This window comes from Xenopus tropicalis, chromosome 6 (genome assembly GCF_000004195.4).
Source record: "Xenopus tropicalis strain Nigerian chromosome 6, UCB_Xtro_10.0, whole genome shotgun sequence".
NCBI lineage: Eukaryota > Metazoa > Chordata > Amphibia > Anura > Pipidae > Xenopus > Xenopus tropicalis.
Genome location: NC_030682.2, coordinates 38402098 through 38474186, shown reverse-complemented (window position 1 = coordinate 38474186; position 72089 = coordinate 38402098). Strand labels below are relative to the sequence as shown.

The 72089-nt window shown below is 39.7% G+C and overlaps 1 protein-coding gene and 1 long non-coding RNA gene across 2 annotated transcripts; both read left to right on the top strand.

The window, feature by feature from the left end:
• Positions 1 to 23206: 23206 nt before the first annotated feature.
• On the top strand, positions 23207 to 25566 carry twist1 (twist family bHLH transcription factor 1). Its single transcript, NM_204084.2, has 2 exons — positions 23207 to 23880; positions 24924 to 25566. Exon 1 carries the CDS (start codon positions 23345 to 23347, stop codon positions 23843 to 23845), a length of 501 nt encoding a protein of 166 aa, NP_989415.1. The 5' UTR covers positions 23207 to 23344; the 3' UTR covers positions 23846 to 23880; positions 24924 to 25566.
• A 4534-nt stretch (positions 25567 to 30100) lies between these two features.
• On the top strand, positions 30101 to 41205 carry LOC108647894. The gene is made up of 2 exons (XR_001924759.2): positions 30101 to 30473; positions 40767 to 41205. It is a non-coding gene; the product is annotated as an uncharacterized LOC108647894 (long non-coding RNA).
• The last annotated feature ends 30884 nt before the right edge of the window (positions 41206 to 72089 follow it).

Here is a 72089-nt window from a genome sequence, read left to right as displayed (position 1 = left end):
TATCTATCTATCTATCTATCTATCATCTATTTATCTATCTGTCTGTCTGTCTGTCTATCTATCTATCATCTATCTATCTATTTATCTATCTGTCTGTCTGTCTGTCTGTCTATCTATCTATCTATCTATCTATCTATCTATCCATCTATCTATCATCTATCTATTTATCTATCTATCTATAATCTATCTATCTATCTATCTATCTATCTTTCTATCTATCTATCTATCTATATGTCTGTCTAACTAGCTACCAGTTTATGAGTAACAATTTTGCTTGCCTATTGCATTCTTTTATGCAACCTAAACCTCATACTAATATATAATGTATAAAAGTGTATATGTGCCTATGTGAGCGTCTGTATTTTGATATCATTAACATTTTCATCAATAGAGCCCTTTCTCATATTCTCAGACTCGCTTTCATCTGGTATGGAACCTGTGGATTGGAGGAAAACTAATGTCATTCCTATATTTAAAAAGGGCTTACGATCTCAGCCTGGTAATAATAGGCCAGTAAGTTTGACTTCTGTGGTGGGCAAGTTATTTAAAGGCTTGTTAAGGGATCACATACAAAATTATGTATTGGAGAATGGCATTATGAGCAGTAATCAGCATGGCTTTATGAAGGACAGGTCATGTCAGACAAATGCAACTGCTTATTATGATGAGTTTAGTAAGAAACTGGACAGTGGGGATGCAGTAGATATGATATATCTGGATTTTGATACTGTGTCCCACAAACGACTGCTTTCTAAACTAAGGTCTATTGGTATTAGTGAAGTCATTTGCACATGAATACGAAACTGGCTACAGGATCGGGTACAGAGGGTGGTTGTTAATGGTACATTCTCTACTTGGAATAAGGTTCTCAGTGGGGCCATTCAGGGTTCTGTACTGGGTCCACTTTTGTTTAATTTGTTCATTAATGACTTAGGGGAGGGTATTATAAGTAATGTATCAGTGTTTGCAGATGACACAAAACTCTGCAGCCCAATTAATTCCATCCAGGATGTGACATCCCTGCAGCAGGATCTTGACCAACTGGCAATCTGGGCGGCTAAGTGGCAGATAAGATTTAATGTGGATAAATGTAAGGTCTTGCACCTGGGATGTAAAAATATGCAGCCACTTATACCCTTAATGGGACTGCACTAGGGAAATCCATAATGGAGAAGGACCTTGGAGTCCTTGTAGATAATAAACTTGGCTGTAGCAAGCAATGCCAGGCAGCAGCTGCAAGGGCAAACAAGGTTTTGAGCTGTATAAAAAGGGGCATAGATTTGCGGGAAGAAGGGACTTATTCTTCCACTTTACAGAGGGCTGGTAAGGCCCCATCTAGAATATGCTGTTCAGTTTAAGTCACCAGTGCTTAAATGGGACATTATTGCATAACAGAGGGTCCAGAGAAGGGCAACTAAGCTGGTAAAGGTTTTGGAAAGTCTTAGTTATAAAGAAAGACCAAGTTGAGATTATTTGCACTGGAGAAGAGGCGCTTAAGGGGAGATATGATAACTATGTTTAAATATATAAGGGGATCATATAATAACCTCTCTAATGTTTTTTTAACAGTAGGTCCTTCCAGCGGACTCAAGAGCACCCATTCCGATAATAAGAAAAGATGTTCCATCTGAATATTAGAAAGGGGTATTTTACAGTGAGAGCTATAAAGTTATGGAAGTCTCTCCCTGAATACAGGGTTATGGGAGATAGCTCTCAGTACAAGTGAGGGAATACAGGGTTATGGGAGATAGCTCTCAGTACAAGTGAGGGAATACAGGGGTATGGGAGATAGCTCTCAGTACAAGTGAGGGAATACAGGGGTATGGGAGATAGCTCTCAGTACAAGTGAGGGAATACAGGGGTAGGGGAGATAGCTCTCAGTACAAGTGAGGGAATACAGGGTTATGGGAGATAGCTCTTAGTACAAGTGAGGGAATACAGGGGTATGGGGGATAGCTCTCAGTACAAGTGAGGGAATACAGGGGTAGGGGGGATAGCTCTCAGTACAAGTGAGGGAATACAGGGGTAGGGGAGATAGCTCTCAGTACAAGTGAGGGAATACAGGGGTAGGGGGGATAGCTCTCAGTACAAGTGAGGGAATACAGGGGTATGGGAGATAGCTCTTAGTACAAGTGAGGGAATACAGGGTTATGGGAGATAGCTCTCAGTACAAGTGAGGGAATACAGGGTTATGGGAGATAGCTCTTAGTACAAGTGAGGGAATACAGGGGTATGGGGGATAGCTCTCAGTACAAGTGAGGGAATACAGGGTTATGGGAGATAGTTCTCAGTACAAGTGAGGGAATACAGGGTTATGGGAGATAGCTCTCAGTACAAGTGAGGGAATACAGGGGTAGGGGAGATAGCTCTCAGTACAAGTGAGGGAATACAGGGTTATGGGAGATAGTTCTCAGTACAAGTGAGGGAATACAGGGGTATGGGAGATAGCTCTCAGTACAAGTGAGGGAATACAGGGGTAGGGGAGATAGCTCTCAGTACAAGTGAGGGAATACAGGGTTATGGGAGATAGCTCTCAGTACAAGTGAGGGAATACAGGGGTAGGGGAGATAGCTCTCAGTACAAGTGAGGGAATACAGGGTTATGGGAGATAGCTCTCAGTACAAGTGAGGGAATACAGGGGTAGGGGAGATAGCTCTCAGTACAAGTGAGGGAATACAGGGTTATGGGAGATAGTTCTCAGTACAAGTGAGGGAATACAGGGTTATGGGAGATAGCTCTTAGTACAAGTGAGGGAATACAGGGGTAGGGGAGATAGCTCTCAGTACAAGTGAGGGAATACAGGGGTAGGGGGATAGCTCTCAGTACAAGTGAGGGAATACAGGGGTATGGGGGATAGCTCTCAGTACAAGTGAGGGAATACAGGGGTAGGGGAGATAGTTCTCAGTACAAGTGAGGGAATACAGGGTTATGGGAGATAGCTCTCAGTACAAGTGGGGGAATACAGGGGTAGGGGAGATAGCTCTCAGTACAAGTGAGGGAATACAGGGTTATGGGAGATAGCTCTCAGTACAAGTGAGGGAATACAGGGGAATAGGAGATAGCTCTCAGTACAAGTGAGGGAATACAGGGGTAGGGGGGATAGCTCTCAGTACAAGTGAGGGAATACAGGGTTATGGGAGATAGCTCTCAGTACAAGTGAGGGAATACAGGGTTATGGGAGATAGCTCTTAGTACAAGCTGATCCAGGGACTGGTCCGATTGCCATCTTGGAGTCAGGAAGGACTTTTTTTCCCCTCTGCGGCAAATTAGAGAGGCTTCAGATGGGGTTTTTTGCCTTCCTCTGGATCAACTAGCAGTTAGGCAGGTTATATATAGGCATTATGGTTGTACTTGATGAATATGTGTCTTTTTTCAACCTAACTTACTATGTTATTATATAAAGCTAAAATTAGCTAAAGTTAAAAGCATAACTGAAGCAGAACTAAAATCAATAAAAAACATCCTTAGATATAGATACAAAATGATCCATTCCACACTGCTTACAAGCATGATGCGTCCTTGCTTTCAGTCTCTGAGTTTTTCATAGATCATGTAAGTACTGCAGTACTGAGAGAAAAAAAAATGAGTAACAACACTCATAGCGACAACAACTCATTAATTAAGGGACTGCCAGCTGTTCTGTTACTTTTATTAGCACAAAACAAAACTAACCATCCATATTGCGACCATTTCAAAGGAATTTTTCTTAGTCACTCTCATTAGCAAGATTCTTGTTTCCCTTTATGAGGCCCCAAAAATGTAGGCATTACATTTAAATCCAATATTTTAAAACCAACTCATCTCTGCCTCATCGAAGAGCAGACGTCAATGACCCTTTAAAGACTTACTTATTACTGAAACATTTGCCAGAATGTTCTGAGGTTGCACCAAGTAGTCTTTCTGTTTCATCCGTTTCTACATCTGGGCTTTCAGTCTGTGGGAATGACTTCCAACTACTGGTATTAGTCCTGTGTTAAAACAGTAATAACATGCCGGCATTTCACTTGTCTTTTTTTGGAAAGTCAATATTTTACTAGCCTGCTTGAATCATGAACCTATATATTCTATATAGGAATGTTCATAAACTTGAGAGCAGTGGCATCTCACCATGGTTAAGGACTAATATATTATGATTATTTATCTGATAAGCTACATAAGCAGTTAATTTTGAGAATTCTTGCTTACTGGTGTTTGGCATTCTACCACAATTAAAGGGGTTGCTAATTTCAAGTATGCTATAGACATTGATATTGAGACTAAGACAATTTGCAATTGGTTATTGTTTTTCTGTTTCAATAAATTTGTATTAATTTTCCAAAAGTGTTCACAATTTTACATTTACCAGTTCTTCAAATTAGCCCAAGTTTGAGTATAAAGCCAAGCAAAACAGTTCTAGATACATCATAGTTTTCACAACAGTCATTATGTACTCAGTATACTCAGTACTCATTATGTACTCAGTCAGTATATACTCGAGTATAAGCCAATCCGAATATAAGCCGAGGCCCCTAATTTTACCTAAGAAAACTGGAAAAACATATTGACGCGAGTGTAAGCCTAGGGTTTCGCGCGAAACGGATGCCAGACACTTACATCTTCAAATCCATATACTCGAGTATAAGGCAAGTCCTAGTTAATGAACTCACAAAGGAATTTAGAAAATTGGTATATGACACACTACATAAGAAACTTGATCAGTGGCAAGTTTATCCATTTGCATCATGTGCCAAATTGGTGAGATTTTAGTGGCTGTCAGTGGCCATATGACACAGGGTCCTAGGTTAGCTGAACTCACAGACTGCACACAGAGTGCAGAATTAATATGTTTCACACACTGAAATACAAACTTAAAAATACAAAATACAGTCAACTACCAAAATGAATGAATGTTGGGTAAACTTTGTATAGTGTATAACAGAATGATAGACAGTACTATAGAGCTGCTGAAACACTAAGGCAATTACCATGATGACCACGTAACAAACTCTAATATGTATACTACCCAACACCTTACAATAGCTTACCCTGTTTAATACCTGCTTAGATTTGCTCTGTAATACTCGGAAGCAGCTCAACAAAAAGTTGACAGCACTTCCTTTAGCGCCCTTACTGATCAGCAGCTGCTCTGCAGGCGTCAACGTGGGTTGCAGCTAGTTCCTAGTTTTGAATTGATAAGGGTAAGTAAAGATAAGGGCTAAAAATCTGACACACTATGATCATTGCATTACACTGGGCCACACTACTCATATTGACTAATGTTATTTGGAATTCTGCAAATGAAGGATTTACACGTAACGAATCTAAGTGACAGAGCGCTCCAAAACATTTTGTATTGCCATACCTATAGGGCTGGACTTTCCCTACCCAATCAAATGTCAGCTTTCCAATAATCAAAAAGAGGTGAAATTGTCCCTATCTCCTTGTTTCCTAAGTTGTTTCGAGTATATACGGTAATATCTTAAATTATTATTATTGTTATTAACATTTATTTATAAAGTGCCAACATATTCCGCAGCGCTGTACAATAAGTGGGTTTCATACATTGAACATACAGAGTAACATATAAAGCAATCAATAACCGAAAGAAGAGGTGAAGAGATTTACGTGTATAACAGAAACATAAAAGCCAAAACTTGGCTATTGATCAAGATAAAACAAAAGAAAGAATAAAAAGGGATAAAAGGGAAAAAAACAGGAAAAAACAGGCCAAGGTCACAGTCATCTCTCTAGAATATATATATATATGTTGTTTATTTAGTCCTAACATCCTCATTACAAACTGAGCAGTTGTCTTGGGAGATTACCTTGAAATCTATAATCAATCCATGGTTGCCAAATTTGATCAAACTTTCTAATATAATACTAATTGGTTATTGTTGTTTTTTTTCTAGCAATTTAGCTTTTTATTCTGCAGCTATCTGGTTTCTAGGGTCTTGTTTGCCTTAGCAACCAGGCAGTGACTTTAATGAGAGAGAGGAATATGAATGGGAGAGGAACTGAATAAAAAGATAAGGAATAATAATAGTTGGACACTTCAGGTGGTCCTTTGTGAACCTTGGGTACAGGCCTGGACTGGCATTCAAAATAGGCCCTGGCATTTTAGGTATACAGAGGCCCTAACAGCCCCCCCACCAGCCCACTAAATAGTGACTGTCTATGACATCCTACAGCAGCCCCTCATTTGCCAGAATCCACAAATTGCCAGTCCGGGCCTGCTTGAGTAGTAATTTCCTTTTCCAGGGTCAAAGTAATTTGATAGCAGTTCAAGAACTGCCCATTGTGTTTTTGTATAAATGGGAGTGCACCAATGTGATCAGGGTCTTTTTCCTGGTTCCCATGTTGCGGGGAGGTGGGCACTGGATTGTGCCTGGGTGGGTTAAAGGCCAAGTTAGGCAAAGCTAGAGTTATGTCAGTCCTGTAATAGTCACTCTAGTAGTGAAAGACAGGCTGAGAATAGCTAGCAGTTGAAGACTTCAACAAGAAGGATAGGGTTGTTAGTACCCTACAGTGACAAGGTCGCCAGTGTAGGGACACAGGGAGTTAGGTCCTTGGAGCAAGGGACCACTTGGAGATTAGACTACACTGGGTATTTCCAGGTAGTACCATCTCTAGAAAGGCCAGATCACTGTGTGTAAGTACAACTGTGATGTTATTGCTGACTGAGAAGCTTTATGTGCTATTGTGTTCATTAGCAAAATATGATATCACCCGAAGTTATAAGCCAAGGGTCAATAAAGATGTTTACTTGTTTTGAAAAAATCCTTAGCTCTCTATGTATTTGTGGGTAATCTTTCCCCCAGCAGCTCAGCGGGTACCTACCAGAGTAAGAAGAACCAGAGGTAATATCTATTTACAGGGAGTTGTAAGCCTTTTAGTGTCCAAAGTACATCACAAGCATTAGCACACTTCTACAGCACACCCACGGGTGGGCTACACAGCTGTTTGTGGAGAACTGCATAAGTGAGCCTGTGGGTGGGCTCTGGCTGTGATGTGATAGAGGCTTCATCCAGAGCCTATGCTCTGAATAGACAGAGGATTTAGGCAAAGTTTAGGCTGGGAGAGAGGAAGATTCAGGCAGCACATGCTCTGTGCTATTGTTAGTTATTTGGCCAACTCATTATTTACTGTATATATATATATATATATATATATATATATATATATATATATATATATATATATATATATGCCAAAACCTTTATATCTTGCAGGGAGCACAGCCAAATTTAATTATTTAGCTTTCATTATTATTATAATTATTTAGCTTTTATTTAGGTTTCAAGACCAGCACGCCCTTTTAAAAGTATCACAAGTTTTTTGCGAACATAAAAAATCTGACGTTTCGGTCCTCAACTTCCTCGAGAAAGGACCAAAACGTCAGATTTTTATGTTCGCAATAAACTTGTGATACTTTTAAAAAGGCGTGCCGGTCGTGAAACTTTTTAGCTATATATATATATATATAGTATAAAAAAGACCAGCAACTCCGGGATTTCTTGTGAAAAATCAAAACATATATTCAAAGTATCATAAACAGCTGATGTAACGTTTCTGTCCCCATCGGGACCTTTCAAGGCCTTGAGAAAGGTCCCGATGGGGACCAAAACGTAACGTTGGCTGTTCATGCGTTTTTAATACACAATTGATCTTTTTGGAATAAAACTCGGTGTTGCTGGTCTTTTTTTGGATATTTAAATCATTTACCTTGCACCCGAGGTAAGAGCTGAAGCAGAGTGCCACCCTGGGCTCGCTATATATATATATATATATATATATATATATATATATATATATATATATATATAAAAGTCACAATAAATATATAAAGGCTGGGATTTGTAATTAATTCAGATTCTCATTACATGGAAGCTCAGAAACCAGTGCAATTAGCATCAGAATGTAATAATCAGCCCTGTAGAATCAGCTTATATGACAGACCAGACTCAAAATCCAAGATGGTGTGCTACTGTGACAAGCTTGAAGGCCTGAATCAATACTACTAGAGAGATGCTGAACCCTTAGGCCAGTGCAATACATTATATAAAATATAGTACAGGTATCAGACCCCTTATCTGGAAACCCATTATCCGGAAACTTCCAAATTACTAAAAGGTCATCTCCCAAAGACTCAATTTTAATCCAATAATTCACATTTTTAAAAATTATTTCCCTTTTCTCTGTAATAATAAAACAGTACCTTGTACTTGATCCCAACTAAGATATAATTAAACTTTATTGGAGCCAAAACAATCCTAGTTGGTTAAATTACTGTTTAAATAATTTTTGTGGTAAACTTAAGGTAGGAGATCCTAATTACGGAAAAACCCATGTCCTGAGCATTCTGGATAATGGGTCGCATACCTATATATCTATCCATTTTAATTTTTATGATATAACGAATATTTGAATATTTGGGTGGACAGTTCATGAGCTGCATTACTGATGATGGCCCATTGGAACAAAACATAATTTCATAGTTAGTTTTGGTTGGGAAAAAATGTCCATTATGTTTAACCCTTTCATGCATTTCCTAGCATGACTTTTGGCAATTGTGCACCTCTCCAAGAAGAGATCCAAGTATCTTACAGGGCATGGAATCAGCTGTCACATTATCAGCAGGCAAAACATTCATTCCACAGTCTCACTGCTCACATTGAAAAACCATTTGCATTGCTTCAGATGTAAATGCCTTTCCTTCTATCTAAGGGGCGACCTCTTCTCCTTTATGTCTGTACTGTCCTCTGTACATTATGTAAACACTATTGCTTTAGTGCACAGATCCTCAAATGGTTAGGATATTGTGGATTTTCATGCTGTAAAGCAAAAACGGTGATAAACTAATGGCCCTCTTTAGCTCACCTTCCAAAATCAGTCAGAGAAGTGAAGCAGTTCTGAGTGTGCTAATGAGAGAAATCCTAGAGGAATAATAAACAATTCTGACCTGTCTCCTAGAAATCTTTGCTTTCATAACGCATCTCCTCTAATGTTTTAGGGAGAGGTCAGAAAGAGAATGCAGTAATGCTCATAGAATGTGTAATATTCCCCTGCCCTGCCTTCCATACGAGAGCTTTCTCACTGCGCCTGCAAAGTATCACGTGACAATTCGTGACAATTATTATTTAGACAAGTGAGGCCTTAAACGCAATCACATTAAACTGATAGCAAGCGTAAACCTTCTCCAGAAATACAAATAAGCAAATGATGGTTCAGTCGTCTCAGCGGTACAGCCGGATCTTGTTTAGCCGCTATATTTTGATACAGTAACATTTCACAAGTTTACAGAACAACTAGGAGGCTATTATCTTGCACTTCTATGGCTCGCATAGCTCGGGAAACATTCGTTTCCAAGCGCACTGTCAGTGGGTATTTACTTTGGGAACGCTAGTCCACATTTTGATTGTATATTGTCTTTTCTCTACAACTGTAATTAAAAATATTCATCATGTTTGAAAGTACTACCCAAACTCTCTGCAGCCCCCTCCCATCTGGATATATACAAAATGTTAACTGAATCACCATAAGAAAAGCCCTGAAGTCTTTATGTTACGAAATACAGACAGAGGTCTATATTATTATTAGGATAAATCGAAATTAGGTTTTAATCTTTCTGAGATCAACTAATTGTAATATAAACCCTTTTTGTAACGAATACCCATCTTCCAAGAACCTTTCATGGTGCACCTTCTGACCTTGGCAATCACCTCAGCCCTTCAGATCCTAAACTAAACAATGTGCTCCAGGTTGGACAGCCCTGAGTTATATAATAAGCTTATTGGTGTTTACAGCTCTAAATAATGAATAGCCTTATTAGCTTAGAGAACTTATTTTTCTTATACCACCATACTCCCTTGGATCTTTAGGGGGTTGAAACTACAGGGCTCATTTACAGAGCGCAAGGGTACAGTGCAATTTGCAAAAAAAAATGGCAAACCAGCATGTGTTTTGTACTCTTGCACCCTGCCCTTGATTTTGCATCCCTTAATACTCTTGCACTTGCAGCAGCAGCAGCATAAGTAAATAATCCTTTATGGATACACAGACTCCACTAATAAGGGGTCTTTTACTTATGACCCTGCCTCAAGTGTAAAATCATGCTCCATGATCATTAGCAGCAAGCATTAAGATTGCGTGCATAAATATAAAATACAAATATTTATACATACATGCTTGTGGCGGGGGTTAACTAGCGCTCTGCAGTTTTTCACCAGATAAAAAATGCAGTGCAAGGTGCAGAACACAGGGTTTACTGACATACAGCAGGTGGGACAGACAGGGCTCTGCACTGCAATGTGGCCACTGGTACTTCCTAACTTGCACATCTACATGATAAGTCCCGTCCCTTAGGAATACAGCACTACAAAACACAGGCAGCACTGTATTCATAAGAAGGACATGGGTGTCTGCACACCATTGGTTAAAGCTTCCCCTGTAATGTTTTAGAGTCTTTTGCTAATCTGCTTCCACAATTGGGAAGTCTACTCTTATCTTAAATATTCTAAAACAGGCTAAAACATTTGTTCACCAAAAATTGTGGCTGCAATTTGACTGCAATGAATGCATAAAGTCATTGGTGATAAACTTTAACTGCATTAAGTTCTAAGGCAGAAAAGCTCTACATAAATATTTATATTACAATACCTCCATTTACTGCCCCATAGGTTATCCTAAGCCTTAAAGCCTTTATAAAGCAACCTTGACAGTGAGTAACTTGACAGGTTTAGGCTACTGGAGATGATGTTTTACTCTTGAAGCATGTTCTTGGGCACTTATCAGGCATGGACATTTGGGTAAACATTTTGGGGCCCTGTGCACAATATTGGCTAGACACCCAAAGACACCATTAAACAACTCAAATAGATTAGACATGATCTTCTCAGGTATTGTAACCACATCAGAATAATTCAGCATTCAGCCATTAGCAACAGTTTCCCATACTCTGTTTTGATGCAAAGCAATAGCCACAACTTCACTTATAGTACCCATATTATGTTACAATGTAATACAATGGTTATTACTGCAGATACTGTTTAGTGCAGTTTTGCTTCTGGTAGTAAGTCTCTTCAAATTTATGGAAAAAACATTTTGAATTGAGGGTTTTTTTTCTTTATTTTCTTTTTAAGAAAATGTGCTCATTTTATTTATTATTTGAGTGTGTATTAAAGGCTTTGTTCACCTTTAAATTTACTTTTAGTATGATGTAGGCAGTGATATTCTGAGACAGTTTGCAATTGGTCTCCATTTTTTATGGTTTTGTTCAGAAGTTCTCCAGTTTAATATTTTAGCAGCTATCTGGTTGGTAGGGTCTTATTTTCTCTAGCAACCAAGCAGTGTTTTGAATAAGAGACTTATAGGAAAATGTGGCTGAATGACAGAGATTTCTCTCAACTCAACTGCAACTCAAGCCTAACTCAAGCCTTAGGTCTAACTTAGAAAGTTCCTGTGTGCGCCTACATTGCTATTTTGATTTGATCCTCCAGTTCCATAAGTTATGTCAATTGTGTAAGTTTATATGTAACTTATTCCAAAGAAGATTTTTATTGGGCCCGACACAACTGTACCCCCTCTCATCCCCTGATTGTGGCCCTGCACGTGCAGAAAATAAAAAGCATTTATCCAGGGTTCATCAGGACAGAGGGGCGTCACTAGAAACTTGTTCCAAAAAGAGAACACCACTCTCTTTAATCTACAGGCAGTCAGTCCTTGCATAGGCCCAGGCACCACACCAACACCTACTAGCTCACTCACTGAGATGGAACCTTCTGTCCTTTTCCCTTTAAACAACTCAAATAGATTAGGTAGTATAACAAGTCCCTCATTTCTTACTTATAAATTAAAACCCATGCTTTATTTAGACATGATCTTCTCAGGTATTGTAACCACATCAGAATAATTCAGCATTCAGCCATTAGCAACAGTTTCCCATACTCTGTTTTGATGCAAAGCAATAGCCACAACTCTTCACTTATATTACCCATATTATGTTACAATGTAATACAATGGTTATTACTGCAGATACTGTTTAGTGCAGTTTTGCTTCTGGTAGTAAGTCTCTTCAAATTTATGAAGAAAACATTTTGAATTGAAGGTTTTTTTTTCTTTATTTTCTTTTTAAGAAAATGTGCTCATTTTATTTATTATTTGAGTGTGTATTAAAGGGTTGTTCACCTTTAAATTTACTAGTTTGCAATTGGTCTCCAGTTTTTATGGTTTTGTTCAGAAGTTCTCAATTTTGATATTTTAGCAGCTATCTGGTTGGTAGGGTCTTATTTTCCCTAGCAACCAGGCAGTATTTTGAATAAAAGACTGTAATAAGTATAGAAGGGGAAGTAAATAGGAAATATACTTGGGTTTACAAAGATACTTGGGTCTGGGGGGGGATAGAAGGCCACCCACCTGCCAGTCAGCCCCAGTTGCCAATGTGTCTCAGCAGATCAGGAGGTTTAATCAGTGGCATAACTATAGAGGAAGCAGACCCAGAGGTCCGAGTCCCCTTGTCCCCCAGCTCCTGAGACCGTGGGGTCTGCTTCCTCTATAGTTACACCACTGATTGGTCTTCCTGATCTGTCCTGCTGAGACACATTGGCAACTGGGACTGACTGTCAGGTGGGTGGCCCTTCTATCCCCCCCAAACCCAAGTATCTTTGTGAATAAAGGGCTACACAATATTACTAAACCTAAGCCAGGTTAATACCCTTTTTTTTATTTGCAGCTTTGCAGTCGCTTCAAGCCTTTTTAAATCCACAGCAGTGACATGATACAGAAAAGTGTATTTATAAATAAGTCTCAGAGTGAAGGTGAAGTACTCCTTTAAGCGGTCATTAGTTCAGTTCGTCCCTTAGTTTGCGCTGGATTGAATCATAAAGTCTTGGATCAAGTCAGGTTAATTGCAGATGAAAACTATATTAGACTCATGCATCTGTCATTTGTATTATGCAGGAAAAATTTCCAGAAAAATGAATATCTTGAGAATTTGGTCAATTTCCAAGCCTTGGCCTAAAAAGTGTTATTTTAAAAGCTATGTCTGATATCTCAGAAAGAGTAATGTTACACCCACATATTCCTCGTGGTTAGTTTCATGATTGACCATGGAACCTTCTTTGTAGTCTACTTTAAATGTATGATCGGAACAAAATATTCCAAACCAAAGAAGTATTCCTAAATACGCACACACCCTCCTGGCCTCGTATTGCAAAGGAGTTAAACCCAGCAAGAGATTACAATGGCATATTATAATGTACGCTTTGTGAAACATCTATAAAAGTTTGGTCAATTTTAAAGCTTAAAAACATATTCTGGATTTTAGCAAATATTCATTTTCATATACTAAATATGGTATTTAATGGAAACTTCCATTAAATAATATTTTGCTTTTATTGTTTTGGATTTTCTATAGTATACTTAACCTTTAAATATGAAATGTTTACCTTACCAGGGTCTCAGACGAGCCCTTTCCCTTTACTATATGCTGCCTCCACCCCTTTACTCATATAATGAGGGGTCCTGATTCTACACTTGCTTTCTGGAGAATGTAAAGGGAAAGACAATGCAATATACTCTCTAGGAGGCTGGAGCCCACTTGTGGATCCATTGTGATAACCCCAAGCTTTTAAATGTGTTTGTAGGACTGCTGCGCTGAGGATGGCACAGAGGTAGTTTTTTCCCCAAATATAGAAGATTACAGTGCTTTATTATTATTATTATTTATATAGCAACATCAATTTACGCAGCGCTTTACAGAATAGGGGGGTATAAAAGACAGAACAGTTAACATGTACATATACATATAAACAATTCACAAAAATGGTTTGCAGTTGCATTTGGATGAGGATCGGAGACACAAAGGGGAGGGCCCTGATCGTAAGAGCTTACAATCAAAAAGGGAGGGCTGAGACATAAGGTCAGGGTAACTAGCATGGCGTTAGAGTTTATGTAGGTGTGTAAAGTGACAGTACTGCTATGTTTCAGTCGTTTATAAAAATGTGTTAGTATCACTTTAGGGGGGCCTTTTATATAATGCCTACAAACTGTGAGAATAAACCCATCATGTGCCAAGTATAACCAATTATTCATGAAAAGGAACCAGTAAAGTCACAGATATATAATTTACATGTTGACATCGTACATATATTTGCCGCATTTATTCTATCCCTCAAAAACATTTGAATTCTTATCCCCAGGATGTCCATCCCCTTCAGAAAACAGATGGCAAATGGACTCAATTCATAAATAAAAAAGTTACCCCAAAGCAATTTATACAGTTTATATTAAAGTGGAGAGTTCAGCCTGTGTGATTATAACTAGGTTATCAGAGAACATTATACTGATACCCACCATTGCATGTCGATTGTTTAAAGAACTTGAGAAAAAGGTAATTAAAACAAATAAAAAAATGTTCTCATGCCTTAAGGTCCCCATACACGGGCCGACTATAGCTGCCGATATCGGTCCCTTGGACTGATTCGGCAGCTAATCAGCCCGTGTATGGGCAGAACAGAGCAGCCTGGCCGACCGATATCTGGCCTGAAATTGGCCAGATCTCGATCGGCCAGGTTAGAAAATCCAGTCGGATCAGGGACCGCATCGGCTCGTTGATGCGGTCCCTGAACCGACTGCCCCATAACCACAAATGTAATCCGATCGTTTGGCCCCAGGGCCAAACGATCGGATTATTTTTTTTTAAGTTTCTTGCTACCTGATATCGCCCACCCGTAGGTGGGGATATCGGGGGAAGATCCGCTCGCTTGGCGACATCGCCAAGCGAGCGGATCTTATAGTGTATGGGCACCTTTAGACAGCTTGTCTCTAGGAAGTAACTAGATTTAAACCAGGAGATAAAATTTAGAAACACTATGAAAATTGATCAGAATTTATTAATGAAGAAAAGAAAACAAATATCTGATCATTAGATTTTTAAATAAACTGAAACCCCATAACAAGTCATGTTCTTCTGCCCAGTGAGTAGGCTTTATGCACATCTATCTTTGCACATTTCTTGATTTTTGTTCTTAGTTGCCAAAGAGAAAAGGGTTTTTTTCTCCATTCTTTTTCATATATAAATAAAATTGGCAAACTGTGCTGCTTGTAAGGTAAATAAAAGTAAGTAATTTGAACAAAAATAATAAAATAATAGCTGAGGCCTATAGGAAAATGTGGCTGAATGACAGATTTTTCTCTCAACTCAACTGCAACTCAAGCCTAACTCAAGCCTAACTCAAGCCTTAAGTCTAACTTAGAAAGTTCCTGTGTGCGCCTACATTGCTATTTTGATTTGATCCTCCAGTTCCGTAAGTTATGTCAATTTTGTAAGTTTATATGTAACTTATTCCAAAGAAGATTTTCATTGGGCCCGACACAACTGTACCCCCTCTCATCCCCTGATTGTGGCCCTGCACGTGCAGAAAATAAAAAGCATTTATCCAGGGTTCATCAGGACAGAGGGGCGTCACTAGAAACTTGTTCCAAAAAGAGAACACCACTCTCTTTAATCTACAGGCAGTCAGTCCTTGCATAGGCCCAGGCACCACACCAACACCTACTAGCTCACTCACTGAGATGGAACCTTCTGTCCTTTTCCCTTTCAGCACACAGCATGTGTATTTTAGTCAGAGTTCTTGCAACACAAGTCCACTGCATGGATTTATTGACTAAATTATGTTTGCATTTGCCTTCTTAGTTCTTTCGCTACCCCATATGATGTATGCATCAGGACCAGCTCAAGGGTAAGGCAAGCAAGGCACCCCCCTTAGGCCCCAATTTTAGTTGACCCTGCTTGCCCAGACCCCCAACCACAATAATTTGCAGTTTCCAGTAAGCAGTGGGCGTGCCTCAGGAGCACCAGACATTTACTGGCCCCAAATAATTTGTCACTTCCTGGCTTGTCTTTCTGCTGTGCCCAGGGTCTCCAACAAAAATAAGCATCAAATTCTCAATTATTCAAATTAACTCAAAATATAAATAAGGGAGACTTTTACTGTGCTTACATTAAATAACAGTGTTAAAAGCAGAACTAAAATCAATAAGCAAGTATTGTATTTTGTTCAAATGAGACAAAGAAAGATGGAGAGCAGCAATAATGGCCTCCACCGTAGATGAATTGGAGCAATAGGTAAATCGCAATGGATATAATGACTTAGGGCTCTTGGCTTTAATATGTGACATAACTACTCTGCACTTCATAAAAAAACTTGGGAGCAGCCAACGGTGGGCAATTCACGGGAACTGTAACTGGCAACTTATGTCTTTGTGTTGTGGGGGCGGAACCCACTGCATACACGGGGAGGACATAGAGACTCCATACGCGGCTTGAAGTGCCCTGCTCGGAGCTGAACTCAGGTCTCCTATCATGCACTGAGCCACCGTGCGGCCCAAGGAAACAGGCTCTCAGTTTGTATATGTCATTCAGTCTGTGTCTGTCTGTATATGTCTATGTATGTCAGTCTATGTCTATTTATATATGTTAATGCAGCTTTAACTGCTTCTTTAGCCCCTGCAATAATACATCCATACAAATTATGCAAAATTACATGTATAAAAGAGTTTTTGAAGGGGGGAAGGTAACATGATGATTGCAAACCATTTATGAGAAACAGGGCCACCATAAGAAACATACTTTGGCCTAATCTATGCGAGATATATTGGTCCCATTGTATTACAATTTAAAAAAAAAATGCTCAAATGTCCCAGGAATTGTTGTGTCCCGTATAAATTTGCCTTATGTATATCCTATATATAATAGGTGGCTCTGATGGTTACAAACATTATCTACAGAAGTTGCATTTATTTGTGGACCTTGAGTTTTTTTTCTTCAGTAGCAGCCACATTATCACAATAATTGCTATAAACTGATTATCTATCCCGCAAATATTGCTTATTTTGACAATTAAAGGTATAAAACTTGGGAAATGCCAGGAGTATAATAAGCGACGGTTTTTTGTTTGGGAGTGAACCTTTAGTGATTGTGAGGAACTGACATATTAGAGCTAAACACTAGGGGGCAGTGTGACCTCACTGATTAGTCAGTACTTCTGTTAGGAAGGGAAGGGTACAAATAAAATGAACAAAATGGACTCCTTCAACATATCTAAAAGTAGAAGGGGTTCCATTCAAACTCATGATGGAATGCAAGTTAGGCATTGGTCCGAAAGTATTGAAATCATTGCGTCATACCTTGGTTATGATGCATTAGGAGTGATGCTAAGGATTGCTGTATATTAATAATGTGACCTGATAGAGATAGATAAGTAAATGTGTGTGTGCGTCATTGCACAGGGAATTGTAGACTGGACCTATATATATATATATATCGTTTCGTAAAGGGGGCACAGCTTTGGGGGAATGGGCCTAGATGGCATATAGGGAATAGTAAAGTGGATTAGCTGATGCCATGCATACACATGAGATTTGTTTCATTGGGGCCCTATTTTACCTGTTGCAGGGACCACTTCCCTGAGGGCTAATAATGGGTGGGCTGCAAACTTCGTAGTATAAGGCGCTATTATTGATTGCAGCCTCATGATAACCAATAAATAATAGGTAAAGAATGATACAGTGTAAAGAATGATACAGTGTAAAGAATGATACAGTGTAAAGAATGATACAGTGTAAAGAATGATACAGAGCTAACGCTCTGGGAGGGTTTTTACTTTCCTTTCCAGGGTTCAGACTATGTTTCATTTAAGAGATTATCAAATTGCAGAAATCAGATTGATATTTCACGTTGGAATCTGAGAAACGCCAGAAAAACAGAATGGAGACTAAATAATGGCTCCCTACAGAAACACTGTTTGCTCTTGACGGTTCGTTTTGCTGAGACATTGAATCTCGTTATAAGAGACACTGATTTGATTGATGAAACTGGGGAATGATGAGTGGAAGTGACAGAAGAAGCTCCCTCGCCTCCAGCCAAGCGGCGCCTACAATTGTTCATCGCAGACGACTGCCCTCTTGTGGCCGTTACGGGTACAGTCAGTTATATAAGGATGAATGTTGTTTTCCTTGATGCTTGATAAGTGAGGATGCGCCGAGCTGTAAATATCACTTGCTCATCTTTATGTGCTACTGGGCAGGCAGCGCCTCCAACTTTATTTCCTCTATTATTGGAAGATAGAAGACACGGAGCAAATAAGCAATATATATTCGTTATGACAAACATAGGATCCAGCGGTTGAGCAGTTGCTGGATCAGTGGGACACTTGTCTGCGTTTGAGTCATTACCTTTATCCCGTATATATTATTGTATTATATTTTCTGCAGAACGGAATCCGAGTGATTATAAAGATTTGATTTAATACGAATGAGACTACTGAGTTCATTCTCAGTAATGTCCGAGCACTTTACGCTCTATGCACATCGCCTTAACTGTGTGATGGGCAGAGGGGAGAGAGGTGCAATGGGGTGAAAGGTGCAGAGGGGAGAGAGGTGCAGAGGGGAGAGAGGTGCAGTGGGGTGAAAGGTGCAGAGGGGAGAGAGGTGCAGAGGGGAGAGAGGTGCAGAAGGGAGAGAGGTGCAGAGGGGAGAGAGGTGCAGAGGGAAGAGAGGTGCAAAGGGGAGAGAGGTGCAGAGGGGAGAGAGGTGCAAAGGGGAGAGAGGTGCAGAGGGGAGAGAGGTGCAGAGGGGAGAGAGGTGCAGAGGGGAGAGAGGTGCAGAAGGGAGAGAGGTGCAGAGGGGAGAGAGGTGCAAAGGGGAGAGAGGTGCAGAGGGGAGAGAGGTGCAAAGGGGAGAGAGGTGCAGAGGGGAGAGAGGTGCAGAGGGGAGAGAGGTGCAGAAGGGAGAGAGGTGCAGAGGGGAGAGAGGTGCAGAGGGGAGAGAGGTGCAGAAGGGAGAGAGGTGCAGAGGGGAGAGAGGTGCAGAAGGGAGAGAGGTGCAGAGGGGAGAGAGGTGCAGAGGGGAGAGAGATGCTGCTACCAGAGCCCCCAGGAGAGGGACTGCAGATAAAAAGCCTATTCAGGCAGGGCATAAACCTGTAGTATCACATTCCCGGGAGCCTGAATAACGGGCGATAGAAAAAGGGACGTGTTCATCTGTAATTTATCATCTGTTTGTCAATGTATCCAATCCATCTATCTGTCTGTAGCCCGCTATCCATCATCTGTCTATCACTATCATTCTTTTTGCTGTCTATGTATCTGTCTGTTGAATTTATATGCCGATATCTATCTGCATGTCTGTCTGTCTTTCCCAATCATCATCTATACCTAATTTTAATAAGCATCTATATCTATTTCTGCACTCTAGCCATCACCTATATTGTCTATCTGTGTCTTATGACTTATTTGTCATCTATCTATCTAATCTAGTTTATCTATATATGATGATATTTGGATTTATTAAGATAAACATGCCCCAGCCCTTACATAGCGGGTGCTTAGGGAAATATGCAGAATGCAGGGAGCTGATTGCTTTTCAGCCCGCTGGCTAATTCTCCCCTTTCCCCCATAGGTGCCCTGGCTGCACGGTACGGCCCCCCCCCCCCCCCCCCCCCTTCTCTCTGATGTGCCTTTCATGTGTCACCCCCTACCGGCAGACACTGTTTGTCCTGCATTTTGCGCTAATCACACCCCCCCTTTCCCACATGCACTAACTAACTTGATCCTATTGCTACAGCCAAGTACTCAGGGGATTATTAACCCCCGGTGCTGATTAACATTTACTGCTCTCTGATTTCTATTAAGTTGAAGCCGTTAGCCAATAATAGGCAAACAAGCACAGATATACATGCAGCCAGGACCCTGCCATGGGATACAGGCCAGTCATTAGATGGAGCTCAGAGCATTACTGTTTCTAAGAACAGATACGAATTAGATATTAGATATTGTTTGCTGTTTCACCCCCATTAGATCTCATGCTCCCATTAAGATGTAAGACCCGCTACATTCTCTACAAACTGGCGCAAAACCACTTGACTATGTGGGTTAGGGTAAAGGAAGGGATCAGTTTGTGCATTACAGTAGATGAATAGGATGGTGACACTGAGCAGAGCTGGACTGGAGCTTCATTTGTCATTCATTTGCCATCGAGTCTGTATAGCAATGGCCCTGTTACTGTGTCAGCCATCAGATGACACTCACTGGAGCTATTTGTATTGAATCAGCACTGCGACAATACACACATGCATGTTACATATGCAGACCCACAATAAACTGACATTATTATGCACACTAACACATGGATTCTTTCGTGGGTTGTGGGAGTTGTAGTTGTGCCCCAGCTGCTGCCCAGTACAGAAAGTGCCACTGAAGAGCTGAGACAAACGCAATGGAAGGTGCAGGCTCCTGTGACTTTGATAGATGGGGGCTCACGTTAGGATTAAGCAGACCCTTTTCTTCTCTCCTTATTTGATCCTGTCCCACCTTCCTGGCACGGCTCTCACCAGGATTCACACGTTCGGATCCTCCTTAAGGTTTCATTGTGACTATGATAATATTTTCTTTAAGCAGACAAATAACTGTTCAAAAGAGATGGTGTGACTTCTGCAGCATCCATTAGCACCGGATTAACTGTCAGTGTCTGACTCCCTTCGCATATTGGCAAGGGGGGCCTGATATCCACAATATGCAAAGCCAAGCATGGCATCTGAATTAGGCCTTAACTCCAAGCACCCCCATATCCTAGGCACCCCTCTACCCTCTATAGATCTATATCCTAGGCACCCTCCACCCTCTATAGATCTATATCCTAGGCACCCTCTACCCTCTATAGATCTATATCCTAGGCACCCTCCACCCTCTATAGATCTATATCCTAGGCACCCTCTACCCTCTATAGATCTATATCCTAGGCACCTCTCTATATATCTATATCCTAGGCACCCTCTACCCTCTATAGATCTATATCCTAGGCACCCTCCACCCTCTATAGATCTATATCCTAGGCACCCCTCTACCCTCTATAGATCTATATCCTAGGCACCCTCTACCCGCTATAGATCTATATCCTAGGCACCCTCCACCCTCTATAGATCTATATCCTAGGCACCCTCTACCCTCTATAGATCTATATCCTAGGCACCTCTCTATATATCTATATCCTAGGCACCCTCTACCCTCTATAGATCTATATCCTAGGCACCTCTCTATATATCTATATCCTAGGCATCCTCTACCCTCTATAGATCTATATCCTAGGCACCTCTCTATATATCTATATCCTAGGCACCCTCTACCCTCTATATATCTATATCCTAGGCACCCCTCTACCCTCTATATATCTATATAGGCACCTCTCTATATATCTATATCCTAGGCACCCCTCTACCCTCTATATATCTATATCCTAGGCACCCCTCTATATATCTATATCCTAGGCACCCCTCTACCCTCTATATATCTATATCCTAGGCACCCCTCTACCCTCTATATTTCTATATCCTAGGCACCCCTCTACCCTCTATATATCTATATCCCAGGCACCTCTTTATTAAGGGTAGCTTTATATCCTAGGCACATATGAACTGTATTTCCAAGCATACCCTAAGCACCCTGTAACTCTGTGTACGTCCATACACTTATCTGTATGTATCTGTAGGTACAGATCTAAGCATCCCTTGAAATGTTGTAACCATTAACTCTCTGTAAATCCATATACCAAGCTCCCATAAGGGTGCTTAAGTCTACTAAAAGCCAGAAAATGCCCTGTCATACACAGTACTGAGAATTGCCTCTGGTAAAACACACGTAGAGACAATTATCAGTAAATGATCAGCATTGTCTATTGCTGTAGCCATTACAAGTTGCTGCTACTAGTAGCTCTGTGTGTCTTCACCATTACTGTTTGTACAGCGATATACTATGCACCCCTTAATTCCATAAGCATGCATATTTGGGCACCCTATGGAACACATGGGTGATTTACGCTAAACAACCCAAAGCGATTTGGTCCAGACAGAGATCTTGTCAAATTAAATGTATGAATACATCAATCCCAGCCAATACTTTCTACCGAATACCTGTGTCCATAGGAGTTCCACACATGCACCGACTCGGATTTGCCCAGACCGATGGGCAGGGGTTAATAGGTCCCAGTTTGAGAGAACTGATATAGATGATGCTGAATTGTTGCTGGGGATTCTTGTGTCACCATAGCTGGGGGCATCTGTAACCGCTAATGAGTTAAAGCTGAGGGGCGGCTGGTCAAATGCTTGACAGTTAATGGGGTATTGTTAACCCTAATAACTGTATTCTCAATTAACTTGTTGAGGTTTAGCAGTCTGAAACCCATTTGAAGTAAAAGTGTGTGTGTTCTATAACATGCATTCCATGATAGTGTGCAGGGCGCTTTATTCCAGACCAGTGCAATGAATATGTAGGTATATATGTCTGGTTGCCTCAGGGCCAAGCAACCCCCCAAAGTGTTTCAGAACTAGGGTGTCATTAAATAGTGGATTACCAGCACAAGCACCAACTGATCGAATTGTCGGCCGATCACAGCATCAAGCTGATTGGTGACAATTGTCATGGTTTGGTGAGGAAATCGCAGCGTTGCCAGAGGTACCTGTGGGGTTTCCGCTGCCTGAGAATAGAAAGAAGAGAGGCATTTGGATGGAGGCGCTGGTCCCAAGGCACAGGGGCCACTCTCCCCTAATTACATCATCTCAACTGCTCTGGGCTTTAAACAAAAAGAAAGAAAAACAATCTGTGCAAAGTAAAGAATGTGAATTGTGCAATCACTTCTATTGAGAGATTTATCGCTTGTTTCTTTTTCTTTTTCAATTATTCCGCCTTAACCCTTCCCCTTCCCGTAGGATACGTTCTGCGAATTTTCTGTTCAATTTACTGTGCAGAAAATAGAACGAATCCCCAGTGCGCACAATGAAGCGTAACAAGCGAAGTTGCTGAAGTTTACTGATGTCAGGGCCATTTTCTGCATCTCCTGAAAACACTCATTTCACATCCCACAACCCACACGCATGATGTGCCCCAAGGGATTTTCGGAAAAGTATTATTATAATTATAGGATTTATTAACAAAATACCCCCACCCCATTCTGATGGCAAAAGAATTGTTTCTTTCTTCCTCTCTCCCTCTCTCTCTCTCCTTCTTTTCTGACTAGCGGAAACCTAATAAAAAAGTTAGAAGGCAGAGGGGCGCTCCCTGTGACGTCACGGCCGATCGGCCAATAGGAAGCGCCCCCCAAATCTTTCTGCCAGCGAGAATATAAGAGCTGAGTGAAGTTAAGCAGCGAGTTAGAGAGACGTTGGCGCCTGGGGACAGACTGTGCTATAGGGCTGGGCGCACTCCCCCCACCCACCCACCCACCTCAGCACCTTGGAGAAGACTTTGCTCGGGAGATCTGTTGGGACAGAGCCTGCCCTCTGCCCGGGACCTTCTCCTGATTGTGCTGGGAGAAAATGATGCAGGAAGAGTCCAGCTCCCCAGTCTCCCCAGTAGACAGTCTAAGTAACAGCGAGGAAGAGCTTGACAGGCAGCACAGCAAGAGGGGATGCAGAAAGAAGCGATCCACTAGGAAAAGCCCTGAGGATCCCGACAGCCCCATCTCAGTGAAGCGCAACAAGAAGTCCAGCAGCACCGGCAGCAGCCCGCAATCCTTTGAAGAACTGCAAAGCCAGAGGGTCATGGCCAATGTCAGGGAGCGCCAGAGGACCCAGTCCCTAAATGAAGCCTTCGCAGCCCTGAGGAAGATCATCCCCACCCTCCCCTCTGACAAACTGAGTAAAATCCAGACTCTCAAACTGGCATCCAGATACATCGACTTTCTCTGCCAGGTCTTACAGAGCGACGAGCTGGACTCCAAAATGGCCAGCTGCAGTTATGTGGCCCATGAGAGGCTCAGCTATGCATTTTCAGTGTGGAGGATGGAGGGAGCATGGTCCATGTCTGCATCTCACTAACAGGAATGCCACTACAGCACAGGCCACACAGAAAGGTAAGTGACTGTGCCAACTTACTGCCCACCCTGAGCTTCTCTACATGCTATCCCACTAGAATTGCCTCTACTCCCTCCCCTTCCCTCACCCCCACATCCGAACGTTAGTCAGGAGATGCTGGGAATTCTGGCTCAAAATCAACTGGGGGTTCATAGGCTGGACATCCCTGCTGGGCTTGGCTGCTGCTCACCCCATTATATCAGATGAGCCCCCAACAACCAAAGCCATAATGTGCAGTTAGGTCACACAAACAAGGGGCCTAGAACAGGGAAACTGGGAGTGGGAAACTCAGCCTGGGGCCTTTAACAGACAGAAAAACAAAATTGTTTTCCTCTTCAGATCTAGTAGATTTTCATTCGCATATAAACTAATGGGTTATTTCGAATACATGGGCCCGGCCTACTTAAACTCTGTGCCATTCCTTGGAGTCCGGATTCTGACTCACCAAAACCGTTATTCACTGCATAAAGCTTGTCCTGCATCTGCATATAACAGTAACACAGAGCAACACAAACCAACATACTGCAATACTCACCAAAATAAATAACATATACTATATAGCATCACAAACCATCATAAAAGTAACATACAGCAATACAAACCAAAAATACAACAACATACAGCAATACAACACACAGCAATACATAACAAAATGCAGCAGCTTATAACAACACAAACCAACATACATCAACACACACCACCATATAACTATACACAACAGGCAGCTATGCACACAAGACTAATACAGTTGAGTCCCACCTAATATAACGTCGGTATATCAACAAATAATAGTATTTACAAGGTAAACAGACTGTGGAAATAGTATTCATGAGGGCCATACGGATTGCTAGGCACTAAGAGAACTTCCTTACATAAACAAATATAAATACTTATTTAAGTTAAAGCAGTTTTAGTTCTATGAAATCCAATAGCGCGTTTGTCTGTGTTATTAAACGAAAAAAAGATTTTGTGTTAAAACCGATTTTGTGCACTTTAATAATGTCATTTTTATGTTTTTTCTTCTTTCCTTTTTTTCCACCAGACGATACTTTAACCAATGAATGGGAAATGGACAGTGTAGAAACTGGAGCTGGATACCCAAAACAATTAAATCTGAGGATTTTTGTGCATTAGGGTGAAAGGGCCGAAGCGAATGAAGGCGTGCGGAGCACTTACAGAGCAAATCTGCCCTGGGACACTGAATTTATACAGCAGGGAGCCGTGTAGGTTCGCCAAATCCATTCCATTCTGATCCTGAACAATCTCTCATCTGGACTTTGACGAAGAATGTTGGAAATTATTTTCTTTAATTCGTTTTTCCTTGTACTTTTTGTATACTGCATGCATGCGTTACCACCAGTCGTGCCTTTGAAGCCACTTTAGAGGAAAATATTTGAACATTCCCATTCTTGAAGGTTTCTATCGAAATCCATTTTTTTAAATAGGAAGGAAAAAAATACTATTTTTGCTATTTGATTCTTGGTTCAGAAAACTGTTTCTATACAAGCGGCGGCATCTCTTTATTCATCACCTGAGAAAAAAAGTTAACATTTATTTATTTATTGATCCATGTTTAAAAAAAAAAATGCAACTAGATCCGGTGTCTAAATGCATTCATATTTTTTATGGTTGTTTTGTAAATATCATTGTATATTATTTTTCTGCAATAAATAAATATGATTGAACTTTAGAGTTTTTCCGTGTATAAATGCAAATGGCATTTCATAGAAAATAAAAATATAGTATGTGCTTGTTTAGCTGCAAAGGACACCCAAGAGAGAGGGGGGTTTAATATAAACAAACCGGGCGCAGAGCTCAAATAAACCAGCTACTGACAGACATATAGGTTATTTATGGAGGATGATTGACTATTGCACTTTCCTTATTGGCTTGGGGGATTTTTTTTTTGGTGGAGATTGCCCTTTTCCCTCATCATGCTTTAAATAATGTCAAAAGGTGGGAGATGGGGAAGGCAGATCATTTTAGCCAACAGGGCCAAAGCCTTCCCCTAACATGACTTTTCCTTTCAGATTAGTTTGAGCCCCAGTGTAGAATGTCACACTTTGTTGTACCATTTTGCAAAGCAATTTGTGCTGGTTCTACAAAAACAAATAGAGGAATCTTTGGGCACACAGCGATCATCAGTTCCCCAGGATTACCCTAAAGCAAACAAGGCTCTTCCATGGATTCGACATCTTATTTATTTTTATGCCCTCTTGGTGGCCTAATATTTATCAAATTTTAATCAGGTAGAGTTGGGAGACATAGATTGATGATAGATTGATAGATAGATGATAGATAGAATATTATATAGATTAAATATGTTTCTAAATACAGCTCCAAAGTGAATTGAAATATTTAGTTTACACAATTCCAACGAAACGAATTAAACGAATAATATATGCAATGGATAATTTGATTGTTGTTTTGCATTTAAAATTCACATTTATTTTTCTCCCTTGCTCGACTTTGTTGAAAATGCGATTTTTCTTTTGTTTAGAATTGCAATACAATGGAATCACAATAGTGAGGTGTATGTTCATACACGAAGGCATTTTGCTATAACGTTACAAGTACGGAAATAGATGCATGATGCCATATAACAACGCTAGATGGGTTGGTTGGTGGGTTGTAGGCGATGCTTATCAAGTCTCCCCTGTATGCACTCCCTGCAGGGGGTTGATGGGATGTTGCTTTCCCTAATTTCATGAGATGAAAGGGTACAGTAAGAAACAGAGACTGCAGCTGAATCAGGCTTTACTCTGAGTAAACAGACTTGTGTTTTTCTAGAGAGATTGTGTTTGTATAGAGAGGGTTTGGGGTTACTAGTGAGCAGCTCTTATTGTTCCCACATATATTGCCCAGCACTGCTGACACCGCATTATTATGAATTTAATATTGTGCATATCTGAGAGCCAGTTCATAATGTTGACAGAAGAAAGCCCTCGGAGTTTGTTTTTATCAGGAGATTAACGAGGGCTTTGAAAACTGGATTGAAGGTTATGGTGGTCTCTTTTTAAAAACAACAGAGAGGAAGGAAAAATAATAATAAATAATAATAATAAAAAGGGGGCTAGTCCTTTAGCAGAGCTGGGCCACTAGATTGGGCTTCACAGGCCGCCTGTGATAGAGATCTGTCTGTTTCCTAATAATGTCAGTACATTCCTTTTGGATTTATAAAGGGGGGCGGGGAGGGCTATGGCAAAACAAAGATATATTAGGTATGTGTTGCGTGTGTGTACTTAGGTGTGTGTGTGTTTGTTTGTGTCTGTGTACCTATGTGTGTGTATGTTTTTTTGTTTTTGTGTGCTCTTCTGTATGTTTGTATGTATCTGTGTGTACATGTATGCCTCTGTGTGTGTGTGTGAAAATCGAGAAGTGTGTGGGTGTGAGAGTGTTTGTGTGGGGATGAGAGAGTGTTGGCTGTCTGTGCTCCCCTGTAATTTGCCTAGAAATAATACACACAGACATAAGATTTATATCCAGGTTATAGTTACACTGTACCCACTCTTCACAACAGGGGACACCCAGCATCACGGATATCAACAACAACAGTGCACAGAAAATGATGTTAATGCCATTTTATTCACATCTCAGCACTCTCCCCAGGTGTAAATGTTAACTAGGTCCATGCTAATTCTGTATTTGGTATATTATAAATATTATTGCATTAGATCTACTTCAGTGTATTTAGTTATATATATATTAATAGTATTGCTGTAGCTAATTGTATTTAGCATAGTATATATGTAGTATTGTTTTGGATTATTTAATCTTGTATCTGAATACGATGTAAAACACGGAATGTATAATATTCTTAGCATTTAAAAATGCCTTTTATAAACAACAACAAATATAACCAATGGATGCTGCGTGCGGGCAGAAATTAATCGCAAAATTACACAAAGGCCTTGTTTTGATATTTTACTTTTAATGATGCCCCTCCTGCACCACCCCCCACAAATCCCTGTTTTGGGAACCTTAACCCTCTCATTGCCAGAGCTGTGTTTTCTCACAGACATTGATACTGAATACTTATTTGATGTATCAATAGAAAAGCACCTGAGCGTCAGCAATGCCCCTAACCCTCCCCATTGGCAGACTAACAGTTAACACACTGATCCCTCCCTGTGTTGTTTGATACAATCACATCACTAAGTGAAAATAGACATTATTCCTCTATGGCCCTGTGTTCCCGATCACACATATAAACAGTCTGCTAGAGATGCCCATGGGTGTATGCACTGCTGCAGCCCAGCCCAGTTCCCCATAGAGCTGAGAGGTGCAGTTCTGTTGTAACTGGGGGAAGCCGGGCTGCTGCAGCCGTGAGGCAATTCCCTTCCAACCAGCAGAATGCATGAGTCTAATAGACTTTGGGTCTACTGTAGGAAACTGGAGAATTGTGCACATTCCTTGGTTTGGCCAAGCAGGCATAGCTATTTTTTGTAGGTCAGTATCAGATTCTTGCTAAGCATATGATTTCACTTGAAGTCCTGCCCAAGAATCCTTCAAAGTGAACATTTGTCCTGCTCTCATGATGTAAGGGGGGCTCCCCGCTTCTCTAATCAGAGGGAAAGCAACAAACGCACAGGGAGCAAATGCTACAAACAAGCCAAACTGGGCTGGGAACGAAATTCACCTGTGCAATGGCACCCTGATCCACTGCAGGAAAGGGCACAGTGCCACCGCTTGCCTCCAAATAGCCAGCTGGAAAATGGGCATTATCTGTGGCACATCTGGCGAGATGATCGCAGAGGTACATTAATACTAGCTGCCACTTTCCCAGTCTAACACACACACCAGTTACAGCAGTGCAATTCCATAAACAACTTTACCAAAAACTCCCATAACACCACGACCCCCGACCCCCCTCCCACACACGTTAAGAACTGTTGGATGGGAGTGAGATGAACAGAGAGATAGAAGAGAGAAAGAGAAACAAGCAAACCTTTGGTCAGCAAAGTCTGGGCAACATAGAAACCTAACATTTACATAGACTTACCGACATATTGATAGATGATAGATAATATGCAAAAAGTGTCCTACACAATTTTTATTATATTATAGTGAACTCTTCTCCATTCTAATTGTAATGCACCCAACGTTTTGGTTTCCAATGAGACCTATTAAATTGAATCGTCCGATCTATCACGGTGACACAACCCTTAAACATTTATATTTGTGTAAGTGTGCATATAAGCCTGAAAGCTGTAATCATTTTCAATGGAACATGTATGTAGTTCCTCGTAATGCTGTTTATTAAGGGTGTACATGGTATATATATCCTTGATTAATCTCGGGGGATATTGCCAGGAGTTTGTGGCCCTGGGACTTTGGATGCAGTTGAGACTGTAAGAACATATTGTAAACAATAACTGCTATGAGTCAGGCCATTATTTAAAAAGCAGGGCTCTGTGCTCGCTTTAATTGCTTTGAGTTTTAATCTTATGAACAACAAAATGGCCTTGCTAGTAAACATTTTTATAGGATTTATATTACATTAACGTTTGGCAAGTAACGGTTTTGGAGGATTCAGTCCTCTTAATGTTCTTTTCAAATCAAAGCCCGAGTTCTTTGAAGAAGGTGTGTAATTGGAGTTTGAGGCATGTATGGAATCTCCAGATGTCTATAAAATAAGAAGGGGCATTTGGCAGGTCACTGGAAGGTGGAGCAGGTTAAAATCACTTGCACAAAGTTCCCTTTTACAGCTAACAGGCTGCCATTTAGGAACAGCAGCACCGGGCAAGCACAAGCCCTGGGTTTATAGCCGCAGTTATTCAATTGCTTAGGAATAATGGCAGCACTTGCCTATTGTCCCCGGTATGATTGATGGGAGTTTAGGATCTCTACAAAATTCAATGTCACTGTATCGACATATTTTATTTCTTTCTTCTTTTTCTTTCAGTCTTGAAAAATAAAAGTGAAAACACCCCCCATCTGGATGTAAATGTATAAAACGTTGGTTGGGGCAGTCTCCCCAGGGATTAAATGAGTAATTGAACCCAAATCTCTGATGAACCTGAGGCACTCTGTGGAGATGAAGGGCTGTAGGTTAAACCCCGCAGGGGAAGGAATTAGTTGGTTTGATCAGATGGTGATAGATAAAAGATTTTGCTTGATTGGGGGACAGAAGAGAACAAAAAACTCCTGTGGGGGGGGGGGGTATTGGAGAGACAGTAGGGGAACACCCCTATGTGTGTTGGTAGTTTGGTAGTGCAGAGAGAAGAACACTTCTGGAATGGGACCCAGTGGGACTCTCTCTCTCTCTGACATGGGAAAGTCCTGCAGGTACATGGAAGGATCTCTCCCCAGACCAGATGTTCCGCAGTTTCCCTGCCAGTGTCACGTGGTGCGAACAGATGTGAAGCTGCCAGAGAGGCCGCCCCGCCCCCCCGCACAGTCCCAGCCACCGGCACCGGCACAGGCAGTCTCACCGCTCCGGGCCGCTCTGTCCTGCACAGCTCGCAGCACCTCAGTCGCTTGGTCCCTCAGAAGATACGGGTTGAATGATCGCTTGTACCCTGGGTAACCGGCAGCCGGGAGGGAAGTAGATGTGAGAGCTGGAGGCTGCAGGCGGGCTGCCTGGCAAGCGGTATGGTGTTTCCTCCTGCAGCTTCCTTCCCAGGCAATGACTTACACCCCTCTCTCTCTTCCTATCATTATCTCCCCCTCTGTCTCTCCCTCTCTCTCTGCACCCTAAAGACTCGGGATCTCCCTGCCATTACTGCCTGTGAGTGTGTGTGAGTGTGTGTGTGTGTGTGTGAGTGTGTGTGTGTGTGTATGAGTGTGTGTGTGTGAGTGTGTGTGTGTGTGTGTGTGTATGAGTGTGTGTAGCTTCATTTAACCGGCACCCACAGTGCATCTCAGGGATCTGTCATTCACTAACCCGGGCACTATAGGGATTCCAGCATGTGGGTGGATGGAAAAATGTATAGAGATGGTTGCACTGTAGAACATTCGCTGGTGTACTGTAGAGCATGTTTTATGTGGAAGGTTAAATTAGACAGATTAAATAGGTTATTAATTAGCTATAGTCAAATAATCTATGTCTGTCGGTTTGTTTATCTATCATCATCTATCAATTATATTTCTATGTGTCTATTTATGTCTGCCCATCTATCTATCATCTATCTATCTATCTATCATCTATCTATCTATCTATCTATCTATCTATCTATCTATCAATCTATCATCTATCTATCATCTATCTATCTATCTATCTATCTATCTATCTATCTATCTATCTATCATCTATCTATCTATCTATCTATCTATCTATCTATCATCTATCTATCTATCTATCTATCTATCTATCTATCTATCTATCATCTATCTATCTATCTATCTATCTATCTATCTATCTATCATCTATCTATCTATCTATCTATCTATCTATCTATCTATCAATCATCTATCTATATCTATCTATCTATCTATCTATCTATCTATCTATCTATCTATCTATCTATCTATCTATCTATCTATCTATCTATCTATCTATCTATCTATCTATCTCTATCGATCTATCTATCATCTATCTATCTATCTATCTATCTACCTATCTACCTATCTATCAATCATCTGTCAGCCTATAATGACCTCTCTCTGTCTCTCTTCTGTCACCTATTTCTGTTTATTTAGCCCTGGTGTACATGTTGTATATATATTCGTTTGTTAAATATTCTCCCTCTCTCCTGACGTTCACTGCAATCAGATGAAGAAATCGCATATACATGAATTTAAATACAGTTCGAATGTCCCTTTAGCTGGTGGGAAACACTCTGAGAAGGGACCCTGTAACTATATATATATATAGTCTGTAGCCGGTACATTTTGCAGGGAAAACAGGTTGAATAGCAGAAGTCGGTGCTGCTGTGTCTGTAGCTCTGGTATTTCAGCCATGGAATGTGCAGAATAACTGGGAGTGAAAAATCCTCCCTCATATTTGCTATAAACCCAGACGAATTGTATGAGAAATGGTTTCTTTCCCAGCCCAGGTGTGTATGTGGCAGAGTGCATAGTATTTCTCTGTTTCTATTCTGTATATGCGGAGACCTATCTTACCTCGAGTTTTATTTGCATTATAAAAAGAAAATATAATTCCAAGCAGAATTCCAGTATAAATTAATGACATAAATCCATCGACTTTGGCGGTATTTCAATGTGCATTTTTCTATTGAAAGTAATATCGTTCTAGCTGTTTGTACCCTCTGCCACACTGTTTTTTTTACTCTTGAAATATTATAGCAGGAGCTACAACTGGAAAAGCAGCAATGCTGTTTCCAGTTGTTGTTACAAATTTTAATGAGATTTAATAAGTCCTAGAGGTGTTCTGCTGCTATTTTTTAGCCTGGATACTTTTGTGACTATGATAACCTTAATTTGCCTGTTTTATTTATGGATTCTGTTTTTGAGAGCAAGTTAATTGATCATTTCCTCTTGTTCCAAGTACTAAAATATTGACTTCTAGCGGAATTGCCAATAAAATGACAGCTGTCCCTTTTACTCCCCGCTGACGATTGCGACCATATTGTGAGGTGCGACATGGAAGGAAGAATTTTAACTCTTCCTATTTGTGTATATCTTGTGTTATATTTGTATGTAATTGTTACTCGGGGGCATCTGTCTGCCTCTATCATCTATCATCTATCATCTATATCTATCTATCTATCTATCTATCTATCTATCTATCATCTATTTATCACCTATCTGTCAGTTTATTTTGCTCTTCCCAATACCATAGCAAGAAGAGTAGAATATGTGTAGCAGCGATTTTGCAGGTGCGCCTATAGCATTATCTGTCATTCTCCGGTGAGCATCTTGTTTTGTTTGGCACGGAATGTGGCAGTTAGTGAGTGAGACAGTGGGCAGTGCACGTACACTGAGTGCCACAGGAGACAGGTGGGTGGGCAGGCCACTATACCCCATACATTGTGGTACCGACTAGCACTGGGCCCTACAGATCTCACTTTATTGGGTGCATTTTCCGGTGCTGTTCGTCTAAAGCCGATAGGTGTTTATAGAATTCCGTGAAGCTGCTTTGATCTAAGACTGTGAACAGGGAGATATAAGGAATCTCTGGGCACTGAGTGATTTATGAGACAGTATTTCCCTGACATTTCCAGATGGTTTGTGTCACATGGAAACCTGCTCTTAACCCTGTCCTGGCTCTGCCTCTGATAGGATTCTGACAGGTTAGCCCAGGGGTTAGTTAGTGCAGTTTATTAGATCTGTGCAGTTCATTGTATGCTCACCACTATTAACCAATGCCATGCCGGAAGGAAATCACCCAGCTGAGATGCCACTGGGCACTGCATCTGCATGACAATTAAAGGGAACCCACTCCAACTCTCTGCGCCAGCTTTGCGCACTTACTGGATTCCAGATATAAGAAAGCTGACCATTACATAGTATACAATCATAGAAAAGAAAACCTCGTTGCTTTAGATTTTTTTTGTTACATTTATTTTAAAAAAAATAATCCATCTTATTGACTGTCAGTCGATCTATATGTACATATATATATTTATATATGTCTATATCAGTAATACATATACACTAATATGCACCTCATTATTCTCTCCATGGGGTCCACTCATAATTCATTTTATTTTAACTCAATATTTAAGTTCGTATTTAATTTCAGGAGAATTTAAAAAGACAACAACTAATATAACGTGGTTACAACTACAGCAGCAGGGAAAAAATATGTTTATATTTAAAAATGAGACAGGGAGAGAGAGAGTAATGTAATTGACTAATATTTCAGATAAGGGTTAATTGTTTTTAACGATCGAACCATATTTCGGTTTATTATAAGAACTGTACCACATTCAATTTAAGTATGACATCCAATCCATTTCAGAAATAGAATGATGTTGTTCTTTGCATCCAACCAAATCACGTAGTTCTGAGCTCATTTTCTCAGCTGTATGTAAATACAAATTAAAGCAGTGAAAAAAAAAAACTTCAAACCTATCAAATGTTTAGCAGCTGAATGATATTCATCTTTAGGAGCCAAGCCAAGATGTCAATAAAATGCAATTATTTCTGAAACATGTGGGAATAGTTAGAAAATCTAAAAACCTGATACTGTGTATGGATATTTGGAGGAAAGCAAACAATACCTTTTCATATCTGCTGCTCCCCAAAAGGCAAAACAGGCCGCTGAAATGTTAATGAGTCCTGACAGTCCATCGGCCATAAAAGATCAATTGCTATTTACCTGCATGATATCAGTGGGGGGGAGGGGGATCAAAGAGATGGGTGCTGGGGGTTTTCATTCTCTGGACTCCATTTGGAATGAAGGGACTAGTGTGCCCAGATTGAAATCATTTGGTTTGTCTATGTTGAATGCTATGTGTGCCCAGGTATATAGACCTTTATACGTTGCCTTTTAAAGAGGGGCTGCGCTCAAATCTCTGCTGTCCTTCTTCTTTGAAAGGATATTCTGCAAAATAATAACCCTGTATTTTAATGTTTACATGCATATAAATGCCCTTCATGCTAATTAAGTTAGACTCACATAGCAGTTATATTTAGAGTTATTAAAGGGCATGCAAACCCAAAGATGACATTTTACCTAATTAAAAACGTTGTAACTCTAAATACATTTTCAATTTATAATAATTACACATTTCTAGTGGTTCAAACATGTTGTTACATGTTACACTAAGTGCTATTGAGCGCAATTGTTGTTTATATTATGTGCACTACTGGTTCTGACTCCAGAAATCATGGCTTCTGCCAACTGATTAACAGAAATGTTTTCTGGTACTTTGTTTAGAGAGACCCAGCACTGCAAAGAGGGACAGAAAAACTCTGATTTCAATGGTAATGATACTTACAAATTACTTTTCAAATAAACCAATTCATGTATATTATATGAAAATGATTGCCTCCACACTCCACAGCCAGCTAGCAAGGGGTTAAGGCGTGGGATTCCGATAGAAGGGCCTCCCCCCCAGTTATAAAACAGCTTCTAATGTTTCAGTTGACTGTACTTAGGTGACTGTTCCCTAGCAAGAGAGCCCCTCGCTGGGATCTTTAATTCCCACAGCTGTGACATTGCGTTTAATTACCAACGACTTGGACCTCAACTTCAATTACAAATTCAAATCTTGACTGAAGAAGGAAATCGCCTCAAGTTGTACAGGAGAAAATGCAGGTCTCTATAAACCTGTCTAACCGCAGGGAACGCTTCTAGGGCACATCGTAGGGATTAGAATCCCAGGGGGGTAAATTGGCTGCCCCTTAGGGTAAATCGTGGATTTTAATACCCCTGCGCAACAGTGGGAAACGGGTCCAAAAGGGAACTTCCACTTCCACCGATTATGTAGTGGTAATACGCCTTGAGAGCGACAGCGAGCGATTTAGTACAAAGCTGCACTACTCTCTTTCTATAAAAGATTTTTCTTGCCTACAGTATGGTGGGACCACCGCTTTAGAACAGGGTGGGTACGAGTGGCCCAACCAACACATTACAAATTAAAGGCAAAATAAGCATGCTAAAATGTCAATACATGTATTATCAATGCCAATTACTACAACAGCAAAGTATGAAACATTCAGAACCTTTTGTAACAAATACGTAGGAAGATACTGAAATGTTAGCGCAGTCTGTGTAAGGTTGCCAAGCCTCTTTCCTTTTTAAAGGGGGTCCCTGCCCCAAATAATTATTTTGTTTTTCATGACAAAATAAAATATGATTCCAAGCAATTTTCTAATATACAGGAATGATACAATTTCAATTGTGTTAAAGTGTATATGTAACCGAAAAAAAGTGTATCTGATTCTGACCAGTCTGTTTATATCTGGTTTCTGCTACATTGTTACAGGAGTCAGAACCAGTTTTGCAGAAAGTATAAATAGACAAGCTGTCTGTTTTCAATAGTCAATATTGCTTTCAGTAGCAATATTAAAAAGCTGTTCGGAATTTTTTCCCATTATTGGGTTTTTGGGTGGAGATAACACTGAATTAAGTGGCTCCACTCTTTGAGACACTGACCCCCATCACCAATCAGTTGCAGCCTGGGGACCAACAAAGCCCCCACAGAGTGTCTGATGCCTTTGTGCTTTATTGTTACAGGACTTGCTTTTTAGCATGATAACTTGAAATATGTGATGATCTTAATGTATTTATTTATATAATATAATCCACTATGTGTAAATCCAAAACAGTAACAGAGAATCTGCACCAGAGAGGTAGGGATATGCAACCTTATGTGTGTTGGGTAAGGATCACATTTATACAATTAGAATTCTACACTTGGTATCCCACCCACATCCCTTATATTTTATCCTGGTACTTTTATTCTGCATGTTTGCATCCTAAACAACTTTCTACATATACATTATTTGCAAATGTAACCTGTGCAATATGTAGATGGTGTTGCTACTGAAAGCAACCTTTGTCTTAATTGCTTCTTTACAGGTCTGTTCATCACTGAACATTCAAAGCACTGTGGGAACCACATTCTTAACTGGAGGAGAGGTGGCCTCTGCTACATTATTTCAAAAGTCAAGACCAGCAGTGCAGAAAATAAAAGGGCAAAACAGACAGTGCTTTATAGAGGCGAATGCATTTACAAATAACATTACCATTAGGGAATATATTGGATTAATATACACTGGAAAGTTGTTTAGAATTACATTTTATTTTGCAAAATGTCATTTTTTTCATTGTGTGGCCATGGCAAAACCTGGACAGAGGGGGTGGGATGCTCACATGATGTCAGGAGGCAGGTCAGTGATATTTTAGAAAGAGCCATGACATCAGAGGCAATGAAGTTACATGGATGTGATTAGGATGATTTTTATCCTGGTTACTTGACATTAAAACCCAGACATGAAGGTTTGAACAGAACAGCCCTTTAAAAAAACAAGCTGTCCGGTTTAAAACTGGACAGCTAGCAACCCTATATGCCATTTTCCAAAGCAGATTTGCATCCACATTGATGAAACACACAATATTTAGTGGGTGCCTCCAGTATCATACCGGATGGCCTTGGGCCTACCAGAAGAGCTAACTTCCAGGGCCCTACTGCCACCAATCACCCCCGCAAAAATAATATAAGATTAGCAAAATCAGCATACTATATGTCTATGAAAAAGTGATCTTCCTGTATTTTTTTGAGGCCCTAAAATGAAATGATTTTAATGAAGAGTCCAGTCATTTCTAGTTGTGGCACTGGCTGCAGGCAGCTGGGAAATAAAAATGCAAAAAAACTGCAGCATCAGTATAAGAACTCCTGCAGCAATCTGTTTTCTATACAGGAATTAGTTATCCAGAATGCTCGGCACCTGGGCTTTTCCAGATAAGGGTTTTTTTTTTCGTAATTTGGATCTCCATACCTTAAGCCTACTAAAAAGCATTTAAACATTCAGTAAACCCAATAGGGCTTTTTTGATACCAATCTCAGTACAAGGTACTGTTTTATTATTACAGAGAAAAAGGAAATCCATTTTAAAAATGTAAATTATTTGATTAAAGTGGAGTCTATGGAAGATGGCATTCCCGTAATTCAGAGCTTTCTGGACAATGGGTTTCCAGGTAACTAATCTGATACCTTTACTGATATTACTTGTATAGAAAAGCCTTGGATTGTGCTGGAACAAGCAGGTTCAAAATATCAGTTTAAATCTGCTTTGAAGATTGAACTAATTGTTAAAATGCAAGTACATAAATGCAACATAAATGCAACACTTTGGACACATTATTATTATTTGTTATAAGTGTTTATGTTCTGTAGCAGTATATCATTAGATCTCACTCCGCATGGTAACTATATGTTTATGGCATGTTTAACGTACAATAAACTCACCTTGAAATCAACCAGATGGGTTTTGCTGCCCATGAGTATGGTACTAGTGTTTCCAAAGAAAATCATTCCAGTTGCCAGGCAGAAAATTGTTTTTGGCCTATTTTGTCCTCTTAAGTGAACTGAGTGAATCGCCTGTTTCACAAATAACTGTATTGTGTCTTGGTGAGCCCTACTTTCTATAAACTGTGAGTAATCAGCAAATTAAACTATAATTGTACTGCTTGCTGACATGTTTTCTTATCCTTGTATTCTAACATCTCCCCCTGTGCCCATTATGTCTGTCTTCTCCAGGTAATTGTTGTGTCTCTATCTTTGTAGCTTTCTCTAATCTCCCAAATATTCCCTAATGATGCAAAAGAATTAAAATATTTTGACATGATTTATAACAAATAGAGCTAACAAAAATGATATCAGATGAGTGTATTTGAACTCATTGAATATGCCATTCAGCCTGTATGTGAAAATAACCAGTGTACCAAAATCCATTTAGATCTTTCCAGTTCCTGTGATGCATAATACAGCAGCAATTAAAAGAAAGACCAACAAGAGCATTTTCCTTCAGTAGGAAATATAATCACTGCACAAAAGCTGCCAGGATTAGTCCATCAGACCCATAAACCAGTCTGTAATGCTGAATACAGAAGAATGGGAAGATCCTTGGGGTTCCAAGTGAGGTTGGTGGCTACTTAGCTGCCCATTTAACCTTTCCCATGCTGTCAGTAATGATGTTCTTGTGGCTTTCTTGACAACCACATCCTAGCCTCCCCTCCTAGTCTTTGAAAATGTTGCCTTAAAAAAGCCCACAGAACATAGCCTGTTTGAACCTTGTCCAGATATTTAATATTTTTGTTCAACCCCGCCCCCCACGTGCAATTGTGGCCCAACATTTGGTTGTACTCCCCTTAGGAAATAACACAGATATATGAAATTGACAAAATGTTACTAAGCAGTAGCATTGGGTTCAGTGTTAATAAATGTATGAATCTGGACTTCAAGCATCTTCAAGGCAGCTCACATTGCATTGAATGTATGTACAAATAAGAGGAAGAAGACAACCATGGTACTTGGTAACCAAGAGGTGGCCATACTTTTTCCAGGGGCGTAACTACTAAGGAAGAGGACCTTGTGGTTGCAGAGGGGTCCAGGAGTGTACAGGGCCCAGTGAGCATTTTCTATATATCTTGATAGAATAGGTCAACATACCAATATTTTGGGGCTCTAAATTGAATTTGCTGTGGGGCCCAGTAACATATAGTTATGCCATTGACCCTTGAGTATGGGGGGCAGTTTTGGGCTCCTGTCCTTAAGAAGGATATTAATGAGCTGGAGAGAGTGCAGAGACGTGCAACTAAACTGGTAAAGGGGATCTTCTTCTCTAGAAAAACCTATTTTACATTTATTATCAAAAATAGTGCCATATCAATTTATTGCTACTTTTTACTTGTTTTAAGTTCCTAACTGTACTTTTGAGTCAGGAACAGCATAAAGAAGTCACCATTAAATCATTGCCATTACTGCTAATTATAAATTAGGCTTGATTGCTGTTTAAGACCAATAATGCCTTCTTTTTGTTGTTATCCCTTTTGAAGTTTACATTTGCTAGAGTTGGATATTAAAATAAATGACCTTAATTCTGGACAATGACCCTGACCTGTTTATTATATCTGCTTGCTTGATGCCTCCCATATCTACCTAACTAGCTGCCACAGTTTTAAGGCTGACTAGTGCCATCTTTGAGGCTGCTATGACACTTACTTTGAACAAAGGTGCCTTACCCTGTGCATAAGCATAGGCAAGTTACAAGTGGGGGTGTACGGTATGTTTTTTGTTTCTTTACTTTACGTTTTATTACATACACTGTTCATTGAACCAAATGATAACATGCACAATCTATTCTTTAATAGAGTTAAAATACCTTTATGGGTTTGCCAAACCCCAGTTTTATAAGTGCCAATACAAGCAAAACAGAAATTGTTCACAAAGACAAAAAAACTGCTTGCTTTGCACATTTGTTTTGTGTTTCAGTCTCGGTAATACAATTGCCATAATATGCAAAAATAGTCCTACAATGATATCAGTCCATTTAATCTAATATTGTAAATACAACTGAAGATGCCTATATCCGGGCAGCATATCTGGTTACAGCAATGGGCTGAAGCATGTGGAGATGTGTCCAGAGAGTACAGAGTGGCTGTTCCCAGTTCATATATTCTGTAATTTGGTCTAGTGCTAAGAGGTTAAAGAGGTGGTTTACCTTTAAGTTGACTCTTAGTAAGTTATAGAATGCCCTATCCCTAGCAACTTTGCCATTGGTTTTCATTATTTATTTTTTATCGTTTATGAATTATTTGCCTTCCTCTTCTGTCTCTTTTCAGCTTTCATAATCTGATCCCAACAGCCAAAACCCATTTCTCTGTGAGGTTATAATTTTATTGTTATTTTATTGGATATCTTTCTATGGCCCTCTTCTATTCATATTCTCATCTCTTGTTCAAACCACTATGTAACTTCTAGGGTAAATAAGACCCTAGCAACCAGATAGCAGCTGAAATGCCAAACTGGAGACCTGCTGAATGAAAAACTAAATAACAAAAATAACCCATACAAAACAAAAAATGTAAACCAATGAAAAAAAGACTCAGAATGCTAATGTCATTCTAAAAGTTACTTTAAAGGGGAACAACCCCTTTAAAGGGATAACCAGGTTCAAAACTGTTTTCCACCTCCTTAACACATCATGACTGCTTCTTTTTGTTGGGCAATCTGAAATCTGGAATCTCCTGTGACACCTAAACAATCCTATAGGCCCTATTAATTCAAAGCTTTCAATATTGACAATGTCTTAGAAACCAAAAATGTGGGTTTTTTTTCAGTTTTTTTTCTTTCACTTATATAATGAAGTTTGTCAGCATACATCTGTAATGATTTAATGGGATGGCTCAGTCAGTAAGCGGTGATTCTCAGCAGTGCTCATTATTAGAATCCCCTCACAGCAGGATAGGTTAATCAACAAGTATTGGACATGGAATATTGATTTATCTTCTCTTATCATCTTTTTGCAGATAACAGTCACAAACTGTCGGACAGCCTGGGCATCAGCGTTGCTCCCATGAGACTTCTGATTTGTGGATCCCACACAGGACAGGCCTTAACCAAAAGTGAATGGGGATGTGTGTGCATAACTGGGTCAACTGGATCAAGCCATGTCTAAAAATGCCCCAATTTTGGTTTGAAAATATTGGTATGTTTGGGGCATATAAGTGGTTTAGGCATTATCACCTGCTCATTCTGGAATGGTAAAAGGTAAAAGGTTTATTTTCCAAACAGATGCTTACACAAATCCTAATAAAAAAAATCATCAGGAAAACACAGAGAGGAAGATGTAATGACTTTTACCTAACATTGTACCGTGACCATATTTCCTCCCTTCTTCAACTAAAAATGATTACTGTGGATGGTTTAATTTGTCTATTTGCTATAATAAACATGTATTTACATTCAGAAATGTGTGTACTGGGTGTAGTTTTCCATTTCATTTACTTGAAGGTTAATAAAAATGCGACTTGGATATCTGGAGAAGTGGACTAAACATCTATATTTTGTTTGGGATAAAGATTCATATGCATGAACTTAGTACATTTTATTTCAACTGCTCCTGAGGAAGCGTGCAGTATAGCACGCGAAACGCGTCGAGCTTTTGAGGACATTTCGTTTGTTGAATACTTTTATACTACTGCTGTACTGTAAGTAGCCTGCAGAGCGCAGGGCCTTTTATACCTATTAAACAGTTTCACACTATATTTGCCTCATCTTCTATCCTATATATACTGCTGAATTGGACTCCACTTCAATCAAATGCCCAGATGAGTGTGGTTTATATGCTCCTTGATATGTGGTTCTGGTGAGCAGTTTGAACACATATAGAATTGGGGTCACATGTATCAGTGGTGTTTAACTAAAGCACTCACTTTATTTATTGTTCCGTTTATTTTACTTGTTTGCACTATATATATTTTATTTTTATTTCCATGCGCTTCCATCGACATTCTGCATATATATGCATGAACTTGCTTGTTGACACAGCCCATCAATGGAAATGGCACAGTTCTTCCTTGATTGCTTCCAGAAACTGTCATTTAAAGCAAACTAATTCCAGTGTCCTTCAGAGTAGTACCCCCCAGGATTATTCCAGAAAACTTTCATAAACACCCACCCACAAGGATAAGAGTTGGTGGGCAAACAGAAAACAGCAAGTAAAAAGGAGATAGCTTTTTTCCATTGTGAAAATTCCCGTTAGACTTTTTTTTAGCACCATAATCCCGAGAAATCCACATTATACTCACATGCAAAATATCCAGTAGACCTGGAATGACAGAGACCCATTTCACTGGTAAACTTTTGGGAAAATTCTTGCACAGTTTTAAGGAATGAAAAAAAATGTCCTCCCTATAATAATAACTGATGCAGAACAAAGAGCCTTTGTATATGGCTGTGAGGTCAGACACAAAACCAACAGACTGATTAACATAATATACTACTTTAGGGGATGTTCGTGATGTTGTTTTCCACAAGCTCAAAATGCGATTCAATCAAGTCAGCCAGTAATTTATTTTAAATGCCTTCAAAACATCATCCTCAAAGAAGGGACATTGATTTGGTAGGACTTTCTCATATGATCCAACAGCTAGGAAAAACTTCTCTTGGCCCATTACAAACAGAAAACAGCATGGGACAGGATGCTATGTTTGGCTTGCTCTGTTCAGTATAATAGTGGAGATATTCTTTGCTAAAGTGAGAAACTATTATTACTTTATTAATATAGAACCGACATGCAGATCTTTACAGAGATCATTCAAATAGTCCCTGCTCCAGTGATGTTTAGAATCCAGGTTCCCTGTCACGCACCTGGGTCAGTTTCATTAAAAGCCAAGAAATCTGCCTCTTTTTGAAGTGCCCAAAATAAACCAATCCAGACACAGGTAGAACAGTGCCTAGGCAACAATTAGATTCAACACATTGGAAATTGAGCAAAAAAAATGTAACACCGGTTAAAAGAGAAGGAGCAGGCAATTGATGTTTGTTGTGGGTAAGACATAGGCCATCAGTTGCATGTGATTTGTGGGCACATTCATATCTCATTCTTTTTTTTTGGTATTGTGGGCAAAGTTTAAATTTGGGCAATAAAATGTTGTGGGCACAACATAGGCCAACAATTGCATGTGATTTGTGAGCACAGATTTTTTTTCACCCACAGGAGAAATTCACGAAGGGAATCATATACTTTAGATCTGGTGGGTCTGAACCACAGGACGTCCTTCCTTGTTCCTCTGTACAGTGTTCCTTTTGCATATCTTCCCTTCACATGAATAGACAGTACATTGGTGCTAGGTGCAAGCCAGAAAGCAACCATTATGTGTATAGAATTTTTGACAGGCATTGGCCCCTGTTTTTACCTGGCATGCTAGTTTCTAGATAAAAATACTACAGGTATCGGACCCCTTATGCAGAAACCCATTATCCAGAAAGTTCCGAATTACAGAAAGCCCATCTCCAATGGACTCCATTTTAATCAAATAATTCACATTTTTAAAAATGGTTTCCTTTATCTCTCTAATAATAAAACAGTACCTTGTAATTGATCCCAACTAAGATATAATTAATCCTTACTGGAGACAAAACAATCCTATTGGGTTTAATTACTGTTTAAATAATTTTATTAGCAGACTTAAGGTAGGAGATCCAAATTACGGAAAGACCCCTTATCCGGAAAACCCCAGGTCCCAAGCATTTTGGATAACGGGTCCCATACCTGTACAAGCAAATTTTATAAAATGACTATAAAACCTCTAAAATATTTCTATACAAAACAGGAGTTTCATACTTTTTTTTTGGTTTAAACCCTCTTTGCAATGCAACGTTGTTATTTAAAAATGTTTAGTGGTGAGCGCAACTTTTTATTTTCCTGACCATAAGACCAACTGACCATGTTACCTGTGAAGGTGACCAACCCAAAAATCTCCCCAAAGACCAATGAGAAATTTAGAAGAAAGCTGTACCTTGGATGAGGCAGAAAAACAGAGATCACACTGGACCAGAGAACTAGCTCATTGAACAGATTGTTCCAAAAACTTGCTTCAGTGACATGAACTGTAATACTCTGTGTTCTCCTGAGACACACGCATTTGTCACAGCCCCATGTTGAGATCAACTTTAACACTCCAAATGTCCCAGATATCCAAACTATTTGCCAGATCCAGATAAAAACTATAAAAATAGTTTGAGTAAAATTCCCCTGTGAAGCTCTTGCCATTATTTTATTAAGCTGTTCATTTGAGCATCAATCATGTACTATTAGATAATACATATAACCTGATGCCTAACAATGCACTGCATACTGGCAAAGAAATCTTGTAAAATATTTATAAAAACAAGAGGAAAAATGATCCTTGAGTCCCAAGAGCCTAAACTTGGTTTTAAGCATTAAAACATATTAGTGGAGTTTGTAGACAGTGACTGGTATTACATACTGTTGCGTAAGCCATCTGCAATAGCATTCAATCATTCCTCATTAAGACTAAATCTAATACAGTTCCATTAGTGCGCTCATTTGCAAGCTTACTTTTGTTACTGAGATGCATAACCATGCAGCAATCAGCAGTGAACCTCATCTACCATTGACTGATGTACTTTTGCACAGGCTGGGTCATTCATCTATAAATCCAACAGACCCTGAAAGAATTATCATTGTTACTGTCCATTTATGTATATGGTGACCAGTGAGAAATAAAAAAATAGTAACTACTGGAGTGGGATCTATTAGAAAGAAACCTATTATCCAGAAAGTTCCAGAGTACCAGTTACCCTTTCACAGTGGTCACTATTTACACACAATGCCATACAGCGAATGCTTTGTCATTTATACAGTTCTCTGAAAAACTGGGGTTTACTATCTTACCCCTATATGTAATAAAAGTTTTCCAAGGTGCCGTAACCCATAGTACCTAATAGGATGTTAGTTTTTAAACATGTGACCAGTAACTGCTACCTGCTTTGTACCATTTATTATTACAATTGTATAACCCTGTAAATTGAATAACCCTGAAAAGTTCATATAAAACACATTGGGGTCAGTTTTATCAGAAGCCAATTAACCTGCAAATATGTTTTTGGTTGGGGGAAAGAGAGAACATACAATCTTTATGCACATATTGCCATTGCATTAATGTAATCTTTGAGAAAAAGATTCATTTTCAAGTACACAGAGGCCCAAACAGCCCAGTAAAGACCAGCCCAATAAATAGTGACAGCCTATGGCATCTTACAGCAGCCACCCTGGCATTTGCCAGAATCCACAGAGTGCCAGTCTGGCCTACTCTGGTACATATGCACTTCAAATAATATCAAGAATTTGTCATTATTGGTCAAAGATGGATATAGCCGAAAAATGATAAACGATACTGAGGGGCATATCTATGAAACAGTGACTTTTTCAAATTGTTGCCCAGAAAATGGTTCAAACGTGTCAAAAATCCAAAATTTAGAGGCAAAAGAAGGATCTTTCAGGAAAGAGAAGGGGCATCTGCCCTTGACTTCTACATGATCTCAGCAAGTTTTAGCTGGGGAACTGCGAGATTCCCATTTTTAGCCATTTGGACGCATAGTAAATCTCGAAAAAGTTGGTAGCAGCTCTGTGTGTCTTCACCTTTATTGGTATTTTGTAGCCAAAAGCATGGAGCTCCACATAATGGAAAGACACAGCATTCAGATAAATAAATCCAATATCTTTAAGTTATCTCAAAAAAAGAAACTGGCTCTGCAGCTGGGGGGTCATTTACAGAAACCCCAGACAACCGTGCAAGAACAGTATGGGCCATGTCACATTTGAGGGGTAATTTGCCACCCCTGGGAATGCACTAACTGCTCTTTGCATCAAATATCCAGCACTCTGTCTTACAAGATGAACCACAGGCCCGTCCTGCCTTAGTGCAGGCAGCAAGGACAGGGCCTAAATGCAGACTGCACCTCCAGCAGGAGATAAGATACCTATGTACTGTCCTCTGCCCTCCTCATTTTAACTGAGCACCTAACGCAGGCGGCACTCAATTCATAGCACAGTCCCCAGGTCTCTGTGCTCCAAAACCGGAGTACAGAGAAGGCAGCTATTTGTACAGTGCCCCACACATGGGAAAAAAGTGTGAACAAATACCTTATGGCAACCTTTTTATGCACTTTGCACACTGCATGGGTCATTGCGAATGAGGCCTAAATCTGAGGTACTTAGTTCAGCAGTGTGAGTGCTTACAGGCAATAACGGAACTAAACTTCCCTGGGCCAGGGTGCAGGGCATGAAGCTGGGCCCCCCCTCTGGACACAATTTTTAGTGGCGAATTCGCACCTGTGCGAGCATCCAGCAAGCCCCGAGGGGGTGCAGGTCCGGGTGCGATCGCCCCCTCCGTACCGCCGGTAGTTCTGTCACTGCTTACAGTGTGCACCCACTGGTTCTACCTAACTTTATCATCTTTCCTACAATTCTCTTCATGCCCATCCCTTATGAATACAGTCCTTCCAAACCCAGGCAGCCTTGTATTCATCAGAGGTCTCTGTACTCCAAAACAAATGAACCCAATTAAGAAAAATGCAGGCTACATTGCAGGATGCATCTGTTTATGCACTTTGCTCCCTGCCCTGCAGGGTACATTACCCCCTCCCCAGGCTCCCAATGACAATTGCTCCTTGCATAAACAAGATAAACAAGATACAAACCGTAGTGATATGTGATGTTTTCTAGGAACATACTCAAAAGGAAAAGTAATCACCAGTAAAACAATAAACTGCTGTATAAGAAGCTTCTTTCCAGTAAGCTACAAGAACACGTTCTTTTACCTTTTACCTTTGAATTTTTTTCTGCTGCGTGCGTTATTTCGCACTGCGCGCGATATATTTCGCCGCTTGCTATATTAGCGCACGATTTTACACACGTAACCATTACTTTCGGAAAACTACTTTTCTGAAAAATACCATTTCCCTGAATACTGGAGGCTGCATCACTCTAGGGCCAACACATACTTGAAAAAATCCCACTGCAAAATCCATGTTGTGTTGCCTAAAGCTCACGAACCGCAATTTTCTTCAAGTACCGCCTGCCTCAAGTAGGTGTTAATTTTCGCACAGACTAATGCGATATTTAGCGCATTTAACGCTTCATATGTGTTTGTGAATCATGCGTTAGTATTATTTCTAGGTGAGAATTAACGCAATGTGAGGTAAATAATGCATGCAGTTTTTTGCGCATGTGATATGCTTTTAATGCATGCGAAATGACTTTGATGAATCGGTACTTATTTATTGCATGCTTTTTAACGCAAAAAAACATGAGATAAGCGTTATCGCACTTTAGTGAATCGACCCCTATGTAGATTATGCTTTAGTTAACACAATAGGTCAGTGTATTGAAAATGCATTGTTGCTTCAACAAAAATGATGTGAGGATGGAGAATTCAGAGGTAAGTGTGTGACCAGAAAGGCAAAAGCTTCGTACCTTGGAAGACGTGTCATGTTACAAAGGTTAAATAACAGAATCTGCATCCAGTGAACTTAGTATGCATCCAGCAAACAAAACCCTGGAAGGAATTGATGAACTTTGTCAGTTGGTTTCCTTCATAGCCACAATTCTCATGGTCTCATTTTCCTTTGTGGATTATTTCTTTAAAACACTGCTTTGATCTGGATGGTTTATTGTAAGAATGCCAAATGTTTCAAAAAACACAATAATGACAGGATCCATTTTGCATATTTTAAAAGAAATCATATCATGACCCCTATTTTTGTGCTATTAGTCCTCTTTGCATTTGACAGAATATCAGTACTGACACTGCGGGGGGGGGGGGGGTAAGTTCCTAAGAACCGGTGTAGCTCAGTTTTGGTGTTATTCTGATTACAAAGAGAGACCATTTCAGTCTTGGCACAGCCATCTGGATTTTTTTCACAACAGAGTGGCCCCAGCACACACAACCCACACCTACCAATCTATACACTCACATACATAAACTATATATACAACCACTAATACTAACTGTAGATATTAGTATCACAATAGCCTTGGATATTCTGCTTGTTCAAAAACTTATTCAGGCCCCTCTTTAAAGCATTAACAGAATTTTGACATGATCCTCATCTAAAACATGCCTGTGCCATAGGCCTTAGAGACTAAATTGCAAGAATATTTTGCCCAAAACTTAAAAAGAAACTCTCCCCTATAGGCAAAGGCACATGAACAGATGTTAGTTGAGGAACCCATTTATCACTGTAGCTTGCTATAACTTCAGACTGATACTCGTGGCAGGCAATGACTATGAGCCTGCTAGAGAGGCCTGGGATAGTGTCCCTTGGGTGTGTCAGCACACCTTGTGTCCATCCAGCAGACATTTATTAACTATTGCTGTCCTTGTGACATTAGCCTTATACTGTAGCCTTTCCCCAGAGTATGTATGTATTTCCTCTTCGCTTTCTCACAGTATTTGTTTTTCAGAGGTTCAGCAGAGTAGGCTACACTGCTCAGCGTCCCTCTGCCTCACAGCAGGGATGTATCATGCAAATGCAATTAGCCCTATGCATGGAATAGCCCCAGTGGTTTCTGTTTAGCAGTTCTCACACTTTCTTCTCCTGCTGGTACATCTCCCCTCTCGGCAGTGTTTGCTAGCAGCGTTTTTACTCAGCTTGGGAATCTGCTTGCTTCTCCCACCATTCCTCTCAGCAGGATGTCTTCATTTAATTAAAAGAGGTTCTTTTATACAAATACAAACATTTTGAAATGACTGTTTTATTGTTTGTAAAATTGAATAATGAGGTGAGATGGGTATAAATATTCATTTGAATTTTCTTAAAGCAAAATTTACAAAAATTAATCCTTTGTGTGCACTTTTAAAAAACTCCATGTGCGGAGAGTTGGGAGGGACCAGAACAGTACTAAATTATGCATTTCCCCACAATATTCTATGTGTGCACCTCGATTTGTTGCATGCACTGGCCTCAATGCCGCAGGTGCGTGGCTAAAGCTGGCCATACACACACCGATAATATCGTACGAAACCTCGTTTAGTACGATATTCGGTGCGTGTATGGCAAGTCGGTGAGTTGACCGATATCGCAGGAAGCTGCTGATATCGGTCGACTCGCCGATCGGGCAGGTTAAAAGATTTTGATCGGGCGCCATAGAAGGCGCCTGAGCAAAATCTGCCGTCAGGGCTGAATCGGCAGAAGGAGGTAGAAATCCTATTGTTTCTACCTCCTTATCTGCCGTTTCAGCCCTGAACGGTTAGTGGTAGATTGTACGATCTTTCGCACAAAAGATCTAAAATCGCCACGTGTGGCCACCTTTAGCCTAAAGCTGGCCATACACGCACCGATACTATCGTACGAAACCTCGTTTCATACGATATTCGGTGCGTGTATGGCATGTCGGCGAGTCGACCGATATCGCAGGAGGCTGCTAATATCGGTCGACTCGCCGATCGGCCAGGTTAGAAAATTTTGATCGGGCGCCATAGAAGGCGCCTGACCAAAATCTGCCATCAGGACTGAATCGGCAGAAGGAGGTAGAAATCCTATTGTTTCTACCTCCTTATCTGCTGTTTCAGCCCTGACGGTGTGTGGCGGATCTGACGATGTTTTGTGCGACCGATGGTCGCACGAAACATCGTCAGATCACCACGTGTATGGCCAGCTTTAGAGTGAACATTGTTGTACAGGTGGGATAGACGCTTCCCTACATTAGGGTTTTTGCCTGCCTGGTTTTCCAAATAAGAAAATACAGACAGGACCCCCCTTGAATGATGTGCCGACTGGTTAGTCATGGTCAAGCCCATTAATACCTGTGCTATATAAATAAATGATGATGATGATGATGATAGCTAAGGTTTACTGCTGAATGTACAGACATCAGCATCAATTTAAGAAAAATAAATTATGGGTTGATTCTGATTGATCAGGATTTATTATCCCAAATAATGAATTAGATCAAATCAGAATTTAATGCAAAGCAATCATTAAATAACTTGCGATCAGCATTGAAATGAACATATTAACAGGACTAGATCTTCATAGAAGGCTGATAATAGCCCATAGCCTTCTCTGAGATTAAATATCCCAGACCAGTTGTTATTGGCTTCTTTGATAAGATAATAATAATACTTAAGGTTTGGACAATAATAAAAATCAGTATTGAGGATTTTTTATCAAAATGAGTGGATGGGCAGCTGAAAGAATAGCTCTGAATTTACAAAAGAAATTGAATTGCTTCACCCAACTGCCTTTTTTCTGACTCAAGTCTAAGTGCAATGGCACATGATCCAATAATGAGTTTTTATTGCCTGTGCAGGAAAAAAACACTCATGATTTCCTCTTCATAGACTCTGACAGTATTTGCCCGGACACTTCCAGTGCAATCAAGAGTCATTGCTAGAAAACACTAAGCTGCATGTTCTTATGTGAATAATTGCTGGATGGATTTGAAAGGTAAAAAAAATAATATATATTATAAACATTATAAAATTACCTCCTTTTAAATAAAACTCAGGAATTTAAATGACATTCAGGAATGGCAGCTGCATAGAATTCTTTTGTAACCTAAATTTAAAATGTAAAAATACCACACGTTGTCTACATTATATGTGTGTAGCGTTACTCATAAAAGTATTACTGACCTTCATGGTAATTGGCCTGAACTTGCTGGGGCAATTTCAGGTCAGGCAAATGAACATTCATTAATATATTTTGTAAGCATCCCTCTGCACATATACAAGCATAATACAGAGTTTATGTGGTATTTTAAAAGGAAGAAATTCTGTTCAGCATCCATTTCTAAATGCATTTTACAGCTGCTTAGGTGTATGAAGAGAAAGGAGTCTGCTCGGGCATCACCCCATTTGCATCAAGTCTCATAAGTGGCTGAACGGTTTGAGCTTCACTTTATTACATAACGTGTTTTAAGATTGATCAGTAATGATGAGCGAATTTTTTCCCCAGGCATGGATTTGCAGCGAATTTCTGCATTTTGCCATTGGCGAATGGTTTTGCGAAACTTCCGTGAAAATTCACCATGGAAAAATTAGTCGCACTGATTTTTTTTTTGTCACACGTCAAATTGGGCACAGTCGCATCAAAAAAGCGTGGGAAACAAAAAAGATAGATGCAGGTGAGAAAAATAGATGCGGGCGACAAAAAAGACGCGGATGACAAAAAAATCGCGCAACAAATGCATTTTGCTAATTTTTCAACATTTCCTGAATTTTCTTGCCATTTCGCAAATTTTATGGCGAAGCGAAATGGGACAGATTCGCTCATCATTATTGATCAGTGATATACAGTTTTATACCTATATACACTTTGCATGTCACTTTGCAGCAGAGACCTACAACATATTGTCATGTAGTCAATGACCCTCAAAGAATGATCAGGCTATATAACTGATGAAATAGTGATGAGACAGAAATTATTTGTTAGCTAAAGCATCTCTGGTATGAAGTTCTGCCACCCAGTTCATACAAGTGCAGCACACCCTTTAGGCCAGGGGTCCCCAACCTTTCTTACTTGTGAGCCACAGTCAAATGTAATGGAGGTGCCAAATAAGGGCTAAGATTGGCTATTAAGCAGCCTCTATACACACTATCAGCTTACAGGGGACTTTATTTGGGAATAAATCTTGTTTTTATTCAACCAAAACTTGCCCCCAAGTCAGGAATTCAAAAATAACTACCTGGTTTGGGGACACTGAGAGCAACATCCAAGGGGCTTGTGAGCAACATGTTGCTCAAGAGCCACTGGTTGGAGATCACTGCTTTAGTCTATTGCCATACAGGGGCTGTTGTTGGCCTGCGGATAAACACCGGCCAAGAATTCACCCCCACGCTGGCATCAGCCTTCCCCTGTTCCTGCATCTGATGCCATTGTGGGTATAGGAACACTGATCGGATTTCGTCCCCAAATTGCATGAGTTTGCACGTCGGAGCTGCAGTCTGCTCTGTGTGCCTGCACTCGGGCCTATGCAATAGCTGTGGGTGCAGGCACGGGGTAAGGCTGATTCCAATATTGAGGCCGATTTCTGGCCTGTGCAGCATTAGCCTTAGTAAATATATCTATGAAGATTCTCATTCATCCAGGTCATGGTATACAGTATCTAGTATCTAGCTCTAAAGTAACTGGACTTTCTGACTTTTCTTTTGCAGGAAGCAGAGTAAACTAGTTGGCTCTGATTTGGCATGATCATGAGGAAAGCATATTGACTGGGTGACCAAAAAAAAAAGTGGACCAGCATGGGTTTACTTGGATGGGTTGAACTTGATGGACTCTGGTCTTTTTTCAACCCTATGTAACTATGTAACTATGTCAAATTACCATGACTGGTGCACAAAGCTCCCTTAGTAGTTGCACTTATGCCTCTGTGTGTAGTTAAATGTTAAAACGACAGCACACTGACCACAGGCCCGACATTGTGGCTTTGTGGGTAGCACTTCTGCCTTGCAGTGCTGGGACCCTTAGTATTTGGCTACTATCTGGAAGGATAGGCTTCTGATAAAATTGACCTTATGAATATGATGGGGAACATAGATTGTAAGCTCAACAGGGGCAGTGTGTTGGTGCAATATAAATAACAGATAATAACTATTTTCTCTTGTATTATTATTATTATTTATTTTTCCTATTGCTAAACCCAATCATATAGTTTTCATTTGTGATATCATGGTGGCTTTACTGATTCACAGAACTCTTGGGAGTGTTATAACCTTAAGGCCAGTAACCCATTGTAAGCAATCAATTTTATTTTATTTATTTTATTTTATTCTAAATAAACAAGTAAAGAGTAACTGCCAAAATACATTCTTTGGGCATTATTTGCTTGTGATATTACATAAAATTCTGGATGTGTCAAAAAGAAGGTCCCCTTATTGCATGTCTTTATAGCTGCCCTGGTAGACCCTGGTTCTGGCATTCTGGCCCTGGAAATGCCCCTGTTTTTTTAAATTTACTGCACAAGATAGAAGTATATCAATGATCTTATGGACAGAATTAATTGCTCTGTGTCTGGTCTCATTCTATAACTTATAGTTATTGGAAAGGGGATCTTAAAACACAATTTCATTGTTATGACCAATAACCATGTATCCAAGTATGATCTTATATGAAACTTATAAAACATATGCCCCGTTTCTGCACAAGTCTTTCCTCCAAAATCTTAGAGCGTATTGTCTTCTCCCGTATCACTAACTTTCGCCCATAATTTATTAGACCCGCTGTAATCTGGTTTTCGGCCTGCGCACTCTACTGAGACAGCGTTGTGCAGAGTTACGAATGATCTCCAGGTTGCCAAAACCAAAGGTCACTTTTCTATACTAATCCTCCTAGATCTTTTGGCTGCGTTTGATACGGTTGACCACTCCCTCCTGATGCAAATTCTGCATTCGATTGGTCTCCGTAGTCAGGCTGCATCCTGGATCTCTTCTTATCTCTCTAACCGCTCTTTCACTGTCTCCTATGCTAACAACACCTTATCTCGAGTTCCTCTTAATGTGGGGGTACCCCAAGGCTCTGTTCTTGGGCCGTTGTTGTTCTCCCTTTACACGCTGTCCTTGGGAGATCTTATCCATTCATTTGGCTTCAAATACCATCTGTATGCTGATGATATCCAAATTTATCTGTCGACCCCTTCGCTAACAGTTGAAACTGAGACTCAAATCTCTAACTGCCTCCTGGCTATCTCAAATTGGATGAACCAACGCCACCTCAAATTGAACCTAACAAAAACTGAACTATTGATCTTTCTGCCTAAGCCTGGTCCTACCCCCCCCTTTTCTATCTCTATTGAAGGCACCCTCATCAACCCTGTCGATTCGGCACGTTGTTTGGGGGTGATCTTTGACTCCAGTCTCTCCTTTTCTAACCACATTAACTCCACTGTCAAAACCTGTCACTTTTTCTTACGCAATATTGCCAAAATCCGTCCCTTTCTCTCTACTGCAACAGCTAGGCTGCTCATGCATGCCCTCATCCTATCCCGACTGGACTACTGCAACCTGCTATTAACCGGCCTCCCTAACTCCCATCTTTCCCCCCTACAGTCTATATTAAATACTGCTGCCAGAATTCTCCTCCTCTCATCCAGGAGAGTTCATACCCTTCCCCTGCTAAAGGCCTTATCATGGCTTCCTATTAAACAAAGAATATCTTACAAACTTCTTCTCTTAACCTTCAAAGCCCTCCATTCCTCTGCTCCTCACTACATCTCTTCCCTTGTGTCTCCGTACGTTCCTGGCCGACTCCTTCGTTCCTCGCAGAGCAATCGCTTGGCTGCGCCCCCCACTACAACTGCTGTTTCCCGCCTTAAACCTTTCTGCCTTGCTGCCCCTTACATCTGGAATGCCCTCCCTGATTTCCTCCGGAGAGAATCCTCCCCCAGTCTTTTTAAAACCAAACTAAAAGACTACCTTTTGGAGCACTCGCCCAGCACCTGATCTGGGAATCAGCACTTATATTGTAATGTCACCCACTGTGACCTACAGCACTTATATTTGCCTATTTGTGTCTGTAAATTATCCTCCCATATAGATTGTAAGCTCTACGGGGAAGGGACCTCCATCCTCTTGTGTCTTTGACTCTTAACTTATTGCAACTGTATCTTGTATTTACTTGTATTTTTAAACTTTGTATTTATCTATTATATTATTAACCCCCTGTTTGTATTAATGTATTCTACTGTACAGTGCTGCGTACATAAGTAGCGCTTTATAAATAAAAATATACATACATACATACAAGTCTCATATGGATGGGTTGAACTTGATGGACTCTGGTCTTTTTTCAACCCTATGTAACTATGTAACTATGTAGAAAGGTTTAAAGGATTATTTATGTTCGCGAGTGAGGACTTTATCTTTTCCCTGCAGTAGGTTGCACCTAAAGCCACTTTCATTAAAGGTATTTGCCTTACAATGCGCTCCTTGCTCCTCCCTATAATCATTGCTGCTCATACCTTCCTGCCTTCCATTTCAAACTGAGTGCTGCTGCACTTATTGAAGCAGGGAAAGCCAGAAGCTACTGCCACCTCCAGTCCGGGTGGTAGCTCCATTATTTATTTATATAACTCCAGCTATTATTGCTTTATTATAGACTTGAAGCAATAATAAAATCTAAATCTGGCGAATAAAACCAGTTTTTCATGTACAAGAATGTAAAAAGAGTAAAAAATGGAAATACCAAAATGCACACTTTTTTTTCCCAATAAATGTATATATAGGAGCAACTCCCTGCTTACATTTCATGCCAGTAACATAAAGCTCCATTTCTCAGTACCTGAATTAGGCTATAAATTTAAAAGCAGATAGAAGATATTGTATAAGTTTGAGGATGCACGGGATTTATATATGATATTTCATTTTATCTCCTGACATTTTTAGTCCAAATGGAAAGACTGTCTCAGACTTTCTGTACAATTATCTATGAATTATTGCTGATATTGCATTGGATTGAGGAAAGTATCTCCCATCTGTTTCACTTGTATTATTCATGGAGATTTCATATTTCAATATATATTTCTTTCCTACCCCCCTCCACCCTGCTCTGGTAATATCATTGTAGGCATTTTCAGGCTACAATAACCCTAAATGCCTTGCATAGGAATGATAAACTTCTTGTTTTGTACTTTGAAAGGGTTCTCCTGCAGAGTATCATATTAAAGTAAATTGCCACTGAGTACGGAAAGCAGCACAATCATTTACATTCAGTAAAAAACCTTTTGATCATATGCAGTACAGCAATCAGCAATCACGTGAGGAGAAAAATAGGTCCTAATTTTACTGTGTTCAAACCTGGCAAGTGGAAGGCTCTATTCAAATACATTTTGTTCAGCTTGTAGAACATGTCTTCATAGGATAGTGAAATGAAATGCAATCACATGCCAAGTAACACGGGCTGCTTTATTCATGCATTTCTTCTAGGTAAAATATGTGCATTGTTTTGCATATGAATTTAGGGAAAGGACTTTCTCAGACAATCCTCTTTCCATCTCTTTCTCTCCATACACTCTCTTACCCCACACCCAGTTTAAGAGAACCAGGGCATTGTTATGAGACTGCTGGTAATTACATGATATTAAATTAAAAGAAGGTGCAAAGTCTTTGAAACGATCATAGGGGTGTTTTCTGCCTGTATAGGACACTCCCTTGGCAACTTGAAACATTTACAAATGGTATGCAACTAAAACCCTACTAATTAAAACATTATACAGTATATATATTTATATATAGAAACAGGCACTCACGTCTCAAGTAGTGGTTAGTGTGCTTGGGTGCAGTCTGAACACTAAGGGGCTGATTTACTAATCCACGAATCCGAATCCGAATGAGAAAAACTCAGATTGGAAAACGAACATTCTGTGACTTTTTTTGTATTTTTTGCGTTTTTTTCGTCGCCGTTACGGCTTTCCCGTAAATTGTCGCGACTTTTTCGTAACTGGTACGACTTGTGCGAATTGTCATGACTTTTTCATAGCCATAACAAATTTTGTGAATTGTCGCGACTTTTTCATTGTCATTACGACTTTCGCGAATTGTCGCAACTTTCGTATTGAGAGCTCGAAAAAGTCGCGACAATTTGCGAAAAAGTCGCAAAGTACCGATCATTACGAAAAAAACGCATTCGGGCGCTTTTCGGACGTTCGTGGATTAGTAAATGTGCCCCTAAGACCTGTGAGTGCGGTACTTCTCCTCCACACTATACTTAGTGACTAAAAGCTGCTAGTGCAATTATATATATATATTTATATATACAGTATATGCTCCAAGACCTGTTCAGGAAGGACAGAGAAAAGGAGGTGACCTGACCATTTAGAAGACAAGCAGAGTGTCCCACTGGCTGTTTGGTCAGCTACAGTTCCCAACAGAGGGAAGCTGAAATGACATTATTATCCAAATATTTCTCTCTGTACTTGTCTTTTGTTTAGGAGAGACCTTGTGCAAAATTGCTTCACATCCCATTTTTTGGGAACTTTCTTTACAGAGCACAGTGTTTTTTTTCCTATGAGGCTTCTGATCATCTGAACAGGAGAAATATGGGGAGACTTAAGGGCACTATTGAGAGAACTGAAGGTATGCCTGCAGCTTGAGATTAACTCTTTATTAGCCTTTCTTCTCCTTTAAAGCAATGGTTGTCAAACTTGTTTCAGTCCCTTGAATATTAAACATTTGGTGACAGCCCCCTCAGCTCACTGCTGATGGTCTGGCGCATATGACCCTGGACACCATGTCTACCTTGGTGGGCTCCTATCTATATACAACATAACATACTACCTTTTTACTCATTTCACCCTTAGCTCATAGCAAGATTACAGAAATAGGAAAACATTGCTGTATCAGCTATTCAGCCTAGTTCCACAAATATCTCAAATAGCCATTACGTGTTTACCCCAAAACCTACGTAGCAGCTACTTGTCACGGCTACTAAACACCATAAAATACCCTGCCATAGACAATACTGAGAATTCCCTCTGCTAAAACACACATAGAGACAATTATCAGTAAATGATCAGCATTTTCTATTTTTTAGCCATGACAAGTAGCTGCTACTAGTAGCTCTGTGTGTCTTCACCCTTAGGGTAAAAACCCACGGAGTAAGTTAGTTGCCTGTGATAGATGTTTGCTGTCATAGGCAACTCACTGCTCCAAAAAGGCTTTCCACTAGCAACAATAGAAGTTGCCGGTGGAAAGCCCTTTGCATCGATTCGTTTTCCGCAGGCAACTTTGCCCGACTTCTGATTACCCTTAAGCTAAGCTTCCAGTGAGGGCAAAATAATTTTATCAGAATATTGCCCTAATTGGCTTTAAAGCCTCACCCAGAGTGGTCTAGCTCATGGTTAAACAACTGCTGGACTAAAGTAGCGACTTTTTCCTCAGTTGCAATTTTTTTTCACACCAAATTTTTGTGGCCGTTTTGAGAAAAAAAAAAGTGAAATGTGTAATTTCACTGGGAATCCATGCCTGGTGAAAAATTGGAATTTCTGGGGAACCCCCCCATTAAAACCCTTAGCCCATTGGGGCTAAAATATCCTGCAGATCTAGACCTGGGCTCTACAGTTATTCAAGCTACTACAAAATCTATTTCTCATTTTTCTTGAAACATAATGGAAAGTGAAATATTATCTTGTGTTCTAAGGAAAATATCCATAGTGATTATTCCAACATGTTAATGCACCTTTTTTTGTGAGAATGTTATAAATATAGTAACATTGTTATTATTGGGTAGAATTGCATGAACTGCTGAGCAGCGGTAAATGTAAGACATCGGTTTCCCATAATTTTACGTGTGAACTCTATAAAATATTTTCAGCACAAATGTATATTTTTTTTCTTATCATGAAAATTACTTAAAAATGAAACCCACCACTTTTGTCACAGTCTATGAAGGGGAAAAAAAAAATCTTTGGATTTTTTTTAAAATGATTATTTTTTTCACAAGACATTAGGGTTACCAAACGGGAATTGCAAGTTGATGGATTAATTGAGGAAACTTATGGACAGTCTTGAACTTCAGCCAATAATGTAGCTGATGGATTTAAGTACATGAAACAGATGTGGAGGCGGAATGTTTCGAAGAATGCATGGATAGTTTCTCAACTCAGTATGAGGAAAAACCCAGAAGAGCAAATGTGAGAAAGTGTTAACTGATTGTGAACTAGGGAGGCTTTCAGGCGATTTTTATGATGAAGATATCTGAATATTTACTTTGAAAAGTTCAGTAACAACATTAAAAGCAAATATTTAGATTTTTAGGTACATTTCAATCTTATACACTTCTTGCTGGTCTTTTTGTGCATGACCATCAAGAATATGCTGTATGAAGGAGTCAATTTATGCACAGAGAATTCTAAGCACCAATTATTTCATCCTTCAAATTGAGGTACTATTCCCCCCATTGTGTGCCAGTTGAATTTGGTATTAAACTCCCCATTCATTAAGAATAACCAGAATTGTGCCTAATGGCCATGATCATGACTTAATCTTTAGTTACAGTGTACAGGCATGGGATCCATTATCCATAAATCCATTATCTAGAAAGTTTAGAATTACAGGAAAGTCATCTTTCATAGACTTCATTATAAGCGAACAATTCTAATTTTAAAAAAGTATTTCCTTTTTCTCTGTAATAATACAACAGTACCTTGTACTTGATCCCAACTAAGATGTAATTAATCCTTATTGGAGGCAAAACAATCCTATTGGATTTATTTCATGTTTAAATTATTTTTTAGTAGACTTAAGGAATGGAGAGCCAAAATACAGAAAGATCTCATAAACCCCAGGTCCCGAGCATTCTGGATAAAAGGTCCCATACCTGTGCATGGATGTGTGTAACAAACACCATAAACCTTCATAGTCCACATTTCAGTAACATACTAAGTCCAACAGTCTGACCGCTACAGAGTAGCCTTGCAATTCATGACTCCTGCCAACAGATGTCTATTGACATTCTAAATCATGCTTGTCTGGAACTTGAGACATTTAAAGATCAAGACCTCCTACTTTATAACAACAGATGGGACATCATGGTAGACAGTGATTGATCCCATATAAAGTGTAATTGGTTGGAATAGACCAAATACTCACCACTAGCTGCTACTCCAGGCTCCATGATCAGAGATTTCAAGGCCATTTCATGTTTCCGAATAATGCTACCTCCCAAAGATCAGCACGATATGTCTACAACAACACAGATTATCTTTTCAATATTATAAATTTGAACTGACAATTTTTTTTATATTCATATGTAGTTAGACTACAAAAAAAGTGCAGTGAACTGGACAACAGAGTTAAGAGTAACGGCAGCATTAATATAAATATCCACTAAATTACTGGACATTATGGTTAGGTACGCAGGTTAGATAAATCTAGTGCTTCTATGCTTACTGGAAAGAGAGTGCCCAGTTATTCCCACTGTTCATAATTCTCAGGATTCTACAGCCCTACAGTAGGGACTCCATAACAATGATTTCAGAACGATCATGTTTCTTCTCTTTATGCAATTGGGGTTTCCCAGGTGAATAGGTGATTGATCTCATTTGTTAGAGACCAGGTTTACATTTTAGAGCCAAGTCACTTTAACAAGTCTCTTCTTAAACAAGTACATTAAGTCCTATGGAATAAATAGGGAATAATTCAACCTCTCTTGTAAATGCTAAGGTATTATAAGGTAAACTATAAGGATATAAGGTACATAGTACAGAGTTTCTTGACAATGTAGAAGTACAAGGCAGCAAGTGCATGTCTGTCAGTCACCTTCTCTGCTACCCTGCATGAATATGATATTATTTCTGAAAAAAACACAACTGCACAAAGGTTTTCAGCAGCCAAAGCAAAACTTCCTGCAGTCATTTTAGTAAATTTACTAGGTACAGATTTCATGTTAACAAGTATCCCAACACTATTATGCCTCTGTTTTTCCATGTTTAGATAAATTAATTCACACAGATAATAAGCTGATGAAACCAATCATTTACATCACAGTCTTCAAATGCTTTGCCCAGTTCTGTAAATCCCCAGAGCACTTAACAGAGTTTTATCCTATGGTCTCAGAGCTCACAGTGTTACCCAACTCTGCATCTTTAGATATAGAGAGAAAACCAAGGGTATATACATATAAATGCACATACATATAAATGTGGGGGTATATAATAAATAAAAGTGTCAGCTTTCTCCTGTCAAATATCTGGCAATCACATACACTAAAATAGAATTACTCCCTAAGTCTTATATAAACTGTGCACTGCTGAAAAGTAATTTAAATCAGGTGTGCGTACAATCTTCAGACATATTCTTCAAGCAGAGCCTGACAGTGCACAAACCTCCAGGTGCCGAAGAATTGGGATTCTGTACTTTTGTTATTTTAACTTGCCTTTTCCCGTCCAACATAAAGGGGAATTAAAGCCTCCCCAATGAATTTTTAATTCAATTCCTTCCCCAAATGCCCCCTGCCAAACAGAATTACTGAAAGCTGACAAAGCTTAACTGTGCCCCTGTAGCAACAAAAAAAGTGAAAAGCAGTGTTGGTGGCCGCCATTTTGCTGGTGCCACTGCTGTTTCCTGTTTGAGCTGCGTAACTAGTGAACAGGTGCAATGGAAGCCAACCTGTGATCCTTGGCCAGGATATGGCACCAGATCAGTAAACAATGCACTTGTCAGACACATTATGTGAATGTGGGTGGCCTTCAAAATAGGCACCCAATACAAGGGTGCAGAGCCAGGTGCAAGTTATATGTGTATTGCATAACTGTGCCCCAATTAGCACAGAGAGCACATGAATCTGAGCTTGTTCCAAAATGTTATTTTTCTGTTAAAATATATGTGAAATACTGTATTAAGAGTGGCTTGATACACAATATATATTCTCCTGTAAGGCAAGAAGCCTTTCTTTTTGAACACCAAAATATATTCCTTATTGAAAGATCATGTGTGCTCCATTACATCAAAGCAAAGGTAGATAATAGTAAGGGATTTCTGTTAAGAGGAGGTTTTAGATAGTCCTAGGTATCTGACAGCTAGTCATGGTTAGAATAAACAATCCTAAATTCTACCAAGAAGGCATTTGACTGTTTGTTTGACTGAATGATTGATTGAGCCATACATTTACATTCCATATAAATTGCCTGTGCTATGGCTTCTTATTCATAGGAATGAAAAACTCATTTTTAAGGATCCTCCCTTGGCTCCAAAAAACACAGGCAACAATAGGAGCGGGTGGATTGGATATTTGACCAACAGAGAAGCATGAGAAGCTCATATCACAAATACTAGCCTCCAAAGGCACCAACAGAGTGGGTGCCTTTGTGTCAGTTGGAAGGGCCTCCTGGTAAATAAAGCATTAGAGAGGTTATTATATGATCCCCTTATATATTTATACATTGTTATCATGTCACCTCTTTCACAGTGTAAACTGACTCAACCTGGCCAGTCTTTCTTCATAACTGAGACTTTCCATACCTTTGCCAGCTTAGTTGCCCTTCTCTGGACCCTCTCTAACTCAATAATGTCCCGTTTGAGCACTGGAGACCAAAACTGAACAGCATATTCTAGATGGGGCCTTACCAGCGCTCTGTAAAGGGGAAGAATAACCCCTCCTCCCGTGAATCTATACCCCTTTTTATACAGCTCAAAACCTTGTTTGCCCTTGCAGCTGCTGCCTGGCATTGCTTGCTACAGCCAAGTTTATTATCTACAAGGACTCCAAGGTCCTTCTCCATTATGGATTTGCCTAGTGCAGTCCCATTAAGGGTATAAGTGGCTGCATATTTTTACATCCCAGGTGTAGCATGACCTTACATTTATCCACATTAAATTTCATCTGCCACTTATCCACCCATATAGTAAATAAAAACATGTTTCCCACCCAATAATCCATCCATTTTTGTTTTCAATACTTTTTCTACACCAGACAAATAAAATCCTAATTATGATAAACAGCTGATTGGTAGCTATAGGTTACTGGATTAAAGCAAACCACACCTCTGCTAAAACACCCATTATTTTGGTTACAGATTTGTGTCTGATGCTAGGATGGGAAATAACTGAAGAGCCTGCTAAACTAAGAATGATTCCTACAGTACAGCAGGTGAATCATGTCTAGGTTCATGCTGGGCTACAGCGAGTAATTCAGTTTATATTTTATATTGGGTCTCTATTCAATAATTCATTTTGCAAACTCTGAACTGAAAAAATTATTTCTTCTGTGATTCTGTTAACCGCTATTCAGATGCTTGCACTCGGCAGTAATGAAAGAGGTGAACAATATGTGATTTACAGCTCTGGCAACAGCTCATGTGCATTGTGAACAATCCAAAAGTGGGACTATGCTATGCAGGGACACTGTATGACTAGAATCACCTTTAAAATTCAAACCAGCCTTGCAAGGCTACAGAGACATGGCAAGAATGGAAACTGGATGTCAGCCTGTCAGTTTGACATGGAAAAATAAATAGAATATCAACCACCCTTATCCTGTGCTCAGCCTGCTGGAGCTGAGAAGTGATAATAGTTAATTGGAGGAGTTAAAATAGAGTGAGAACTGCAGGCATGTACTCTAGGGGAAGCTTATAAAATTTGTTTCCTGATTTATTACTCCACATATCCACATAACAAACCCTGTAGAGTCTTTAAAAAGTCCCCAAAAGTAAAAAGATATCTGGGGTATCTAATCAGATTCAAACTTACCATCACCCCCTACAGCCTATAAAAACCAGCAAGTCATAAAGTTTCCTTTGAAACATCCCATCTCCTGTCAAAATGAATAAATGGATCTTTAATAGTAGTAAACTGATCCCAGGAATCCCTCCTCCAAGTTCTCTCTAGAGACACATGGAGGGCTAAGACAACTTGGAACCCATGGAACCAGACAAGGGCCATGTATTATAGCTGGCCATACACTCTTTGTTTTGTACAAGTTTCATTATATGTATACTAGCTGAACTATCATACTGATATCTACATACCATCAATTTGTTCATTAATTAGATTGATTTCAGAAATGTCATTGCAGATGCAAAATGTTGGCCAGTGCATGGTGCCCCAACAGGTAAGAAAGAGAACAGGATTTACAGCATCTCTACATTAATTGTTCTGAATGTTGGGGCTGTTAGCCCAAATGAACAGAACAATAGAAAGGTGACCATACCATGTAAAGCCCCTCATACAATATCTGTTGGTTTGGCCTGTGGGCCAGTTGGATAGACACCTTACAGGATCAGCCCAGTTAGTTAGCATCTGAGTGAGCTGCACATTGATAGGGAAATATGGGTAATATATACAGCATATTATAACTTTAATATAGTAAAAACAAACATGCAAAGGTTTGTGGATCAGGGTTGTACCTAAAGTGTAAAGCAAATTCATGTTTGTGCTTCTTTCAGAAATTCAACATTTACAGGAGAAGGAAAGGTAAAATGTTAGGCACCCCCCTTCCAGTGATTGTAACCATTTACCTTATGCCCTGGGTTGGTGCTTGTATTAAGAGAAAACCCCACCAGGCCGGGGTAGCTGTGAGACAGCATAACTTTCTTCGCGATCCTGGGCATGTGCGGTAGAGAGAAAAAGACGGCTTTTTTGCTCAGCTTTTCACTTTACTGCTCATGCACAAATGGCACGGACAGAAGGAGGATGAGGATCGCTCTCTTGCAGCTACCCCAGGCTTTCTTCTAACAGGAGCACCAGCCCAGGGTATAAAGTAAGCGATTACAATCACTGGTGGGTTCCTAACATTTTGGCACACCCCAGTGATTGAACCTTTCCTTCTTTAATTGTATGTCTTACCACACTATAACAAACGTAAGCAGTGTAAAAAAAATGAAGTTAAATTTTACTTTATATAGTTGCCCATATATGGTCAAAACACTGGCACAAAATAAAAGCAGAAATTACATTTTCTACACACACACCCACATATAGTGGTGAATTTGCCACTTTGCTAAATGTTATAAATGTCTGTTTCTTTTAGCTATAAGAAATATCACTGCATACTCTTAATGGGCACTCAAGATTAATTACATCTCCATTCTTGCAGTGCATTATGTTTCATTGCATTTGCTATAACAAATACGTTCATTTGTCAAATGAATCACATTGCTGCACTACAAAGGCCGTCTGTTTTATACAATAAACACATTAGATTCAGCAGCGTTTCCTTCTTCATTACTTTACAGCAGATTGCATTTTAATCATGGGAAAAGAAGATGTAAAAGATTGGAAAGAAATATATTGAAATTCAGAGTAAATGCTTGTTATACAAATAGCAGCACCTCCCTGTACATAGGTTTATATAAGAGTTTAAAGTCGCATTGTAGCAATGTTAATGCTATCCCTGATACTCAAGGTCCATTTTTATTTGAAGTTAAAAGATTTGACCGGTGGTGCCTTGTCAATCAGATTACCAGTAGATGCCCACAAGTCAGCCAAGCCTCAACTTTAGCTAAGTTGAGGCTTGGCTGACTTGTGGGCATCTACTGGTAATCTGATTGACAAGGCACCACCGGTCAAATCTTTTAACTTCAAATAAAAATGGACCTTGAGTATCAGGGATCCCTGGTATAGGAGTATAGACCTACTAACTGTAGGTCTAAACTCCTATACCAGGGATCCCTAACCTTTTATACCTATGAGCCACATTTAAATGGAAAAGGTGTTGGGAAGCAACACAAGCATGAAAAAGGTTCCTGTGGGATGCCAATAAGAGCTATAATTGGCTACTTATTAGCCCCTATGTGGCCTTGCAGCCTACAGACAAGCTGTTTGGCATTATTCTTGGTTATTATGAGGATAGTTTATCAAATTTTAATATTTTTTTGCACAAAAACTCCCAAATTTGAATGATGGTTTCCAAAAAATTAGAAAAACTTGAATGTAAAATGTTGCCATCTAAAAGCAGGCGAGCTTATGTAGAAGTCAGTGGGAGTTGTCCTAGACAAAATGCAGGTGTTTTTTTATTCTAATCTTTAAAATGTTTCTAAAATTCTAAAGGTCAAATAAAAATGACAAGAAGAAAGATTGGCAAGAAGCAACAACTGGAACTCAGAGATATACGAAATGCATAACACACCAAGGGAACTTTTTCAAAATTTTATATAATTGGTACCTAACCCCCTTAAAATTGTCACAGATTTATCCAGGAACTGTTAATACTTGTTGGAAATGTAACAAAGAAATAGGAGATATGTTACACATATGGTGGTCCTGTTCTACTTTCCAATCCTTCCTTTTCTCTGCTATCCAATTACATCTCACGAGATTTTGGGGCACATTCATCAAATCACGAGTTTGAATCCTGAAATGGGTAAAATTCGGATTTTATACGATAATTTCTGATGATTGCAATTATCACGAAAATGCTTACGGAAAAATCGGAATAGTCATGATAATATCGTATTGGCGCTCCGAAAGTCACAAAATTTTCGTATCGAACGATCAGAAAGAGCGGGAAAACCTTTCCGACTTTGATCCTTCTGTGCATGATATTGGAAGCCTCCCATAGGACTCAATGGCACTCTGCAGCTCCAACCTGGCCCAAGGAAAGTCTCCCATAGGGCTCAATGGCACTCTGCAGCTCCAACCTGGCCCAAGGAAAGTCTCCCATAGGGCTCAATGGCACTCTGCAGCTCCAACCCGGCCCAAGGAAAGTCTCCCATAGGGCTCAATGGCACTCTGCAGCTCCAACCCGGCCCAAGGAAAGTCTCCCATAGGGCTCAATGGCACTCTGCAGCTCCAACCCGGCCCAAGGAAAGTCTCCCATAGGGCTCAATGGCACTCTGCAGCTCCAACACGGCCCAAGGAAAGTCTCCCATAGGGCTCAATGGCACTCTGCAACTCCAACCTGGCCCAAGGAAAGTCTCCCATAGGACTCAATGGCACTCTGCAGCTCCAACATGGCCCAAGGAAAGTCTCCCATAGGGCTCAATGGCACTCTGCAGCTCCAACCTGGCCCAAGGAAAGTCTCCCATAGGGCTCAATGGCACTCTGCAGCTCCAACCTGGCCCAAGGAATGTCTCCCATAGGGCTCAATGGCACTCTGCAGCTCCAACCCGGCCCAAGGAAAGTCTCCCATAGGACTCAATGGCACTCTGCAGCTCCAACCCGGCCCAAGGAAAGTCTCCCATAGGACTCAATGGCACTCTGCAGCTCCAACCCGGCCCAAGGAAAGTCTCCCATAGGGCTCAATGGCACTCTGCAGCTCCAACCCGGCCCAAGGAAAGTCTCCCATAGGACTCAATGGCACTCTGCAGCTCCAACCCGGCCCAAGGAAAGTCTCCCATAGGGCTCAATGGCACTCTGCAGCTCCAACCTGGCCCAAGGAAAGTCTCCCATAGGACTCAATGGCACTCTGCAGCTCCAACCTGGCCCAAGGAAAGTCACGATACCGAAGCTTGAATGAATCTGAAACTTTTGTACTCAGCGTGGCAATATGATTTTGTCGCACAAATTTTGTTGCAAAGTACAAAGAAATTGCGCAAAGGTACGAAAAAGTTGCATTCAGAGCGTTCGTACATTAATTAATGTGCCCCTTTGTTTTATCCCTAGAAGTGGTGTTATTAAACATTTAAAACAAAATTCCTAACAAAGCTCTGAAAATAGTAATTTTCCAATTATCAAATACAGTTAGACTTTTAATTGCTAAAAATTGGAAAAAACAGGAGGTTCCAAACATTTCCCAGCTGGTGAGAGACATTAGCAGTAATACAGAATATGAAATGGCAATTCCAAGAAATACTTCGGAAAGAAGATTCATACAGGACCAAAAATATGGAAGAACATTTCTGGTGTCGATACTCTATAGTTATGTGTGATGTGTCTGAGGCTTTTTTTTTTTTGGTTTGGGAGCCGTTTGCAATTTCTATTTGTTAAGTTACGATGTTTTGCTTTTCTCTTTGCAGAGTAAGCTGTGTAATTATTATGGTATACATGTATTGTAAAAACTAATAAAAAGTAAGTTGAAAAAAAAAATGACAAGAAGGATACAAATTCAATGAATTCTGAATTTTTTGTATGGTTTCATTTGATCAAGCTTTTTTATATTTTATTTTTTTTTAATAAATAAGCAAACATTCATGTTTAGTAAAATGTTAATACAATTTCAAATATTTAGTAACATTTCAAATTTATTTGAATAAAAAAAACCTCTAAAATTCACAAATTATGTCCATCTGGCTGACGATGGGAGATTTGGTTCCACAATACTATAGGTACTTGGATTTTGTATTTTCTTCTTATTCTGTATCTGTGCTTTCCACTTTTTAGTACATCCACAATTGGAAACCTTAGTAAGATCCTTATTCACTCATTTATTGCATTTTCAGCTGCTGAGGAGGTTATAGAGACAGTGGATAAAGTAACTCTGGGGGAAGATCAGGAAAATTCACAAGTGAAATTTCAAAAATTAGAAGAGAACGTAGATCAGAAAGTAAAAAAAGAGAAGGTGTAAAATGCAGATTATTAAATCATTCACAAACTAAGAAGGTTCCAGGGGACGTCCCCATGCCTCCCACCTGCTACCTAACTGTATTCAGTGACGCAAAGTGAGGCACAACTCTTCATGATCCATTCTCTTTATTAAAATCTCCCTTCATTTTTATTAATTGATTTTCATAGTTTAATGACCTAGTTCTTTTTGTATAGGTATTGGACCTGAAGAAGAATACTTAGAACCTGGGGTTTTTCAGATAATGGATCTTTCCGTACTTTGGATCTCCATACCATTAGTCTGCTAAATGACTATTAAAAGGACTAATTATAACTTAGTTAGGATCAAGTACAAGGTACTGTTTTATTATTACAGAGAAAAAGGACATTGGTTTTAAAACTTTGAATTATTTAATTCAAATGGAGTCTATGGGAGATGGCCTTCTGTAATTCAAAGCTTCCTGGATAACGGGTTTCTGGATAACAGATCCCATACCTGTAATATATTTGTTATTTCTTTGTTTTCAGTATAAATGCATTTTTAAAAAAAACATTTTTATTTGCACTTAAAGCTGTTAGCAATTGGTTTTCCAGTTTGTATAACGGTACAATTTAATTTTTACATATTTTGTTACTGTTGTATTATCTTCTTTATTACCCTCTTATCCATATATATATATAAAATTTCTGCTCTTGAGCACTACTTGTATTTGCTACTGCAGTTTCCTCTCATCCCTCTGGGAAAATTGTATGGGGTGGTATGTTGAAAGGTCCTGCTTTCATGAGAATCAATGCAAACAAGCAACAATAAAGTATAATAAACCTATTACCTGTTACACTTTTTTGTTACTGAGAAGAATTAACATTAATACTGTGCTATTATACGGGAAGATACTGATATGTCATCTTTATTATTTCCCACAGCTGGTTAAATCCAAGCTTTCTAAAATGTAGTTTTCCAGTATTCTTGTTTCTGTTTTTATCTATGTTTACCATGATCTTTTTATTCCAAACCTCTGCCTATTTTATATTATAACTGTCTAGACTCGAACAATTGGTCATTTACAACTGCAAGTGTAATTTCAGATGCAATTTTACCCACAATGCAGCGTTTCCCATAACTCAGTCCAACATTGGCTACCACCTCAGGGGCCCCTCAGCCCAGATGTGAGCTGACGCCGTAATTCTCTGCTGCCCCCATATATACCTTATACGTGTCCATTGTGGCTACGATCAAGGGTAAGTTAGGGGGAATGCCAATAGTTTCTTGTGCAAAGTGGATCTGGGTTGGCAGGTCCCACGAGGGCTGGGACCAACCAAGTTTTTGGGGTTTATATGATGTTTGTATATGGTTTCTTAGCTGCAAGTATGCTGCACCTTGATGTGGTCCTTGATGGGAAACCTGAAATTAGGGTTGCTGTAGCTCCAGGGTTATCAGGCGTCAATAAGCACCATATCATCGGAGCATAATGGGCAAACACATGGTGCTTGGCACAAATATGCAAAAGTGCAAGTAAAGTGTTTTGATGCAAGTACCTTTAATGAATTATGAATACCTTGTACGCAACCATGTGGTATAAACCATCAGAACCAAACCTATATCTATATCTGTCGCTAATTGTTAGACTCATGTTGATTAACAAATTGTCATATAAATGTAAAGATCTAATAGCTTGATAGTTGGCAAATATCTGGGACACAATTGGCTTTCCAGACCAGCCATACCAAACTGTTTTAGGACAGATGTCCCTCAAGGATTGGGCCCCTCATCAACAGGTAGTAAATACCTAAATTAGCTGGCAACATTCTATTCAATTTGATTAATTTCCAACCCTCTAGAATTCAGTAGTTATGTAGCAGGCATATGTCCTAAAGTCTGGGAGTAATCCCTGCATCGTGTTATTTTCTTTGCACATTTCTGCCCATTTGAGAAATAATTTGCAAAATGCTGGCTATGGTTTTCCAGCTGCTGCAACAAAGAACCAACACAACTTTGCCTATTCCAGCTCCGGGCATCCTGAAACCCTCCCTAAATCTTAAAATGTGTTTGTTTGTGTGCTTGTGTGTGTGCAAATAAGAGACTAAAAACCATTTTGGCATTACATCAAAGACTCACATAGTAAAGGCCCAACTGGTAGTTTACAAGGGAAGTTCTCAGAGTTTTTGATGGAAGCTTTTTCTTCATCTTAAAATCCTTTGCTTTGTTTTTTTTTTTTTTGTTTTTTTACAGCTGTGAGGCTTTTTAGGAATGTGAAATGCAAGTACTGCCGAGAGAGCACATCACTCAATAAAGCTCTTATAAACTGAGACCCCTGTGACCTACTGTTCTTTTTTTTTGTATGCGTTTATATTTGTCATTGCTGCCATTTTGTTTGTGTGACTCTCTGTTCTCTACTTCCGTGATAAAAAAGAACAATAATAAATAATCAATATACATTATATGAGGGCATCATGTTGACAGGGGAGCAGACCTGTTCTGTCACTTTTTCTGTGCTTTATAGTGAATAGTGATGAGCGAATCTGTCGAAATATTTCATAAAAGTGCGACTACCACTTTTTTGATGCAACCACAACTTTTTCCTAATTTGGCAAATTTTTCAAGTTGAAATTTTTTGCGTTGGTTTTGCGAACAAAATTTGCCTATAGCGAAGTGCGGAATATCGCAGCGAATCCATTCCTGATGGAAAATTTCTCTCATCGCTATTGGTATTATTTTGGAACACTTCTCTGTATAAGTATGTATCTGCCAGATAGCTTGCAGCGCTTATTGTAGACCTCATGTAATGGCACAATAAAGAGCTTCCCTTGGTACAGAACTGGTGCAGAGGCCAATTTTTAGTACAGGTATAGGACCCATTATCCAGAATGCTCGGGACCAAGGGTATTCCGGATAAGGGGTCTTTCCGTAATTTGGATCTCAATACCTTAAGTCTACTAAAAAATCAATAAAACATTAATTAAACCCAATAGGATTGTTTTGCATCCAATAAAGATTAATTATATCTTAGTTGGAATCAATTGCAAGGTTCTGTTTTATTTCTACATAGAAAAAGGAAATCAGTTTTAAAATTCTGAATTATTTGATTAAAATGGAGTCTATGGGAGACGGGCATTCCGTAATTCGGATCTTTCTGGATAACGGGTTTCCGGATAAGGGGTCCGATACCTGTATAGCAACTGATCACCCACAAGGTTGGGGCCAACTTTTAATCCCTGTATCATTTATTTTCAGTGCAAAAATTATTCTAAGCTATAAATCTATTCATTTCCAAGTTGCAATTTTGCCTCAATTTTCATGAATAGCAAATTCATGAGGCTTGAAAAAAAACCTGACATTTTAATGTTTTTAAAAACTCAAATATTTAAGTATTTAATAGTAAATTAGAAGAGTAATATAAAATAAATTATTTTCATACATTTCATAATGTATACAGTAAAGACTCGTGCTTAGTATGGGGTGAGTTTCAATTATAAAGCTACTGAAGTCTAAAACAGGGATTTTTAGAAATGTGTAAATTAGCAAAGACCGGACTGAGGTACTCAGAACCCCAATCGGGTACCCGACTTATGGGCCCACCATTGAAGCACTGTCTCTCTACACATCTTGTCTGCCCCCAACCAATACCATTCCCCGCTCCCACTGTGCTATTTGCTTACTTTGATCTCAGTTAGGCCGCACCACCAGGGGAAATGCATGGCCATCTTTAATTTTGTTTTAATATTTCTGAAGTTGCACATAGGTGGCAAGCCCCAACAGGGTTGGGGCCCTCCAGGATTTTTTTTTATATCCCAGTGGGCCAGTTTGTCCCTGATCTTGCGTATATACTGGAGAAGGCATTTGCTCCCAAATTATGAGACTCAGAGCCTTGGCTGGGAAAGCCCAGTCTGAAGTCGACATAGGTAGTCACCCTTTTCAGTCTTAGATACTAATCTTCAAGGTCAATTATAGAAATATTTCCAGTGATGTCCAAAAAAATCATAATATTGGACCTCAAAGGACAGGCTAAAGGGGGTCGTGAAACAAATAAGTCATAAGACCACTGTTCCTGTGGCTTTCAAGGAGAAGTATACATTATATATCCTTGGTGTGCACAGACTCTACAGTTGTAATAGTTGGCTAAATGGTGAATTCCTTAAGAAAAGGATTGGCAGAATACCTGATATATATATATACTGTATATAGAGAGAGATTTCTACATGCAAATCTGCTTATTTACACTATGTTAACAAGTTCGTTCCCATTCGGAATCTCTTGAAATGAGGCTGGCTTATAAAATATGAAAATAGTTACTGATTTAACTGCTGGATATTTTGGCATTCACAGAATAGCAACTATGCCTTCACAATGGCACATTGAGAGGGACATCATCACAACAGTACCTAGCCCTGGTCCTTTCATTGTATACA

What these genes read in the sequence shown, in the direction of transcription:
- twist1 (NM_204084.2), top strand. Translation starts at nt 23,345, where the DNA reads ATGATGCAGGAAGAGTCCAGCTCCCCAGTCTCCCCAGTAGACAGTCTA.